General features: G+C 46.1%; 1 protein-coding gene across 1 annotated transcript; it reads left to right on the forward strand.

Moving 5' to 3' along the window:
• Window positions 1-7,253: 7,253 nt before the first annotated feature.
• On the forward strand, window positions 7,254-30,904 carry EIF1B (eukaryotic translation initiation factor 1B). The gene is made up of 4 exons (XM_063922394.1): window positions 7,254-7,518; window positions 10,202-10,365; window positions 17,857-17,958; window positions 30,779-30,904. Exons 1-4 carry the CDS (start codon window positions 7,488-7,490, stop codon window positions 30,821-30,823), a joined length of 342 nt encoding a protein of 113 aa, XP_063778464.1. The 5' UTR covers window positions 7,254-7,487; the 3' UTR covers window positions 30,824-30,904.
• The last annotated feature ends 41,185 nt before the right edge of the window (window positions 30,905-72,089 follow it).

The raw sequence follows: 72,089 nt of genomic DNA on the forward strand, positions 1-72,089 counted from the left end.
CTCTCACACACATATTTGCTCTATCTCCTCCTTAGGGGAGCCTTTTACCTCAGACATGTCGACACACACGTACCGACACACCACACACACAGGGGATGCTCTATTTGAAGACAGATCCCCCACAAGGCCCTATGGAGAGACAGAGAGAGAGTATGCCAGCACACACCCCAGCGCTATATGACCCAGGAATCACACAGTAACTTAGTGTTAACCCAGTAGCTGCTGTATATATTGTTTTTACGCCAAATTTATGTGCCCCCCCTCTCTTTTTCACCCTCTTCTATCGTGCTTCTGCAGGGGAGAGCCTGGGGAGCTTCCTCTCAGCGGAGCTGTGGAGAGAAAATGGCGCTGGTGAGTGCTGAGGAAGAAGCCCCGCCCCCTCAGCGGCGGGCTTCTGTCCCGCGATTTTGTGTAAAAATAATGGCGGGGGCTCATGCATATTACAGTGCCCAGCTGTATATATGCTGCTTTTTGCCAGGAGGTACTCAATTGCTGCCCAGGGCGCCCCCCCCATGCGCCCTGCACCCTACAGTGACCGGAGTGTGTGGGTTAGTGTGGGAGCAATGGCGCACAGCTGCAGTGCTGTGCGCTACCTCATATGAAGACAGGAGTCTTCTGCCGCCGATTTTGCCGTCTTCTTGCTTCAACCCGCCGGCTTCTGTCTTCTGGCTCTGCGAGGGGGACGGCGGCGCGGCTCCAGGAACGGACGACCAAGGTTAAGTTCCTGTGTTCGATCCCTCTGGAGCTAATGGTGTCCAGTAGCCTAAGAAGCGCAACCTAGCCGCAGTTAGTAGGTTTGCTTCTCTCCCCTCAGTCCCACGTAGCAGAGAGTCTGTTGCCAGCAGATCTCTCTGAAAATAAAAAACCTAACTAAAATACTTTCTTAATAGCAAGCTCAGGAGAGCTCACTAAAATGCACCCAGCTCCTTCCGGGCACAGATTCTAACTGAGGTCTGGAGGAGGGGCATAGAGGGAGGAGCCAGTGCACACCAGTAGTACTAAATCTTTCTTAGAGTGCCCAGTCTCCTGCGGAGCCCGTCTATTCCCCATGGTCCTTACGGAGTCCCCAGCATCCACTACGATGTTAGAGAAATACAGTTTGTATTATTGCTAGGCACTATAAAATGTCTTCAAAGAGAAGTTCTTCTTCAGAAGAGAAAGGAGAGGAGGTGGCTAAAAAGAAAACATATAAAAGTGGCTCTGTAAAAAGATCGCAGGCTTTACAAAAGAGTCTGAGAGAAGCAGGGAATGCGCCAGGCCAACAAAAGCTATGGCAGCCAAAGGATATCACTGTGGAGTCAGTGGATTTAACAGTTCAATATGTTCCTGAAGGAACACTACAACAGAAAGCTGCAGCATCAGTATCTAGTGCAGATGAAGGCCTGTCTACTGTAATAAGTGAACCAGAATACTCAGGAGAAAATATTGGTGGTGTCAGCGTCACTGAAACCCATGGTGAAGATACAGGCAATTCTACAGAAAGTGAAATATCCTTTTCACCTCTTCCATCTTTAGCTGCAAAATTTAATGTTTTTCATGCACCTGAAGCATTATGCAGTGTTTCTGTTAAGTTACATTTTATGAAAGCTCATCCTGTGCAGCCATCCTCAGATGCTACCCATACGCTGCCATTCCATGCACATAAGGTCTACTATCGACATGTACCTGGTGGAAGTGCCATTCATAGGAAATGGCTGTCTTATTGTGTTGACATCCAAAAAATATTTTGTTCCACATGTATGGCATTTTGTAGTATTCGAAAAAGTAATTTTATTTTTGGTTGGAAGGTTAATAAAGACCATGTGAATAGTAGAGTTAGGGAACATGAGGAATCGAACCAGCATCAAGCAGCTGTGAATGCACATTTATCTGCAGAAAGAAAAAGTGACATAGAAACTTTGTCAAGTCTCTGGTTTTGTCTGTCCCTGGCGGGGGCGCTAGTGGGTCAGTGTTGGTGCGATGTACAAAGCGGGGAGGCAATATGAAAGTCCTGCGCATAAGCGCTAATGTTTATTAATGCAAAGCAGATGGTATAATACTGAATACACTGAAAACCAGTAATGTGGAAAACAATGACAGGTAACTGAATCCAAACAACTTAAAAGTCTTTTGCAGCAGAACGTAAAATAACTTGATGCTGAATGCAGGTGAAATAACAGAACTTCAATATATATTAGAAACTCACAGTCTCTGTAAAGCATAAGTCCATATAGCCACACTTAGGCTAAAGCAGGAGACAGCCTCTAAGCAAGTAGATGTTATTACTGCTGAGCTGCACAGATGGTATGCTGACAATTAGTGCACAGGTAAGGTAATGAGAAAGTACACCTGAGGAGAGTCTCTTACTGCTGATGGGTTTGAAGCTGGATGTAGCTGAAGTCCGGAGAGCTGTAGAGATGGTAACTGGAACTATGAAGATAACCACAAGGAACGCTGGAAACAGGAACACAGGAACTGGGAGAACTAGACACAGGGTATGTGACTCGTTGTCCGAGGCGATGTGAGTGAGCCCCGGACAGGAACTTATACCCCTTGCTCTGCAGTGATTGGTCACAGGGGCCTGGCTGGAAACAGCGCTGGATTGGATGCCGGGATCAGCTGAGTGCAGGTGTCATGGCAGCGTCCATACAGGCCAGATGCCGGCACACAGCGGAACACATATGCAGGACCAGACTCAGGGGCACTCAGCGACACGGGAGATGACGCTCGCGGTCAGCGCATCCATGCAGCCGCGACTGGGGCCATGACCTCCGGAGGCCTGCACACCAGCGCGCTGGTAAGTGAGACGCAGCTGACCGCCGATTCCTGACAAACTTTAATTAATGTAAATTTGGCAAACAAAAAAAGAGAAATAGTACAGCACAATCGCATGGTAATCAGTCGATTGATTGCTATCATACTATACTGTACATTGCTAAGCAATGCCTTGCTTACAGAGGGAAGGATGATAACAACAATGGTAAGCAACTGTGCTTACTCTTGGTGTATAATCAGAAAAAGGTCTATGTATAATAGCACAGAAATTTATATGTCACATTATTACACTGATTCCATATACTAGGAATTAAAGTGTTACAGTCCCAGTCTAGTTCGGTCTCAAAAATTGGCTCCAAATGTCCGTTCTTTTATCACAATTGTTCAAATTCTCTCCTTTCTCTCGATGGTAGACCAACTCCATATAAACCCAAAAAATTGGAAGAGAAAAGAAGATATATAGTGTAATACAGTTTTATGTATGTAAGAGGGTGCGCACAGTTGCTTACCATTGTTGTTATTGTCTTGAGTATTTGTGGTGGTTGGGATCACCCTAGCTTCTGTTGCTGCACTTTTGAGTTGGGGCGCTGTTTTTTGAATTTCTGTTGTATTGAAGAGGGAAGGATAAGGCTGCTCATACATTACTGAATAGTCAAGTCACACACGGTAACTTTCTCGAGTTAGTTCTGCTTTTGGGCAAATTTGATGCTGTTCTTGAAAAACAGATAGAGCAAGCAATTGCAAAAAGCAAGGCCAGGAAAAGACGCCAACAAGAAAGTAAAGGAAGGGGTGGACTAGTAACCTTTTTAAGTAAAACAGTTAACAAGTTGATAATAATAATGGGAAATATGATAAAGCAGAAAATTAACCAGTATGTAAAAGATGCTGTGAAATTTAGTGTGGAAATGGACAGTATACAGGATATTGGTGTTGTGGAACAATGCAGCATTATATTAAGGTACACCAAAGATGGCATGGTTTCTGAAAGACTCTTTGTCTTGTTGATGTAAAAAGCACAACTGGGGAAGCGTTATTTTCAGTTCTGAAGGAGCGACTAGAAATGTTCTCTCTGCCCATAAGTAACATTATTGGTTGCTCTTTTGGTGCTGCTAACCTGAGTGGGTGCTACAATGGATTACAGGCACACATAAAAAGTGAATCCTGTAAGGCTGTCTACACTATTATGTATATTATGTTATGCTCATATTCTCAATTTAGTAATTGTAGATATTACTCAATGTGTAACTCCAGTGAAGTCGTTATTTGGGCTCTTAGAGAAAACAGCATGTTTTTTTTCCGAGTCTTACAAAAGATTGTCTGTGTGGAAAGTACAGGTCTCAAAACAAAGACATGGGCAGGAAAAACTTTCCAGACTACAGAATTGGTGACACACCCTGGTGGAGCAAGCCTAGGGCATTAAATACAATTTCTGGGTCAGCTTCTGACCAATCTAATGAATTGTACAGCACTCTACTTTATTGCCTGGAGTACATTTCACTGTCTCCAGAGTTTGAAAGTAAAATCATTAGTGAAGCAGAGTACTTGCTCCATGGTTGGACTAGACACGAAACATTGTCTCATTTCTGTTCATGCAGATCTTTGAAATTGTGACTCCTGTTTCAGATTATCTGCAGACTGCTGGCCTGGATATATTACAGGCTTGGCGACTGGTTGGCACTGCCAAGAGTCTGCTTCAAAAGCTTAGAAATTAATTTTCCAAACTGATTGTATTAGTGAATGCATTTACTGAAAAAGTGGATAGTTCTGTTGACGGGCTTTCTGTTAGTGCAGAAGTACAAAAAAGTCTGCCAGGAAAAAGGATAACTAGGAAAAAAATGATGCATGGTGAGTTATCTCAAGATGAGCCTGTAGAAGACCCCCTTAAAGGTTTTGAAATTCAGACATTCTATGTTGTACTTGATCAAGCAGTACAGAGTACTGATAGAAGGTTTTCAAAAAATGAAAGCCTCATTCGGGATTTAACCTACTTTGACCCAAGGCAGTTTGCCCAAATGAAGCAGGGTCAGAGTGAGATCCCAATAGATGCTCTGAGAACAGTTGCCGATTTGGCCGAGGTAGACATTGTTCAACTTAAAGTAGAACTAGTTAATTTTGTGCAGAATTATTCTGTGCTTAAAAATCCAGATTCTCCTCAGATAACAAGTGTTACTGAAGAAGAACTTGATGATGAGGACACAATGTCCTTGGATATGAAAAATAAGGCATGTGAAAACTGCCTGACCTGCTGCTACTGGCTCTTATATCATCACAATTTACACTCTGCAGCATATACGAATCTGTTTGTAGTTTACAAAACTCTCCTCACATTAGCTTGTACACAGGTCTCTTGCGAAATAGTTTTTTTCCAAACTTAAAACAGTAAAAAGTCGACTGAGATCAATGATAGGCCAGGAACTGCTAGAATCATTTCTGCTTCTCAATTCTGAAAGGGACATTGCAGGCAGCTTCATATTTGATGAGATCATTGACACATTTGCACACTCATCTTCCCTCCTAGAAAGGCTGCTTCTTTAATTTTTAATTGATTACCTATAATACTTCAACAACACCACTTAAGTGTGTGAAGGAGGCAGTATATGCAAGTATTTAGCTAGTCTGTATAGTGAAGTACATGTTTGTTTACCATTATTTTAAACTCGGAACTAAAGTTTGAATATCAGGGAAGTTGATTCACATTTTCTTTTGTTTGCATTAAACATTCTTGGTCTTAAGGCCCATATAGACGGGCCGATGCAGGAGAGATGTGTGCTAAGCGAACCGCTCAGCACACATCTCTCCCGCCGCTCAGCACAGCGCGATCTGTGCTGAGCGTGCGGGGGGAGATGGGGGGGCCGCTCACTTCACCCAGCGGGTGAAGTGAGCGACCCGCTAGATTGGCCTGCATGCAGGCCAATCTAGCAGCAGCGATAGCGATGTGCGGGGCCGCGCATCGCTATCGCTGAGGGGGCTACACACGGAGCGATCATGCCGATATTCTAAGCAATCTAGTCAGATTGCTTAGAATATCGCTCCGTGAGTACCCCCCTTTAAACTACTTAAAAATGCCTTTAAACTGTGAGTTACAACAGTTATGATGGCTAATGTATGTGCTGACATTTAAACAGTGATATTTAATTTTCAATTATTTATAATTATATTTTGCATTTATTCATGTTTGTCAGGATAAAGGTTGTTTACTGATTTGTTGTGTAGTGTGAAGTTCGAATATCCAAGAACTTGAGTTTTATTTTGTGCTTGCATCAAACGTTCTGTCTTAAACCTAAAAAAAAAATGTTCATACTTGTAACTGTGAATTGTGGTATCACTCAAACACTGAGGTTTAATTTTCTGTTATTTATAATTATTTTTTTTATTTATTCATGCACATGCTTGTCAGTATAAAGGTTTACATATTTATAAGGTTATTGCTATGTAGAGTTATGTTTCAATATCAAGGAACTGGATTTATATGTTTTGTGTTGTTTGTATCAAATGTTCTGTTTTGAAGTAAAGATACTGTATGTCCATAACTGTGAAATACAACACCTATGATGGTTAATGTGTGCCGAAATTCAAATGCTGCTGTTTAATTTTCTGTTATTTATAATATTTTTGTAGTCATTCATGCATATGTTTATCAGTATAAATAAAGTTTTGATATTGATTAATACACATTTCATCTCTAATTATTTTAACACCATTGTATCGGTGAAACGGGCCATATTTGAATGGTACATTTTTTTTTCATTATATACTATGCTAGGTGGCGCCTATAATGGCTGGCCACTCCTCTCTGGCCAGGTGGCCACACCCCTTCCAGCATATGGCAGCGTCCCTTAGTGGGCCCCTGTGATTGCATTTCCCTGGCGGGCCCTTTATGCCCCAGTCCGACACTGCATCCAACTAGTGATGGACATCGACTATCAATGGTTTTCAAACATGGGTGAGTGAAAACTTACGATGACATCACTGATGTGTCAGTAATGATTATCAAATTGCGCGTAAAAGTAGTGGGAACAAATCTATTGTTCTTGTATTGTATTTATCTGTACGTGGAAAGTTGGAGATAGTGGTCTATAAGCCTCAGAAAACAGAAACTTCAAATTTTATGGAATGTTGAAAGTCAATCAGCAAATCCCAAAGCAAAAGCTCCTTTCCATTCCTGATTATAAACAGCCTGAAACAAAATGTCTACCGAGTAGCACAGCTGTCAGCTACCCACTCACACACAAACACTCCAACAAAACTTAAGTAACCAGGTACAACAACAACCCTCTATTACACACAACACGGCCGCAGCCCGCTGCTCCCCTCCCAGCACCGCCCTGCCAGAGCCTCTGCTCGCCGCTGGGCATTATGGGAACTGTAGTGCACTACGCGACGGCCCGCTCCTAATTACTGCTGCGTGTGCGCCAGAGGGGGGCCTGGAGACTACATCTCCCACACGCCACCACACCGGGGAGGGCGCGTCACACGGCCGGTTCCTGTGCTGGCAGCTAAAAAGCCGCAGCTCGGCCATCTTGTTCTAGACTGTAAGCAAGCAGGCTCGGGTTCCGTCAGACCGCTCTCCTAGCTGGTGTTCGGCTCCTCGCGCCTGTGTGCTTCCCGCATCGAGAGAGAAAGATTAGTTCTCGCTGCTCCGCCCGCCCAGACCCATCAGCGTACGCTCTGCCTTCTCCGCTCCGGCCGCAGCCAGCCTTTTCCTCTGCACTCCGTGCTCGTAATAATATCGCATGTCCTCTATCCAGAACCTCAACTCTTTCGGTGAGAACTCGCTCCTGTCCCCTGGCGTTATCCCCCTGCTGTCTGCTGTTACACGGGTAGTGGCTGCTCGGCGTTGTAGCTGTGGGGCCTCTGTGCTCCCCGCTCTCGCAGGGATGCGGCTCAGGGGTATGTGACCTGTGCCGGTCCCGAGCCGCCGCCTTGCTGTGAGTACTCGGCCTTCTCCCCTCAGGCCCAACGTTTTGTTGTTGTTGTTTTTTTTTCCCCTCGCAAGATGGCGCCACGTTGAGTACGGATCGGGGCTGCCGCTATATCACAAGTTACCGGATGTCCGTGCTCTGCCTATCTAGGAGGGGGCTGCTGTCTAAGGCCGTGGGCCCGATGGTATAGCATACCTCCCAACATGACCCTCTCCAGGAGGGACACAATGCCCTGTTTCTGGACTTCCCTCTTAATTTATGATTGCCATCAGCAGCTTTGTACATCTGTCCCATAAACATGAGTCTAAAACCTGCTTGTTTTCAGGTTGCTGGTGCCAATATGGGTGCTGGACAGAGCAGGGAAGCATTGAGCTTCCCTGCCATCTCTGCACTGATGTTCAGATTACATATTCTGAGGGGTGTGGTTCGTTTTATCGACTATCTAGGTCGACAATGTTTAGGTCGACCACTATAGGTCGACAGTCACTAGGTCGACATGGATGGAAGGTTGACAGGGTTTCTAGGTCGACAGGTCTAAAGGTCGACGTGAGGATTTTTTTATTTATTTTTGGTGTCGTTTTCTTCGTAAAGTGACCGGGATCCCAAATTAGTGCACCGCGTCCCCTCGCATGGTTCGCTTCGCTTGCCATGCTTCGGGCATGGTGCCTTCGCTCCGCTACCGCTTCACTCGGCACACTTTACCGTTCCAATCGTAGTCCACGTGGATCGTTAAGTATGAAAAAAAAATATTTGTAAAACTCATGTCGACCTAGTGACTGTCGACCTAAACATTGTCGACCTAGACACTGTCGATCTTCAGACCGGATCCCATTCTGAGATGACGAACCTGAACTCCATGGAGAAACGGAAAGCAGTACTTTACGTTCTTTCATGAATCACAGGATGTGACTCAGCCACGGCTCGGTTGGGGGTGCACTGGAGAAGTCGGGGACTTCTTGGTAACTTGCTCTGAAAAGCATGAAGTAGAGAAAAAGCCCTGTTTTCCACAAAATAGGACTTTTCTCTGCTTTATGAGTAGACCCCTAGATCACTTATAAATTATATACTCCTCTCCCCATGAAAGTTGCAGTACTGTGCTTTAATGTTTTTATATGCTGGTTTGTAACATGCAAACTTTTTAACAATGTTATACAGTCGTTTATTTTCACTAAACTTTGTGCCGGCTATAAGTGGGTACTGAATTAGGAATTAGAGTTCCTTAGTTTTATAGCTGGCTGACCTACTTTTAATATATGCTCTTGGTCGCTTTGGAGGGGGGGGGGGGGGGGATTAAATCATTTAATGGGTGCCTGCCACTAGTTGGCAACTAATTTGTGCTGCTGTATGGGTAGGTATACTGCAGATGCTGACATTTCTTCTTGCAGTCTCCTGTGCTGAGGAGCAGAAATGTGTAGTGCCGCGGTTTTATGCTGCAAATCCCGGTACTTCAAGGCGCAATAAAACAATTGCACTTCCCAATCTCCCATCACTTTAGATGGAGATCGGGTGCACCTAATCAATGGAATCCCCCCTACGATGCACATGTATTTTAAGACTATTAGGGACATGTTAAATTAGCTGTAAGGTTTTTGCAGGAGCTTCACGCAGTATGTTAAGACGAGGCAATTGAGGTAAGGAAAATATTTAGTAAAACGGAGTAAAGAACTACTAACGTACTGTGGTAATAAAGGGAGATGAGTCAGTACTGCGTGTGGTCCTGTTGATCCCTTGCTTGATGTGTGGCTGCATGCATATCAGGGTTTTATAAGCAAGTCATTGCTGTTTGTTTCTCACACTTTCTGATGTGAGCAAATCTGAATAGTGTTTCTTGCATCTAAATCTGGTTCCCAAATTTTTTGAATCTCTGCGCCCTAGAATATCACTTCTTTTCATGGCACCCTACGCCAAAAGTTTCTTATCGAGAAACTTAAATATTAAATTAAGTAGATTGTTTGTCATCCTGAGGTTTAATTGTGTTGTGAGGTGTAAGATTTGCTTGTTTGTCCACATTTTGATTGGCAGCCACCAGCAGTGGTTTTGCCTATTACATTAACCATAAATTATTTTAAATGGTCCTGGACCGCCAACCCAGGGCACCCATATAAGTGTCCTTAGGCACACCAGGATCCCACAGCACAAAGACTATAATTTTTTTTTTTTTTGTGTTCCTTTGCGCCTTATTTTAGCTAGTTCTTATTTCTTTGACCCATTTAGTCTGAGGCTGGTTAGGGCTTTATGTAGATCTACTTAAAAATCTTTAAGGGTAGGAACAAGCTAGCCTAGTTAACACTGTAAGCTGCACAACTGTGGGGTCGCTACTTGCTTTCTGACCAGCTACAACTATCCTATTGTGTATGAAAAAAGCACCTCTAATGTGACTACTCTACATTGATCTTCATTGTGTTGGGTATGCCAAGCAAATGGTTTCCTGGTCTATTTTCTTAGTTTGCAGCACATTGCTTTTTATGGGCACTGTTGTTTAAGGGGGACCTGTCACCAGGTCTTATGTTGCTTTTTCATTTCAGACCCCTTTGCTGATGCAACTAAGGGTGACGACTTACTCCCGGCAGGGACCGAGGATTACATCCATATAAGAATTCAACAACGAAACGGCAGAAAGACTCTGACTACAGTACAGGGCATTGCAGATGATTACGACAAAAAAAAACTTGTAAAAGCCTTTAAGAAGGTAAGTTGGTCAATGTTTTTAGACTTAAACCTTGTTATCTGTGCTCTTTGTACTATGTAAATAAAACACTATTTCTGTCAGCTTAACCCTTTATGACCACATGTCCATTTAAAAGGACTATTGCAAAACATTTATTGCATAGGTTGTATTGTGATTACTATTGCCATTTCAAATCCCAATGTTCACTTAAATGTACAAAAATAATGAACATTCTACGGCAGATGGCAGCACCGGCTTGTAACAGTCGATGTGAGTGTGAGATGGCTTTGCCCAGAAAGATCATCATGAGGAGAGTATCCCACTGCACAAGTACTTTATCAATCTAATTTCGGCACAATTGTTAAGCGAGCAGTAATTGGAGTTGCTAGAGTTGAGGCCCATACACACTGGGCGAATTTGAGCTCAAAGTAGCTCACTTTTGCCATTTTGAGTTACTTTGAACTCAAACTTGGCAGGTGGACGGTGAGCGCTGATGCGTGCTTCCGCATCATCGCTGGCCACCGTCGTCCGTTGTGCTTTTTGAAAAGCTGAGTGAAGCACTTTCCACAGTTTCCTACTGTTGAAAGTGCTTCACATCCCTGTGAACATTGCTGGGCACAGGGAAAATAGCTCAGTGCGTGCACTGAGCTATTTTCCTGCCAGTGATGTTCATGATCATCGTTGTGTATACACGCTGGGCAAAAACACCCAGTGTGTATGCACCTTTAGAGAGTATCAATATATAGAATTGGAACAAATCGCAATGTTTTGGTGTGCGAGCTAAAACACTAGCAAATCGTCCATTAGAAAGGACATTGGTTTCGTCATTTAAAACCATACATATTTTGTTATATGCTTTTTTTTTTTTTTTTTTTTTGTCATCTTGGGCCTCATTCATCTACTTTACGAGTGTCCTCTTTAGGCTACACAAGGAACATGCAATGTGTCATTAAGGGTTAAATGTTTCATAGGGTGTAATAATCATAAGCTACACCGCTTAATACAAACTAAGGGAAAGGACTGAAAGTAGGCTAGTTCAATGAACAAACTTGCTAATTGAGTTATAGTTGTGTGACGTCACAAGCAGCCGCTGTGACCCAGACAGTGAAAAGGTTCTCTCTGCCATCAGCAGGAGCTGAACTGGCCAGGAGGTATTCCTGAAATGCAAAAGCTGTGCGATGCTTTTGCACTTCTGCGGGGCGTTATGCTCAACTCGGAATGACCCCCCCCCCCCCCCCAAAAGTTCTTAAAGATTGTATAAGCTTGCCATACAAGTGTGGTGGTTGTTTGGTTTTTTTTCTGACCCACCCATAACACAAGTTTGAAAATCAATAATGCTATACCTAACTATGTAATGAATGTCGCCTCTCTTTTATATATTAAATGTGTTTAAAGTTTGGCAAATCTATAGGGCTGTAAATTTGACACGTTAAAGTAAGGTTTTTTTTTTTTCGGACCATTTTTATAGTTTATTAAATTCTACACACTGGAGGTGCAATCCAAATTTTGAGCAGACTGTCCGCTTGAGTGTTATCGTTCATGCAATGCAAACCCCTTCTCATCCCCTTAGGGAATGCCTATGTTAAATTTCATCTTGCCAACATATCAGAAAGTAAGAAAATTAGTGATTTAAAAAAAATAAAGTAAAAATAAATAAATATTTTTCTCTAACGTCCTAAGTGGATGCTGGGGACTCTGTAAGGACCATGGGGATTAGCGGCTCCGCAGGAGACTGGGCACAACTAAAGAGAGCTTTAGGACTACCTGGTGTGCACTGGCTCCTCCCACTAAGACCCTCCTCCAGACCTCGGTTAGATTCTTGTGCCCGGCTGAGCTGGATGCACACTAGGGGCTCTCCTGAGCTCCTAGAAAGAAAGTATATTTTAGGTTTTTTATTTTACAGTGAGATCTGCTGGCAACAGACTCACTGCAGCGAAGGACTAAGGGGAGAAGAAGTGAACCTACCTAACTGGTGGTAGCTTGGGCTTCTTAGGCTACTGGACACCATTGGCTCCAGAGGGATCGACCGCATGGAACCGGCCATTGATGTTCGGTCCCGGAGCCGCGCCGCCGGCCCCCTTACAGAGCCAGAAGCAAGAAGTGTTCCGGAAAATCGGCGGCAGAAGACTTCAGTCTTCACCAAGGTAGCGCACAGCACTGCAGCTGTGCGCCATTGCTCCTCATGCACACCTCACACTCCGGTCACTGATGGGTGCAGGGCGCTGGGGGGGGGGGGGGCGCCCTGAGCAGCAATATAAACACCTTGCCTGGCAAAATCATCACAATATATAGCCCCAGAGGCTATATATGTGATAAATTACCCCTGCCAGAAACCATAAAAAAGCGGGAGAAAAGTCTGCCGAAAAAGGGGCGGGGTTATCTCCCTCAGCACACTGGCGCCATTTTCTCTTCACAGTGCAGCTGGAAGACAGCTCCCCAGGCTCTCCCCTGTAGTTTTCAGGCTCAAAGGGTTAAAAAGAGAGGGGGGGCACTAAATTTAGGCGCAATTATGTTTATACAAGCAGCTATTGGGGGAAAAAAAAATCACTCAGTTATAGTGTTAATCCCTGCATTATATAGCGCTCGCGTGTGTGCTGGCATACTCTGTCTCCCCAAAGGACTTTGTGGGGTCCTGTCCTCAGTCAGAGCATTCCCTGTGTGTGTGCTGTGTGTCGGTACGGCTGTGTCGACATGTGGGATGAGGAAGGTTACGTGGAGGTGGAGCAGAGGCCGATAAATGGGATGTCGCCCCCTGTGGGGCCGACACCAGAGTGGATGGATAGGTGGAAGGTTTTAACCGACAATGTCAACTCCTTACATAGAAGGCTGGATGACTTAAAACAGCGGTGGGACAGCCGGCTTCTCAGCCCGCGCCTGCCCAGGCGTCTCAAAGGCCATCAGGGGCTCAAAAAAGCGCCCGTTACCTCAGATGGCAGACACAGATGGTTGAGACATATACACAATCCACTAGGAACATCTGTTACATGATCTCGGCAATGAAAAATGTGTTACGCATTTCTGACATGAACCCAAGTACCACATAAAAGGGGTTTTATTTTTGGGGAGAAAAAGCAGCCAGTGTTTTGTTCCCCCATCAGATGAATGAACGAAGTGTGTAAAGAAGCGTGGGTTCCCCCGATAAGAAACTGGTAATTTCTAAAAAGTTACTGATGGCGTACCCTTTCCCGCCAGAGGATAGGTCACGTGGGGAGATATCCCTTAGGGTGGATAAGGCGCTCACACGTTTGTCAAAAAAGGTGGCACTGCCGTCTTAGGATACGGCCACCTTGAAGGAGCCTGCTGATAAAAAGCAGGAGGCTATCCTGAAGTATGTATATACACACTCAGGTTATATACTGAGACCTGCAATTGCCTCAGCATAAATAGTGCTGCTGCAGCGTGGTCTGATACCCAGTCAGATAATATTAATACTCTAAGACGGGGATAATAGTTTGCTAACATAGAGCATATTAAAGACGTCGTCTTAGATATAAAGGATGCACAGAGGGATATTTGCCGGCTGGCATCCAGAATTAATGCAATGTCCATTCTGCCAGGAGGGTATTAGAAACCCGGCAGTGGACAGGTGATGCTGCCTATAAAAGGCACATGGAGATTCTGCCTTATAAGGGTGAGGAATTGTTTGGGGATGGTCTCTGGGACCTCGTATCCACAGCAACAGCTGGGAAGAAATTTTTTTTACCTCCGGTTTCCTCACAGCCTAAGAAAGCACTGTATTTTCAGGTACAGTCCTTTCGGCTTCAGAAAAGCAAGCGGGTCAAAGGCGCTTCCTTTCTGCACAGAGACTAGGGAAGAAGGAAAAAGCTGCACCAGCAGCCAGTTCCCAGGATCAAAAATCTTCCCCCCTTCCTCCGAGTCCACCGCATGACGTTGGGGCTCCACAGGTGGAGACAGGTGCGGTAGGGGCGCGTCTCGGGAACTTCAGGGACCAGTGGGCTTGCCCACAGGTGGATCCCTAGGTTCTGCAAATAGTATCACAAGGATACAGGCTGGAGTTCGAGGCGACTCCCCCTCGCCGTTACCTCACATCAGCCTTGCCTGCTGCCCTCGGAGAAAGGTAGTACTGGCGGCAATTCACAAGCTATACTTCCAGCAGGTGAAATCAAGGTACCCCTCCTTCAACAAGGCCGGGGGTTACTATTCCAAAATGTTGTGGTACCGAAACCAGACTGTTCGGTGAGACCCATTCTAAAATTGAATGCCTTGAACACTTTTATATACAAAGGTTCAAGTTCAAAATGGAATCGCTCAGGGCGATTATTGCAAGCCTGGAGAATTTCATGGTATCACTGGACATCAAGGATGCTTACCTGCATGTCCCTATTTACCCTCTTTACCAGGAGTACCTCAAAATTGTGGTACAGGATTGTCATTACCAATTCCAGATGTTGCCGTTGGTCTGTCCCCGGCACAGAGGTATTTACCAAGGTAATGGCCGAAATAATTATCCCGTACTTGGACGATCTCCTTATAAAGGCGAGGTCCAGGGAGCAGTTGTTCGGCGGAGTAGCACTATCTCGGGAAGTGCTACAACAGCACGGCTGGATTCTGAATATTCCAAAGTCGCAGCTGGTTCCTACGACGTGTCTACTGTTCCTGGGTATGGTTCTGGACACAGAACAGGATAAAAAGGGTTTCTCCTGGAGGAGAAGTCCAAGGAGTTGTCGTCTCTAGACAGAGACCTCCTAATACGTATACAGGTGTCGGTGCATCAATGCACGCGAGCCCTGGGAAGGATGGTAGCTTCTTACGAAGAAATTCCATTTGCCAGGTCCCATGCAAGGATTTTCCAGTGGGATCTGTTGGACAAGTGGTCCGGGTCGCATCTTCAGATGCATCGGCGGATAACCCTGTCTCCAAGGGCCAGGGTGTCGCTGTTGTGATGGCTGCAGAGTGCTCATCTTCTAGGGGGCCGCAGATTTGGCATACAGGACTGGGTCCTGGTGACCACGGATGCCAGCCTTCAAGGCTGGGGGGCAGTCACACAGGGAAGAAACTTCCAAGGCTATGGAAAAGTCAGGAGACTTCCCTACACATAAATATTCTGGAACTAAGGGCCATTTTCAATACCCTAAGTCAGGCTAGTCCCCTGCTTAAACACCGGCCGGTGCTGATCCAGTCAGACAACATCACGGCGGTCGCTCATGTAAACCGACAGGGCGGCACAAGAAGCAGGATGGCGATGGCAGACGCCACAAGGATTCTCAGATGGGAGGAAAATCATGTGTTAGCACTGTCAGCAGTGTTCATTCCCGGAGTGGACAACTGAGAAGCAGACTCTCAGACACGACCTCCACCCGGGAGAGTGGGGACTTCATCCAGAAGTTTTCCAAATGATTGTACACTGTTGGGAAAGGCCACAGGTGGACATGATGGCGTCCCGCCTCAACAAAAAGCTACAAAGATATTGCGCCAGGTCAAGGGACCCTCGGGCGATAGCTGTGGACGCTCTGGTAACACCGTGGGTGTACCAGTCGGTGTATGTGTTCCCTTCTCTGCCTCTTACCCAGGGTAATGAGAATAATAAGAAGGAGAGGAGTAAGAACTATACTCATTGTTCCGGGTTGGCCAAGAAGAGCTTGGTAACCAGAACTCCAAGAAATGATCTCAGAGGACCCATGGCCTCTGCCGCTCAGACAGGACCTGCTGCAGCAGGGGGCCTGTCTGTTCCAAGACGTACCGCGGCTGCGTTTGACGGCATGGCGGTTGAACGCCGGATCCTGAAGGAAAAGGGCATTCCGGAGGAAGTTATCCCTACGCTATTTAAAGCTAGGAAAGAAGTGAACGCAAACCATTATCACCGCATATGGTGGAAATATGTTGCGTGCTGTGAGGCCAGGAAGGCCCCAAAGAAGAAATTTTCAGCTAGGTCGATTTCTGCACTTCCTACAGTCAGAGGTGACTATGGGCCTAAAATTGGGTTCCATGAAGGTCCAGATTTCGGCTCTATCGATTTTCTTACAAAATAGAACTGGCTTCACTGCCTGAAGTTCGGACTTTTGTTAAGGGAGTGCTGCATAGTCAGCCCCCGTTTGTGGCACCGTGGGATCTCAACGTAGTGTTGGATTTCCTGAAGTCGCATTGAGTTGAGCCACTTAAATCCATGGAGCTACAATACCTCACGTGGAAAGTGGTCATGCTGTGGGCCTTGGCCAGGCGTGTATCATAATTGGCGGCTTTGTCATGCAAAAGCCCTTATCTGTATTTTATATGGATAAGGCGGAATTGAGGACTCGTTCCCAATTCCTTCCTAAGGTGGTATCCGTTTTTTCATGTGAACAAACCTATTGTGGTGCCTGTGGCTACTTGGGACTTGGAGGATTCCAAGTTTTCTGGACATAGTCAGGGCCCTGAAAAATGTTTCCAGGACGGCTGGAGTCAGAAAGACTGACTCGCTATTTATCCTGTATGCACCCAACAAGCTGGGTGCTCCTGCTTCTAAGCAGACTATTGCTCGCTGGATCTGTAGCACGATTCAACTTGCACATTCTGTGGCTGGACTGCCGCACCCTAAATCTGTAAGCCCATTCCACGAGGAAAGTGGGCTCTTCTTGGGCGGCTGCCCAAGGGGTCTCTGCTTACAAATTTGCCGAGCTGTTACTTGGTCGGGGTCAAACACTCTTGCAAGAGTCTACAAGTTTGATACCCTGGCTGAGGAGGACCTAGAGTTTGCTCATTCGGTGCTGCAGAGTCATCCGCACTCTCCCGCTCAGTTGGGAGCTTTGGTATAATCCCCATGGTCCTTACAGGAGTCCCCAGCATCCACTTAGGACGTTAGAGAAAATAAGATTTTACTCACCGGTAAATCTATTTCTCGTAGTGGATGCTGGGCGCCCATCCCAAGTGCGGATTGTCTGCAATACTTGTATATAGTTATTGCCTAACTAAAGGGTTATTGTTGAGCCATCTGAGAGGCTCAGTTGTTATCATACTGTTAACTGGGTGTAGTATCACGAGTTATACGGTGTGGCTGGTATGAGTCTTACCCGGGATTCAAAATCCTTCCTTATTGTGTCAGCTCTTCCGGGCACAGTATCCTAACTGAGGTCTGGAGGAGGGTCTTAGTGGGAGGAGCCAGTGCACACCAGGTAGTCCTAAAGCTTTCTTTAGTTGTGCCCAGTCTCCTGCGGAGCCGCTAATCCCCATGGTCCTTACGGAGTCCCCAGCATCCACTACGGACTACGAGAAATAGATTTACCGGTGAGTAAAATCTTATTTTTTACAACTGTGAAAATCAAACTCCCGTGTGAACAGGTTTTGAACAGCTAGTTCATAATGAAAGCCTCCTTTTAATAGGAACCTCAGTTCAAGTGTCCCACATGTGACAACGGAATGCCCCTTACACATGGGTTCTACATCTTGCAGCTAATGCTGTCAAATGCCAAGTATTGAATGTAAATGGTGATGTATTGGGAAGAAGCACATGTAGACAAATATTTTATGTAGTGTGATGTTTTTTGTCGCCCCCCCCCCCCCCCCCCCCCTCCACAGAAATTTGCCTGTAATGGTACTGTGATTGAACATCCAGAATACGGTGAAGTCATTCAACTGCAGGGTGACCAGAGGAAAAACATCTGTCAATTTCTTATGGAGGTAAGCAATGAATGTTCTTTTAGCTATAACGCAGTAGATTTTATTTTATTTGTTTTGTATACTTTCTTTAATGTATGTACATGTAATCCTCATTCTGTGTAGTCTGGGGAAGATTAACATTACTTGCAATCAAGAGTTGTTAACTCTGGGACTTCCTCTCTTGGTGGGGGTCTCTCCTAAACCGTCTTGGTCTAATGCAGCTTTTGTATTGACAAGAGAAACAAAAGTGTTTTTCCCACGCACTTTGCGGGCTGTAGTAACAAGAACTATATACTATATAATAGAAAATTTAGAGCTCTTAGTTACATATATTTCTCTAACGTCCTAGTGGATGCTGGGGACTCTGTAAGGACCATGGGGAATAGACTGGCTCCGCAGGAGACATGGGCACTTCAAGGAAGAATTTGTATTCTGGTGTGCTCTGGCTCCTCCCTCTATGCCCCTCCTCCAGACCTCAGTTTGAATCTGTGCCCGGACGAGCTGGGTGCTGTTTAGTGAGCTCTCCTGAGCTTGCTATAAGAAAGTATTTTGTTAGGTTTTTTATTTTCAGGGAGCTCTGCTGGCAACAGACTCCCTGCATCGTGGGACTGAGGGGAAAGAAGCAGCCCTACTCTCTGAAGATAGGTCCTGCTTCTTAGGCTACTGGACACCATTAGCTCCAGAGGGATCGTATGCAGGATCTCACCGTTTGTCGTCCGATCCCGGAGCCGCGCCGCCGCCCCCCTCGCAGAGCCGGAAGACAGAAGCTGGTGAAAGAAGCAAGAAGACTTCGAAATCGGCAGCAGAAGACTCCTGTCTTCACTGAGGTAGCGCACTGCAGCTGTGCGCCATTGCTCCCACATACTCCGGTCACTGTAGGGTGCAGGGGGGGGTGCCCTGGGAAGCAATTAGGACCTCTTGGCAAAAAGTAGACACAATAAACGCGGGACAGAAGCCCGCCGCTGAGGGGGCGGGGCTTCTTCCTCAGCACTCACCAGCGCCATTTTTTTCTCCACAGCTCCGCTGAGAGGAAGCTCCCCAGGCTCTCCCCTGCAGATACACGGTAGAAGAGGGTGAATTAGAGGGGGGGGGGGGGCACATAATTAGGCGCAAAAATCATTATTACAGCGGCTACTGGGTTAACACTAAGTAATACCACTTTTACACTCTCACTCCCGGGATGCTTCCCGGGATGCCTTCCCGGGACTGACCCCTTTCACACTGCACTAAGACCTGGGATCGACCCGGGACAGCCCCATTTACACTGATCCCGGGATATCCCTGCAAATGCACATGTGTGTCATTAGAAATGGCCTTTTCTGGCTCACATTGATGAGGTCACACTAGTCAACAAAGGGAGGGGTGGTGCCTGCTCACACCATTGCTGCAGTCATGGCCGACGGAGTACCAGTGTGTATGCCTGAGCTCATGATTCTTTCTGCATTGCAGATGTTTCATACAGCCACTGACAGCATGATGCAGCTTATCACACTGTGCAGTATACTGCACATATATTTTATGAGGAGGAGGAGGGCGCAATTTATACTGGATAGGGCTGCTAGTCGCCGCCAATATTTGCGCAGGAGGAGAGCCTTCATATCATCCAGGATGAGTATCATACTGAGCGTGAGTATGGGCCCTAACCGCTCATTTTGGTCCAGAGATCGCCGGCACGGAGAAGCCTTTATGAGGACCGTGGAAGCTTACCAGGATGAGGAGTGGATGGCTAACTTCCGTGTGTCTCGTGCAACCTTTAACTACATCCTGGAATTACTTACCCCAGCACTTGACATGCAGACCACCAGGCTTAGGAGACCCATCGAGGCACGCAGGAGATTAGCTATTGCATTGTGGTGGTATGCTACCCCAGGAGAGTACCGCTCAGTCTCATGCTTGTTCGGTGTTGCAATCTCCACCTGCTGTGTCATAGTCCACCAGGTGACTAAAGCAATTGTATCTACCTTATACAAGCGCTTCATATCTCTACCACAAGGACAGCGCTTACAGGATACCATCATTGGATTTGTGAAGCGAGGCTATCCGCAGTGTGGAGGAGCGATTGATGGGACACACATCCCCATTATTGCCCCACGTGACAACCATGCTGACTATTTTAATAGGAAGGGCTGGCACTCCATCATATTACAGGCTGTTGTGGACCACAAATATTGGTAAGTGTTTATTTTTGGGGTGGTGGGATGAGTTGCATGTGAGTTTTACATTCTAATTGTTTTCAATTTTACTGTTCTTTAGTTTCCTAGATGTGTTTATTGGCTGGCCAGGCCGATCTCATGACTCCCGAGTTCTTGCCAATTCTGACCTGTACAACATCGTAGAGGAGAAGCAGGGAGGCTGGCTGTACCCCAAAGAGTGTGCAAAGATTGTGAATGGGGTGGAGATCCCTGTCCACATCGGGGATGCTGCATACCCTTTACGCCCCTGGATTATGAAAGGCTACACCCAACAGGTCCAGTTAACCCCAGAGCCACAAACCTATACTCACACCCTGAGTTCAGCAAGGATGGTGGTTGAGAACGCCTTTGGCAGGTTAAAAGGAAGATGGCGTTGTTTGATGAAGCGCAATGATGTGGACCTTATGAATATGCCTAATGTAGTAGCTGCGTGCTGTATACTGCACAACATCTGTGAACTGCAAAATGAGCTATTCCTTCCTGAGTGGACTGTGCAGGACCCTGAGGTTATAAACCCACATGTGGAAGGTGCTTTGTTTGGGACTGCCTCAAACTCCGCTGCAGAACAAATACGCCACACTATTACGTCCAACCTTGCAGCACTGGTACAATAGTGTTTAAGAATCAGCACAACATGTTTGGTGAATGAAAATGTTTTTATTTTGTATTCCACCTTTGATCTTTGGGTTCATTATTTATGTTTTTCCAAAAAAAACACATTGCCAGCAACTGTGTATATATGCCTAAACAATGTAGAAAACACTGTAAACATGGTCTACTTTACGCACAAATGGGAATGTTATGCCTAGATTTGCAAACAAGTTTTTATTGGCATAAAAAAAAAAAAAACACTGGTAGGTTTGTAGATACAACACCATAAACCACAGTGTCCCTGCAGTATATTATCACTGTGTAAAAAATAAATAAAAAGTGCTTTAATGTAGACACTATACAAAACAGAACATAGAAAAAAATGAAGGAAGGCACAAACAGTTGTGCATAAACAATGACCACACTGTGGTTATTTAACAACAAATAACAACCAAAAAAAGCAATTCACTGTGTTTCACGGCAAATTGCGCAATACAGTAAACTCTGGGCTTGGCGCACTAGATGGTGCAGTATTTGGGGCATAGTATGGACCAGGATTAAATGATGAAAAACCCTGCTCAGGGGGGTATTGTGAGTTGTGGTGTTGGTTTGGTGCTCTTGAGGTATTGGTCATACGCTCATAGAACGCCATGTTCATTTGGTGCAATTCCCTGTGGCGGTCATACTGCTCTCTACTCATGCATTCCTGCATTGTCATGACTTGGGAAAGGAATGCATCATGCATTTGGCGTTCTGCCTCTAGAAACCTGTCGAGCCTTGCATCCTCCTGTGCGGACATTGTAGCGTCCATCTCTCGGAGTTGGTCGACAAGGACATTTGACATGGCTTTAGCCACTTGCTCCGCTCTGTTCAATTTCTTCCTTCTAGGCGGTACGGTGTAAACTGTGAAGAGAAGAAATGCAAAATGAGCGTATATAAAAATAGCAGCGTTAGCAAACATGTGTTTGTGGCATTAATCCACCTATACACTAGCTACTCTGCAACATTGAACTTTTTTTAAAAATGCAAAGCCCCCCTGCGTGGGGGCAGAAAATGCAAAGTGTGCCACCGTGCCAGCAGCGTGTTGAGCGCAGTGATCCTGCAAGGGGCTCATTAGCGCTCGCCACACTGGCCACTCATACTACGCACATAACCGGATGATTAACAATTGTGGATTTGTGCTATGAGTGTTAATTTCTAAACATGTACTTACTGTTTTTCTGTAAAGTTGGGGTGACGGCACTTTGTACAGTCCCACTGTCACTGGTCTGAGCATCCACGACGTCTTCAATGGTTGCAGTTATGCTGTCGTCGTTTCTGGATGTGTTTATGGACGGCTGGGATGATGTGTCGCTGTCCTCAGGTGTGTCGTCAATTAACAACGGTGATGATGGACAGACGTCACTGCTTGTCTGTGTCTCTTCTGGAGTGCCTTCTGTAGCAGTGTACTGTGAACTGGAAGACACTCACCGGACTGCATATAGCTGTGTTTCCAAAGATATTGGCGCACATGTCATAGTACTGCCAGTCGATACGGCCAACACCGCTCTTTTTCCTGTTGTTGTCATGCACCTTAAGGAAATGCTTTTTAAGAGTTTTCATTTTGTTTAACACTTGCTGCTGTGTGCGGATGATTCCCCTGGCTTGCAGCATCTTGGAGATGTTTTTATAAATGACTGCATCTTTGACTGTGCCTGTGATCTGCCTCATAATTTCCTCCTCTCCCCTAATGCTCAGCAACTCTCTCACCTCCTGGTCTGTCCAGGTCGCCATGCTGCCTTCCTCACACGCATCAAGGACGCTCCCCAGGGCTCTGAATGATGACATCATCTTTTCTGAGCCCATGAAAGCTCCAATCGGAGGCCTTTTAACAGTCCCGGGTAGTGAATCCCGGGACGGGCCCTTTCACACTACCCAGCTTCCCGGGACGGTCCCGGGTTCAACCCTGCTTTTGACCTGGGATGAAATCCCGGGATGCTCGTCCCGGGAAATTGTCCCTGTACCCATTTACACTGAAGAATCCCGGGATGATGCGCGTTCACGTGCAATATCCCGGGATTTTTCTGCGAGTGTAAAAGGGGTATTACTGTGTGATTCCTGAGTTTTATAGCGCTGGGGTGTGTGCTGGCATACTCTCTGTCTCTCCAAAGGGCCTTTTGGGGGAACTGTCTCTTCAAAAAAGAGCATCCCCTGTGTGTGTGGTGTCTGTACGCTTGTGTCGATATGTTTGACAAGGAAGGCTATGTGGAAACAGAGTGAGAGCAAATTAATGAGGTATCTCCGCTGACGGCGCTGACACCTGATTGGATGGATATGTGGAAGGTTTTAAATGATTGTTAATTCCTTACATAAAAGGTTAGACAAAGCAGAAGCCTCAGGACAGTCAGGGTCTCAACCCGTGCCTGATCCTATGTCGCAGAGGCCGTCAGGGTCTCGGAAGCGCCCACTATCCCAAATTGTTGACACAGATACCGACATGGATTCGGACTCCAGTGTCTATTACGATGATGCAAAGTTACAGCCTAAATTGGCTAAAGCCATCCGTTATATGATTATAGCAATTAAGGATGTGTTGCACATCACAGAGGAAACCCCAGTCCCTGACAAGAGGGTTCATATGTACGGGGGAAAAAAGGCAAGTGGTGACCTTTCCCCCTTCACATGAGCTAAATGAGTTATGTGAAAAGGCTTGGGAATCTCCAGATAAACTGCAGATTTCCAAACGGATGCTTATGGCGTATACTTTCCCGCCAACAGACAGATTACGCTGGGAATCCGTCCCTAGGGTGGACAAAGCTTTTAACACGCTTATCCAAGAGGGTAGCCCTACCGTCACAGGATACGGCCACCCTCAAAGATGCTGCGGATAGAAAGCAGGAGGGTACCCTGTAGTCCATTTATACACATTCAGGTACCTTACTCAGGCCAGCGATAGCATCGGCCTGGGTATTTAGTGCTGTAGCAGTATGGACTGACACCTTGTCTGAGGAACTGGATACCTTAGACAAGGATACTATATTAATGACCCTGGGGCATATAAAAGACTGTCCTATATATGAGAGATGCTCAAAGAGACATTAGCCTACTGGGCTCTAGAATAAATGCAGTGTCGATTTCTCTAATGTCCTAGTGGATGCTGGGGACTCCGTAAGGACCATGGGGAATAGACAGGCTCCGCAGGAGACTGGGCACTCTAAAGAAAGATTCAGTACTATCTGGTGTGCACTGGCTCCTCCCTCTATGCCCCTCCTCCAGACCTCAGTTAGAATCTGTGCCCAGCCAGAGCTGGGTGCTCCTAGTGGGCTCTCCTGAGCTTGCTAATAAAGTATTTTGTCAGGTTTTTTATTTTCAGAGAGCTTCTGCTGGCAACAGACTCTCTGCTACGTGGGACTGAGGGGAGAGAAGCAAACCTACTCACTACAGCTAAGTTGCGCTTCTTAGGCTACTGGACACCATTAGCTCCAGAGGGATCGAACACAGGTACCTAACCTTGATCGTCCGGAGCCGTGCCGCCGTCCCCCTCGCAGAGCCAGAAGTACAGAAGCAGCAGAAGCAAGAAGACATCGAAATCGGCGGCAGAAGACTCCTGTCTTAACTTAAGGTAGCGAACAGCACTGCAGCTGTGCGCCATTGCTCCCGCAGCACACCCACACACTCCGGTCACTGTAGGGCGCAGGGGGGGGGCGCCCTGGGCAGCAATTAAGATACCTGATGGCAAAAGTATACATATATACAGTCAGGCACTGTATATATGTGCGAGCCCCCGCCATTTTTACACATGAGAAGCGGGACAGAAGCCTGCCGCTGAGGGGGCGGGGCCTTCTTCCTCAGCACACAGCGCCATTTTCTCTTCACAGCTCCGCTGGAAGGACTCTCCCCAAGCTCTCCCCGGCAGTTTACAGGTGCAATAGAGGGTAAAAAAGAGAGGGTGGGCACACAAATTTAGGCGCAGAGATGTATATCTCAGCAGCTACTGGGTAAACACTAAGGTACAGTGTAATCCCTGGGTTATGTAGCGCTGGGGTGTGTGCTGGCATACTCTGTCTCCCCAAAAGCCTTTGTGGGGTCCTGTCCTCAGTCAGAGCTTTCCCTGTATGTGTGCGGTGTCGGTACGCCTGTGTCGACATGTTTGATGAGGAAGGATACGTGGAGGCTGATCAAGTGTAAATAGATGTGGTGTCGCCCCCGACGGGGCCGACACTTGATTGGATGGATATGTGGCAGGTGTTAAATGATAATGTAAGCTTCTTACATAACAGATTGGATAAAGCTGTAGCCTTGGGACAGTCGGGGTCTCAACCCATGCCTGCTCCCACAGCGCAGAGGCCGTCAGGGTCTCAAAAGCGCCCAATATCCCAGTTAGTTGACACAGACGTCGACGCGGAATCTGATTCCAGTGTCTATGACGATGTTGCAGCCTAAAATGACTAAAGCCATCTGCTACATGATTGTGGCAATGAAGGATGTGTTACACATTTCTTAGGAAAATCCTGTCCCTGACGAGAGGATTTATATGTATGGGGAGAAAAAGCAAGAAGTGGCTTTTCCCCCGTCACATGAATTGAATGAATTATGTGAAAAAGCATGGGATTCCCCTGATAGGAAGGTAGTAATTTCCAAGAGATTGCTGATGGCGTATCCTTTCCCGCCAACGGACAGGTTACGCTGTGAATCCTCCCCCAGGGTAGATAAGGCGTTGACACGCTTATCTAAGAAGGTGGCCCTGCCGTCTCAGGATACGGCCACCCTAAAGGATCCTGCGGATAGAAAGCAGGAAGCTATCCTGAAGTCTGTTTACACACATTCTGGTACGCTGCTGAGGCCAGCAATTGCTTCGGCCTGGATGTGTAGTGCGGTAGCAGCATGGACGGATACTCTGTCTGAGGAGTTAGATACCCTGGACAGGGACTCTGTTCTAATGACCCTGGCACATATCAAGGACGCGGTCCTATATATGCGGGATGCCCAGAGGGACATTTGCCTGCTGGGCTCTAGAGTAAACGCAATGTCCATTTCTGCCAGAAGGGTCTTATGGACTCTGCAATGGACAGGGGATACCGACTCTAAAAAAAACACATGGAGGTTTTACCTTTATAAGGGTGAGGAATTGTTTGGGGACGGTCTCTCAGACCTAGTTTCCACAGCTACGGCTGGGAAGTCAAATTTCTTGCCTTATGTCCCGCCACAGCCTAAGAAAGCACCGTATTACCAAATGCAGTCCTTTCGTTCGCAAAAGAGCAAGAAAGTCAGAGGTGCATCCTTTCTTGCCAGAGGCAGGGGTAGAGGAAAGAGGCTGCACCACGCAGCTAGTTCCCAGGAACAAAAGTCCTCCCCGGCTTCCACTAAATCCACCGCATGACGCTGGGGCTCCACAGGCGGAGCCAGGAGCCGTGGGGGCACGTCTCCGACATTTCAGCCACCAGTGGGTTCGCTCACGGGTGGATCCTTGGGCTATACAAGTTGTGTCTCAGGGATACAAACTGGAATTCGAGGTGACGCCCCCTCACTGTTACCTAAAATCGGCCTTGCCAGCTTCCCCCATGGAAAGGGAGGTAGTGCTGGCAGCAATTCACAAGTTATACCTCCAGCAGGTGGTTGTAAAGGTTCCTCTCCTTCAACAGGGAAGGGGTTACTATTCCACTATGTTTGTAGTACCGAAACCGGACGGTTCGGTCAGACCCATCTTGAATTTAAAATCCCTGAACATTTATCTGAAGAAATTCAAGTTCAAAATGGAATCGCTCAGAGCGGTCATTGCAAGCCTGGAAGAGGGGGATTTTATGGTGTCTCTGGACATCAAGGATGCTTACTTGCATGTCCCCATTTATCCGCCTCATCAGGCGTACCTCAGACTTGTGGTACAGGACTGTCATTACCAATTCCAGACGTTGCTGTTTGGGCTCTCCACGGCACCGAGAATATTTACCAAGGTAATGGCGGAAATGATGGTGCTCCTGAGAAAGCAAGGAGTCGCAATTATCCCATACTTGGACGATCTCCTCATAAAGGCGAGGTCCAGAGCAGTTGCTGATCAGCGTAGCACACTCTCAGGAAGTGTTGCAACAGCACGGCTGGATTCTGAATATCCCAAAATCGCAGCTGATTCCTACGACGCGTCTGCCCTTTCTGGGCATGATTCTGGACACAGACCAGAAGAAGGAGTTTCTCCTGGCGGAGAAGGCTCAGGAGCTCATGACTCTAGTCAGAGACCTCTTAAAACCAAAACAGGTGTTGGTGCATCACTGCACGTGAGTCCTGGGAAAGATGGTGGCATCATACGAAGCCATTCCCTTCGGCAGGTTCCATGCGAGGATCTTTCAGTGGGATCTGTTGGACAAGTGGTCCGGATCGCATCTTCAGATGCATCGGCTGATCACCCTGTCCCCCAGGGCCAGGGTGTCTCTTCTGTGGTGGCTACAGAGTGCTCACCTTCTCGAGGGCCGCAGGTTCGGCATACAGGACTGGGTCCTGGTGACCACGGATGCGAGGCTCCGAGGATGGGGGGCAGTCACTCAGGGAAGAAACTTCCAAGGGTTGTGGTCAAGTCAGGAGGCTTGCCTGCACATAAATATCCTGGAACTAGGGGCCATATACAACGCCCTGAGTCAAGCGGAGCCTATGCTTTGCAACCAACCGGTGCTGATTCAGTCAGACAACATCACCGCAGTGGCTCATGTAAACCGCCAGGGCGGCACAAGAAGCAGAGTGGCGATGGCGGAAGCCACCAGGATTCTTCGTTGGGCGGAGAATCACGTGCAAGCACTGTCAGCAGTGTTCATTCCGGGAGTGGACAACTGGGAAGCAGACTTCCTCAGCAGGCACGACCTCCACCCGGGAGAGTGGGGACTTCATCAAGAAGTCTTCACGCAGATTGCAAGTCTGTGGGAACTGCCACAGGTGGACATGATGGCGTCCCGCCTCAACAAAAAGCTAAAAAGATATTGCGCCAGGTCAAGGGACCCTCAGGCGATAGCTGTAGACGCCTTGGTGACACTGTGGGTGTTCCAGTCGGTCTATGTATTTCCTCCTCTTCATCTCATACCCAAAGTACTGAGGATAATAAGAAAAAGAGTAAGAACAATTCTCATTGTTCCAGATTGGCCACGAAGGACTTGGTATCCAGATCTGCAAGAATTGCTCACAGAAGATCCGTGGCCTCTTCCTCTAAGACAGGACCTGTTGCAACAGGGACCCTGTCTCTTCCAAGACTTACCGCCGCTGCGTTTGACGGCATGGCGGTTGAACGCCAGATCCTAGCAGAAAAGGGTATTCCGGAGGAGGTCATTCCTACGCTGATAAAGGCTAGGAAGGACGTTACAGCGAAACATTATCACCGGATATGGCGAAAATATGTTTCTTGGTGCGAGTCCAGCAATGCTCCTACGGAGGAGTTTCAGCTGGGACGGTTCCTTCACTTCCTTCAGTCGGGAGTGGATTTGGGCCTGAAGTTAGGCTCAATTAAGGTCCAGATTTCGGCCCTTTTCCATTTTCTTTCAAAAGGAGTTGGCTTCTCTGCCAGAAGTTCAGACGTTTGTGAAGGGAGTGCTGCATATTCAGCCTCCTTTTGTGCCTCCAGTGGCACCTTGGGATCTTAACGTGGTGTTAAGTTTCCTGAAATCGCACTGGTTTGAACCACTTAAAACAGTGGAGTTGAAATATCTCACGTGGAAGGTGGTCATGCTATTAGCCTTGCCTTTGGTGGTCATGCTATTAGCCTTGCCTTTGGCTAAGCGCGTGTCAGAATTAGTGGCTTTGTCTCATAAAAGCCCATATCTGGTTTTCCATATGGATAGAGCGGAATTGAGGACACGTCCACAATTTCTGCCAAAAGTGGTCTCATCCTTTTCATATGAACCAACCTATTGTGGTGCCTGTGGCTACTCGTGATTTGGAGGATTCCGAGTTACTAGATGTAGTCAGGGCTTTGAAAATTTATGTAGCCAGAACGGCTAGAGTCAGGAAAACGGAGTCACTGTTTATCCTGTATGCATCTAACAAGCTTGGTGCTCCTGCTTCAAAGCAGCCTATTGCTCGCTGGATCTGTAACACGATCCAGCAGGCTCATTCTGTGGCTGGATTGCCGCAGCCAAAATCCGTAAAAGCCCATTCCACTAGGAAGGTGGGCTCTTCTTGGGCGGCTGCCCAAGGGGTCTCTGCATTACAACTATGCCGAGCTGCTACTTGGTCAGGTTCAAACACGTTTGCAAGGTTCTACAAGTTTGATACCCTGGCTGAGGAGGACCTATCGTTTGCTTAATCGGTGCTGCAGAGTCATCCGCGCACTCCTGCCCGTTTGGGAGCTTTGGTATAATCCCTATGGTCCTTACGGAGTCCCCAGCATCCTCTAGGACGTTAAATAAGATTTTAAACCTACCGGTAAATCTTTTTATCGTAGTCCGTAGAGGATGCTGGGCTCCCGTCCCAAGTGCAGACTATTTCTGCAAGACTTGTATATAGTTATTGCTTACATAAGGGTTATGTTATAGTTTCATCGATTTTGGACCGATGCTATGTTTTTTCATACTGTTAACTATATAGTATATCACAAGTTATACGGTGTGATTGGTATGAATCTTGCCCTTGGATTAACTAAAATCCTTTCCTCGTACGGTCTCTCCTCTGGGCACAGTTTCTCTAACTGATCTCTGGAGGAGGGGCATAGAGGGAGGAGCCAGTGCACACCCAGATCCAAAGTCTTTCTTAAAGTGCCCATGTCTCCTGTGGATCCCGTCTATCCCCATGGTCCTTACGGAGTCCCCAGCATCCTCAACGGACTACGAGAAAGATTTACCGGTAGGTTTAAAATCTTTTTTTTTTTTTTTCTTTTTTTTTTTTTCTCGTAGTCTGTAGGATACTGCGCGCTTGCCCAGTGCTTCGTTCTTCCTGCTGTTTCTTGGTTAAGTAAGGTTTGGTTCAGCTGTTGCTGTCCTTGTTTGCAAGTTTGAGCATGGCTTTCCTCTTGTGGTTGTGCTGGTTCGATTTCTTGCCACTTTTTCTTTTTTCTATATCCTCTCAAAGTATGTCTGTCTCCTCGGGCATAGTTTCCTAGAGGAGTCTGGTAGGAGGGTCATAGAGGGAGGAGCCAGCACACAGTCAAACTTCTATAGTGCCCATGGCTTCTAGTGGACCCATCTATACCCCATTGTACTAAATGGATTCCCAATATCCCTTACAGACTACGAGAAAAGGATTTACCGGTAGTTAATTAAGGGACAGATGTATTGCCTTGGAGAAGGCATAAGGAAGTGATAAATCAGTGATATGTGCAAGGTGATAAATGCACCAGCCAATCTGCTCCGAACTGTTTATTTTCATATTGGAGCTGATTGGCTGGTTCATTTATCACCTTGCAAATATCACTGGTTTATCACTTCCTTATGCCTTCTCCAGGTTAATACATCTGCCCCAGAATTCCTATTTTTACCATATAGATGGTACTTGCTGGCTGCATGCATAGCCAGTTCTTCCAGATTGTCAAAATGCTTGCCTTAATTAATTTTCAAACAGTCTGTCAAAACCAGCACATTTAGTGACATTGGTCACTCGTGGGTTACATGGGCCGACCCCCTGTCCTTTTCCAAACTCAGAACTGTTAAACTGCATTTAAAGCAATACTGTTCCATTGTTTGGTTAACCATTATAAAATTGTTACTTTGAAATAGGATAATCTTAAATACAAAAACTGTAAATATGCTGGTCACACCTTTTCTGAATACCTTTTTTTGCAAGGGTAAACATTGGGGCAAATGTGTTAAGCCTTCCACTTCAGCTACTAACTCCCATTGTTTTTTTTTTTTTAAACCCAGCCTGTAACGAGTTAGGAGCTGATTGGCTGGTGCGTTATCACCTTCCACTTTATCGCACGCCAGGCTTAATACAGCTGCCCCTCAGTCCCTTATCCCTGTTAACCACTCCCAAACTAGAATTCTTCTGCCTAAAAGATATTATCCCTACTACTGTACTGGTTTTCTATAAGAAATTGGACAGTTTTGTTGTATTTTTATATACTAGTTGGTATTTTATAATGTTTGTAAATGTGCTGTTGTGTTTTCTTACAGATTGGCATTGTTAAGGAGGAACAGCTGAAGGTTCATGGATTCTGAGATGTGAATTGTTTAATTGTGTCCTGCCAAGACTGGCTTTTGTTAAAAATAGATATTTGCAGTAAAAGGACTTTCAACATGTCTGAGCATTTGATCTTAGTTTTTTTTGCATGATTACACTGGTAAACAAAGATTTAGCTACAGGCCACTTCAGGTGGTATTATATACATGGTCGTGGCACACTATTGTGACCACCTCCTACATTTGACAGCTGTAGCGTGTAGCACATAAACTAAATTACGGGTCGTGTGCTGGCCTGGTGTGTGATAGGCTACCGGCACACATCACTCATCCCTGTCATGGGTAAAAGGGCGACTTTATCTGAGTTGCAAAAAGGGGTGGTTATCTGCTTTTGGGCCACGGGTGGTAGTATTTCTGAAACTGTGCAGTTTGTATCCTGCTGTGGTGAATGTGAATCGTGACTGGACAAATGGCGCCATTACAAATAACCAATGTGGCAACTGCGGAGTACTATGGGCCATTGATGTGAGAGGTGAACATCTGCTGTGATGGTTGGTCAAGATGCTACAGAGGAACAGCTCATCGTCAAATGAACCTGGGGGCTACCAGGCGTGTCTAAAATGACAGTTCAGCAAACCTGTTGTGTATGGGGCTCCGAAGCGGTTACTTTGGCTATTAGGTGATGCTCATAATAATGTGACTCGACCATGTATATTTTCTATGCTGATTTTAAAAATGGTTTCAGTATCCATCTATTTCACTTTTAAAGTTATGCTCTCTTTAATATACTTAACGATTTATATAGACACGTTCTTGAATGTATAAAATGAGTAGAGGGGCACTGATGAGATCATTTGGTAATGGAATGGCTTTCTGGAAAGAGCTGTTTGAAGAGGGATCATTGTAGGCTGCTTGATTGAAGGAATGAGTCTGAGAAACATTGTGGATTTTTTTTTTTTTTTTTTTTTTTATTGATGCGAGGAAAAATACATTGCAGGAATGGTCCTCGGCCTGGAAGACACCTAAAACTACGACCCAGGGACCAGAGAGTTCTAACCAGGGAGCTGCAAAAGAACAGGGGTTGTGCCGTGCATATCATTGCACACAACTTTACAAATGGCCAAAACCATGTGCTGGTTTCGGCATGAACACTTCGGAGGGAGGCTGATGTACTTGGATATTATGGGCAAGCAGCTTGTCCTAAACATCTAATCCCTAAGAAGAATGCACCCCAGCACTTAGAATGGTGTAAAGAGCGCAAAAACTGGACACTGGAATAATGGCAACAAGTGTTTTTTGGAGTGACAAATTGCAATTTACACTTTCTAGATCAGGTGTATGTGGTTAATGAGTGCCAGGAGAATGTCTGCTGCCAGAGTGTACAGTACCTTCAGTAAAGCATAGAGGTGGTGGCATTATCCTGTGGGGCTGTTTCAGTTGGTTTGGTATGGGTTCACTAGTTGTAATGCATGGTCACATTAACTCTAAGAAGCATAGAGATGTTCTTTATAACTCTACATTGGGGCAGTTCTATTGAAATGACAAATGTTTATCAAGATGTTAATGCCACCTGCTGTGTAGACAGGAAAACTCTGTAACAAAGATGGACTGTCCGGTTCTTAACCCCACTGAGAACCTCTGCGATGAATTGGAGTGATGTGTGCATTCTAGGCCAACTCGACCTTCTTTGGTGTCACTTGATCACACTCTTTAAGGAGCAATGCCAAAACATACCGCCTGCTGTTGTCCAGAAATTTGTGGACAGTTTGCCAAGAAGATAGTCTGCAGTAATCACTGCATGTGCTGGCCTTACAGAGTACTGACGTCAATAAAATCTCATTGCTTAATTTGCTGTCGGTGTCCAATCACTTGTCCTATATAGTGAAAAGTTTGATTTTATTTATATATCTATAAATATTAGTATGGGGGGGGGGGGGGGGGGGGTTACTGCTGAACTTGCCAGACTTGTACAATGTTTTAAAGTCCTTTTTAATCATACGTTGGTTGTCAAATATAAACGGTTATCAGGGACAGTGTAACTGTAAATAAACACCATATATACCTTTTTTATGGGCTAATGGGTGCCTTGGTTAAGGTGTGTATATGTATATATTTTGGTGTTTATATGCTGTCCCTAACAATGGGGTCTATACACCCTGAAATGTAGTATTAAAGGACTTTTTTTTTTTAAATCATTGTATGAGTCCCTGGTCAGTGCAGCCATAACCCCGCTACATCATCTATACACTAACTTCTGACCCAAGGCTAAAGTGACAGACTAGTACTTAACATTCAGGTTCCAAAAAGGCTTTAGTCCCAAAGCATGGCAAACTGACTGGCATGATGTTAGGTGCCCAACAGCTGTTTCAACTGAGCCTTGTCTAATGAACACAATTAGCAACTTACTAATTCCCTGTATACCCAAAAAGGTATGACGTATAGCAAACCTTTAGTGCATCACACTGGTGTTAACATTGTTAAATCTATTTTGGATGAAAACGTTTGTTACAACTGTTGGAGATATGCCTCCTCCTATCAAGTCCCTTCAATTGTCTGTTCGATACCATTTGTTTACCAGTCGATTGGGAATCCCAGGAAGCAGACAACACATGCAGTTATGTCCACAAAATGAGACAAGCTCGTTTAATCAGCAGTGCATTATATAGCAAAAAGGTACTTGCATGAATACTTGATACACGTCACATTTTAAAACAATAATGCATCTCTTCTCAACGCCTTTCTAGCTTACACCCTCCTTCATGTCCTTCACAAGAAGTCTAAACACACAGAACCTGTCTAATAACATGTTATCAAGACTTATAGCTATGACCTTGCTTCGTACAGAACGTACTAACAAATGTCAACATTATGATTTATTAGCAAAGCATACTTATTCACTACATCATGGCTGCTACTTAACAAAATGGCTGATAGCTGTTTAAGCTCAATTAATCTTTCTCAGTCCCTCCTTTCATAATATGACATTACAGTTGAGCTACAAGGCATTTACACAAACTCTACAAGAGTAGGCCAGGGGTGGGCAATTATTTCAGCTGAAGGGCCACTTAACACTTTCCAATGAGTATTCGAGGGCCACCATAGGCATGTGCCAAAAATATAGGGGTGTGGCTTCATGGGGAAGGGGCGTGGCCACAAAACAATACAAATTCATATTAGGCTGCACAACAGCCTCTATTATTCAAATTACTCTGCACAGTAGGTAGAGGTCCCTTTTACACATTACGGCAGACAGAGCCCCCTTTTACACATTACGGCAGACAGCCCCCTTTTACACATTACGGCAGGCAGAGTCCCTCCTTTTACATATTATGGCAGACAGAGCCCCCTTTTACACACAACTTTGAGAAGAGGGGGGTAATCGGGCGTTACAGACATGGCTCTCTGTCAGCTTTGGTGGGGGTGGACTCTAAGTTGTGGCAGGGAGGAGTGGGGGTGGGTGTGGGGCATTACAGCCCACAGGTCACTATAAGCTTTTGGGGTGGGTTGGATTTTAAGATGCTGCGCTGGCAGTGAGAGGGGGAGTGGGCTTGGGCATAACGGCTCAACCTCACAGTAAACTCCTGCGGCTGCGAGGGGATCGGGCGTTACAGCCTGTGGGTCACATGCTCAAGATTAGGAGGACGGATTTAAATTGCAGCAGCGACATGGAGATGGGAAGGGGGGTCGGGCATTACAGCCCGCGGCTCACCATTAACTCCGGCGGCAACAGGGAGATCGGGCAGTATTGCCCACGGCTCACACTCCATCAGGGGTAGGGGGTGGTCACTGGTCAGGCTGCACTGTAAACTACGCGCCTGTTGTTGGGACGCTCAGTGTTACCTGAGGGGGTGGTGTCTGGGCTCTGATGGCAGAGTGGGTGGTATTGGGCATTCTCTATCCCCCCCCTCCCCTGAACTCATATGACAGTCTGTATGCCACCCACCCCCCTCCCCTGGACCCATATAGCAGCTTTTAAACAACAGACTCCCTCCCTCCCTGGACACAGGTTGCTGTTTCCTCCCCCTACTCGGGACCCCAGCCCCCCTCAACAGGCAGCGCCAGCTATGAATTAACCAACCTTTGAGTTTGTTTTTTTTAGGGACAGATCAGCTCCTGCTGCCCACATGATCCGCTGCCCGCTGGAGAGCTCAGCTCCCGCTGCACGCATGAGAGAGATCCGCTGGCCACTGTACAGATCCACACTCTTCTTGATGTGGATCCGCCCCCCCGCACCGCCCAGCGCCTGAGACGTCGGAAAGGAAATCCCGGTCAGCAGCCCCTGTGACGTGACCGGGATTTCCTCAGCGGCGCCGCGTCTCTCGGAGCTGCTGTAGCGCAATGAGAAGCGGCTCAGCCAGTCGGGCCGCTTGTCATTGCGCACTGGTGGGGGACAGCGGGCCAGGCAGGATCGGTTCGCGGGCCGCATGTTGCCCACCCCTAGTCTAGGCAAACAGTCTAGCTATAATGGTGCTAAAGGTTCTATTCCCGTAGCATCGTGCTTGTCACTCTATCCCACGGAAGGTAAAGAACCGTTCACATCATATCCATTAAGGTAGACTGCTCACGGCTCCTCCTTGTCAAGCTCTTTCGTAGTTTCTTAAACTTGGAGGTTTTACATCTTGGAGTTTACAGACTTCTTACAAGCTAAAAGGAAACAAAATAGCATCTTAAAACACAGATATATACAAATTGCTAAGCCAACAATTTTGATTAAAAAACATCACTATTTCAACAATCTACTCTTTGATCCCGCTAAACCAACTAGCTGGGTTTAAGCAGAACATTTCCTTGAACCACTTCTTGCGCACTATTTGTTTCATTAGTAATAAATATACAACACATTCTTGGAGTTTTCTTCATACACATTTTCTTTTAAAAATGTCACACTATTTTGTAGTATGTATTTGCTCCAAAGAAATTTAAAAACCCTTATACGCTTTTATGTAGTGGGGACAGATGTCCATTCTCCTCCTTTTCCAGATGTGGGCCCATGTAAGCCCAGCATTTCTTAACTACCTGGTATCTTTGAAATCCTAGAGATTTCATGATCTTTAATTTGCATAACACAACTTCTAATTTGATACCACACTTCTTACATGCTAAACACTGGTTTGTAACTTTGGATTGGTGGACATGCCAGTCCCTGCCCTCACCTATGAGAGATATAGAGTATATTATGACAACAATGAGTACTGAAGTTACCAATATAATGACCCATAGTGGCCTGTCTAGTTTAGGCCCAATTAGCCTTTGCATGTTTGTGTATTTCATTGTTCAAACTTGAGCAAATTTGCAGTAGAACCCAAGTCTCTTTCCTTGATTGACACAGAAATAGGCGTGGTCAGCAACACTCGATATGAACCATCAAATCTGGGTTCAAGTGAGTTTTTCACGTGTCTTTCCAGATACACTTGATCTCCTGGTTAAAGTTTGTGGGGATTCAGATCTGCTCCTGAATCTGGGAGAGAGGCAAAACTAGAAAATACAGGGGTGTCAGTTTCTTCAGTAAGACTTTTTAACATATGCAGTCAAATTACCATATTTATGCTGTAACTCTTATGTATAATAACATACTCTCTTAGGTATGCTATCAAACAATATTTCATAAGGTGAATAACCTATGGTTTTACTGAATATGGTTCTACTATTAACCAGTACTAAAAATAAACACTTTAGCATACATTTGTGGTTTCTGTGACACACCCACTAACCTGTGGGGGATACATACCTTATGTACTACATTATTTCTTTAATTAAATAAATACCGCTATCTGCTACTGTAACTTCTGGTACTCCATATCTGCAAATAACTTCTGAAACTAATTTTCTAGCTATTGATTTTGCTGTGGCTTTTGCCATTGGCAAATAACTGAAAATGTCTGTGGCTACCAATTGGCAGTTTAGATATAGTCAATTTGCAGTCTTTGAAATGGAAAATAACTTTTGGGAGATTGCTCTCTTGACCTGTCCTGGATTGGACATTTCCAGTAGGCCTACATATCATACATATCCAGTAGGCTTGTACAAACTTGGCTGCGGCAGGATAACATCCTGGAACTATCCATCTTTTATTAACTGTCCCATTTGATCCTTTCCCAGGAGTCCATAGCTGACTTGACACATAAGTGGATTTAAGCTTCTGAGTAAGCATAACTTCTTTTCTAATTTCCATAAGCCAATGTCTTCTTGTCTGGCTCCTGTTCTGTCATGCTGCTTTTTCTTCAGGACCTGCTTGTTCCTGAAATTTCTTCAAATCCTGTAGATCAGACATTTGAGGCTTTGCTTCTTTATGTCACTTGTATGTGTGGTGTAGACCGCTACCTTTACTGGTTATTTGGTTGCTTTCTTTAGCCACAGGCTACTTTCTCACTCTCTCCTGCTTGGTTCTGAAGTTCAATCAGCGTAGCATAATCGGGCATCTGGTCTAGCACTGGAATGGTTACTGTATAGACTTGCCTTTTCTGCTGGGGGCATCTTGCGGCCCTCTTGGTTTCAGCATCTTCCAGATTGTTGCCTCTTGTTTCAGGATTGTAATTTTTTGCGTGTGCCCGGATCTTCATTACTGCAACCTTTTCTGTGGCCCTTGCAGAGCTCTGAACTGGTGTCTGATCAGTGAAGCATGTTGTATGCCTTCGCCACTTGCCTTAAAGCCTTCACTTTCTGCTGCGGGGTACACTGGGCTCCACAAGGATTAACATCAGGGTGTAGAGTAGGATCTTGATCTGAGGCACCAACAGGCTCAAAGCTTTGACTGTTCCCAAGATGCACAGCGCCGCCTCCTCTATAACCCCGCCTCCGTGCACAGGAGCTTAGTTTGTAAGTTGGTGCCATGCAGAAAGCAGGCAATCAACAGGGGGGCTGCTCCTGCAGCCCATAGTACAAGCTAATTTCAGAAGAAAAGAAGAAATCTGAAGACTTCAAAGGCTGCAGCTGTACTGGATGTTAGACATCCACTGCTGCAGCTCCATCACTACGCCAGTGGCCCTGGTTGCCAGGTAACTACAGCGGAGGCTCCGGTTTCTTTCTTGGTCAGTCACACACTCGTCGCTGCCCTCTGGGATCGTGTGGCCGCAGGTACAAGGGGAGGTAAGGGGTCTCTTTGGCCCGCTGTTATCGCAATCCGGCGCAGCCGTGGGAGGCGGGCTGCGCACGCTGGTGTGGACACTGTAAAGGGCAGCGGCTCTACTAGCCATCCGAATGCAGGGCACATGTGGGGGGTTTCTCTATAAATCACGTTTTTTAATAGCCCACAGTGCCCGGTGGGGAAGCCAGCAGGGGGATAAGGCCTAACCTGTAGCCCCTCCCCCATCCCCATGGTGCCATTTGGGTAAACGTTCCCGCCCTGGAGCTGCATATCTCTCCCTCACTCCCTGTCAGCCGCCATTACAAGGAGCTGCGCTTTTCCTGGGACTGCTTGGGTAAATCCTCTGTAAAGCCACCTGCTCGCCAGCGCTGTGCATTTACAGGACACTTAAGTATTCTACCTGTCAAGGGACAGAGTTAGTTAAGAAAGAGTGCATACATTCAGGGTTGTGGGGTACAAACACCCTGTGATATACATCCAGTACCTACTGTGTTTTGTTATATCTACTGTTTACATATAGCTATACTGAGTATTACTTTGTATTGCTAGTCCAGTGCAGTTTTATTGTCTGGTATAATTTTTGCATTGTACAATTGTGACTATATGTGTGTGTGCATGTAGCTGCTGCGTGGCTGCCATCTCGTGTATTTCACTCGGCTCGCTACTCCTATATTCTTTAACCTGAGGGGGCTAAGTGCGTCAGGTTTGTGAACTGATATAGGTATTTCACAAGATATACTTACTGTGTATTTTTCTTTGTGATTTATAGTCACCATATATCTCTTGGATTCCTCGGTTTGTGCTGACAGGAAAGTAACGCTACACCGGGAGTTCTTGTTAGGTATATCGCTGCTAAAATTGTACTAGGTTACCTGATATTGAGCTTCTCTTTATGTGAGCTACACGGGGCAATGGAACTGGGGCTCCTCCCACATTGCATGGTGGTGATGCTCCAGTCACTTTTGAGGAAAACATGGCAGCAGAGAGTTCAGGTTCAGGGGGTTCCTTACCCCCCAGTGGGTCGGTGGCACCGGAGGTTACTAATGACCCACCTTGTGCTACCTTCTCCATGTTGTTAAATACGCTGGTAACAAAACTTACACCCGCTGTGGGACCTCCTATGCCAGTGCAGCAATTTATGGCCCCTACAGTCAATCCGCCGTGGGCAGATCAAATCTCAACACAGTTACATCACTTGAACCGATCACTGACCAAAAATAGGTCTCACTCTCGCCCACCTAAGACCAAGGCGTCTTCTAAACGGACCGCTACTTCCTCACAATCCACCGCTGTTCCGGACACATCCTCTAAGGAGGATGGTGCATATACTGACCCCATAGACACTGACTCTGATGCTTCTGATGGGGAAGGGAAGACACTGGTGGATGTCCCTGATTTGATTGAGGCTATCGGGCTCATTCTTCAGGTCTCTGATGAACCTGAGACTGCGGCTGTTTTTAAAAACCCGGACATATTTAAACGCAAGATGGTCGTTAAACAGGTTTTACCTATTTCTCAACACCTGGCTGACATATGTCAGGAATCCTGGGAAAATCCGGGGACAAAATTCACACAGCATAAGAAATTGTTGGCTCGCTATCCTCTCTGCGGAGCTATGTAAAAATTGGGAAACTCCTCCGCCTGTAGATTCTCATGTGGCACATATGGTAGTTTCCTCAGCTCTGCCGGTAACTACCTTCACCCCTCTGAAGGAGCCGACGGATAGACGTGTGGAGGGTTGTTTGAAAGCGATTTACACCCTAATGGGGGCTGTGCATAGACCAACCATTGCAGCAACATGGGCTGTTGAAGCATGGGCTCAGGAGCTGGAGGCGGAGTTGCCTTCTAACGCTTCTGATCATGCTAGACAATGTCTCTCATATATTGCAACGGCTTCTCTGCACCTTAAGGAGGCGGCTTCCGATGCCGGGGTGCTGGCGGCCAAGGCTGCCACTACGTCCATCTTGGCTCGTCGTATCCTTTGGTTGAGATCCTGGTCGGTGGATATGGATTCTAAGAAAACCCTGGAGGTTTTTGGCGAAGACCTCAATAAGATTGTGGCTGATCTGGCTACTGCTAAAGCAGCTTGCCTACCTAGTACGGCTCCTTCCGCGCAGAAGGCTAAAAGTACTTTCCTCCAGGTAAAGCAAAAGGTCAGGCATACCCAAAGCAAGCTCGTGTTTCCAAACCTGCCAAGACCAAAGCGGGCCTGGGCTGCCCATCAGCCTGTTTCCAAAACTGACAAGCCTGCCGCATGACGGGGCGGGCCTCCCTCTGGGGGATCGACTTCTAGATTTTGCCCAGGAATGATTGATGACCACTTCAGTGTCACGTCTGAGGATTCTTGTGGATCTGGATTTGGGGAAGATGATTCTGGTGCACTTGGATCTCTGAATAACAAACGAGCGGGACGGATGAAGGTCTTGCGCATTTATTACTTGGAGTAGTTTAACAGAGTTTGCCAAAGACAGTTGAATAGAGATACTACTGTAGGTTAGCGAGTGGCTGAGGATACCGGAACCATGACCCAGTACTTTAAGGAGGAATTCTGAAGGCTGGTTACTGCGGCGTCCAGAACAGGTAGCTGGGTAGGACACGGAAACAGAGTCGGCAGTCTGCGTAAGGCTATATCAGGAGACTTGGGTAATTTGCTGTAACAAGATCCTGACACTGGAGACGCTGCGGGAGCACAGAGAACTAGCTTCACAGATACTGTGAAAGACGTTGCACTCACAAATTCCCTCCTCCAGGCCTTCCTGACTTATAGCAGCTGCTCAGAGCTAATTGGCCACAGGGAAGTGATAAATTGGTGAAGTGTGGGCAAGACAGGCCTTTTGCCCACATCCAAGATGGCCACCGGGAACACAGCCCAGTCTGTTCACAGAAGCCCTGGCTCCACAGCAGCACTGCTAACCCCTGCCGGAGGAACATGCTGCCAGACTGCTGAGCTGTCAACCAGTGCCCCTGCCTGTCCTCCCAGCACACCCTGCCCGGCGCCAGCAGCACGCACCTCTGCCAGCTGGACCTCTCCAAAGGGGCCGGACAGGTAAGAGCCGGCTCCCCTGCACAGTCTCCCACTGGACCGTGACATTCAGATGCCTGGGTAAGGGTTTTCGTCACTCGAGGTTATGCCGTACCCTTCAAGAACCGTCCCCCACATTGATTTTGCTTGACAGACAACCCTTTGGACCCGATGAAGGCACACACTCTACATTCGGTGGTACAATCCCTCCTTACCACAGGAGTGGTAGTACGGGTGCCTCTGGCTCAGAGAGGCAAGGGGTTCTATTCACCACTGTTCCTAGTCCCGAAACCGAACGGGTCCTCGCGGCCCATTCTCAATTTCAAGTCCTTGAACAAATATGTGAGGGTCTCCCAAGTTTTGTATGGAAACTCTACGCTCTATTGTTCTGGCCTTGGAGACTATATGGTCTCCCCGGACTTACAGGATGCCTACCTACATATTCCTATTGCAGTGTTTCATCAGCAGTACCTGAGGTTTGCGGTGGGCAACCTTCATTACTAATTTTGGGCATCACCCTTTGGTTTGACAGCGGCTCCGCGAGTTTTCACCAAAGTAATGGCGGTCATGACGGCTACACTCCGCCGTCAACGGGTCAGGATCCTACTGTACCTGGACGATTTGTTGATCCTGGCAAATTCCCCAGAAATTCTCCTGTGTCATCTAGATCTGACTATCCGGTTCATGACGGCCCACGGGTGGCTTGTCAACTGGAAGAAATCATCCCTGGTTCCTGCTCGGAGCATGGTGCACCTGGGAGTGTTATTGGACACTCACAACCAGCGGTTTGTCTTGTCTCAGGAGAAAGTCCTGAAACTTCAGGACAGGATTCGATGCTTCCTATCTCATCCGCAAGTGTCGATTCATTCGGCAATGCAAGTGCTAGGTCTCATGGTGTCGGCTTTCGACATGGTGGAGTATGCTTAATTCCATTCTTGCCCTCTGCAGAAGTTAATTCTTGCCAAGTGGGACTGCCTGCCTCACTGGATCAGATCTCATATGATCTCCTTGTCTCCGGAGGTCTGCATGTCACTCAGCTGGTGGCTTCAGGACCATTGATTGAGCAGGGGTCGTCCCTTCTGGATATCTAACTGGGTCCTGCTGACGATGGATGCCAGTCTGAGAGGTTGGGGCATGGTGTTGGAACACTTCCTTCAGGGTTGCTGGACCGAGGAGGAGTCTCTACTCCCGATAAACATTCTTGAACTGCGGGTGGTATTCTATGCTCTGAACCTGGCCCAGCATTTGATACAGAACAGACCTGTTCAAGTACAGTCGGACAACGCCACCATGGTGGCGTACATCAATCATCAAGGCAGCACTCGGAGCCGCATGGCAATGAAGGAAGTATCACGGATTCTTCAGTGGGCAGAATGCCATCTGCCGGCCATATCCGCAGTGTTCATTCCGGGGGTCCTAAACTGGGAAGCGGACTTTCTCAGTCATCAGGACGTACACGCCGGAGAATGGAGCCATCATCCAGAGGTGTTTCATCTTCTCGTGGACAAGTGGGGCCTTCCAGATGTGGACCTGATGGCGTCTGAACACAATCACAAGGTTCCGGTCGCGGAGCAAGGACAAGGGAGCCTTGAGCAGCGTTCGTGGACGCTCTGCCGATTCCATGGAACTTTCGGCTGCCGTACGTGTTCCCTCCGGTGTCACTCCTGCCCAGAGTAATACGGAAGTTCAAGCAAGAAGGAGGAAACCTACTTCTGATCGCTCCAGCGTGGCCCAGGCGGCACTGGTTCTCTGATCTACAGGGCCTCTCGCTGGATCGTCCCCTTCTACTTCCACAACGACCAGACCTCCTTGTTCAGGGCCCTTGTGTTTACCAGGACTTGGCCCGTCTGGCTTTGATGGCGTGGCTCTTGAAGCTTCCGTCTTGAGGGCTAAGGGTTTTTCTGAGGCGGTCCTTCAAACTATGTTGAAGGCCCGTAAGCCGTCTTCTGCTCGGATTTACCATAGGGTCTGGAATGCTTACTTTACTTGGTGCGCGTCTCATAATCATGATGTTTTCAAGTTTAGTACGGCCAAACTATTGGCCTTCCTACAACAGGGCCTGGACTTAGGTCTTCGTCTGGCCTCCCTCAAGATTCACTTTTCTGCCTTGTCGGTTTGGTTTCAGAGAAAGATTGCTGCCCTACCTGATGTTCATACCTTCACTCAGTGCGTGTTGCAGATTCAGCCTCCTTATGTGCCACCTGTGGCCCCTTGGGATCTGTTGGTGGTTCTGGAGGCCTTGCAAGAGTCTCCGTTTGAACCTCTTGCGTCTGCGGACCTTAAGTGGCTTTCCCTTAAGGTTTTGTTTTTGCTGGCTATTGCTTCAGCTAGTAGGGTCTCGGACTTGGGTGCCTTATCCTGTAAGTCCCCCGATCTGATTTTTCACCATGATCGGGCGTTTCTTAGAACGCCTCTGTGTTATTTACCCAAGGTGGTGTCTTCCACCTTAATCAGAAGATTGTGGTTCAGGCCTTTAATTCTCCTAAGGCGTCATCTAAAGAGCGGTCTTTGGATGTGGTACGGGCACTCCGTATCTATGTGAAGAGAACCTCCTCCATTCGGAAATCTTATTCTCTTTTTGTACTGTATGGTTTTCACAAACGTGGCTGGCATGCTAACAAGCAGACCTTGGCCAGATGGATTAGAATGGCGATTGCACATGCTTATGTACACACTGGTCTGCCAGCTCCTGCTACCATCAAAGCCCATTCTACTTGGTCTGTTGGACCTTCTTGGGCGGCCCGCCGTGGAGCGACCCTTGAACAATTGTGCAAGGCGGCTACGTGGTCCTCGGTGAACACGTTCATTAGGTTATATGCCTTCGATACCGACTCCTCCCAGGATGCTACCTTTGGACGCTGGGTTCTTGTGCCCGCTACAGTGCGTCCCCTCCCATAAGGAACTGCTTTAGGACATCCTCGATGTTAATCCTTGTGGAGCCCAGTGTACCCCGCAGCAGAAAATTAGATTTATGGTAAGAACTTACCATTGTTAAATCTCTTTCTGCGAGGTACACTGGGCTCCACAAGGCGCCCACTCTGACGCACTTGGCTTCTTGGGTTGGTATGGCATTAGCCGCTAACCCCCACTCCTGTGGTGAGTGTGTGGTGTATGTGGCTACTCATGATTGTCGTCTCTGGTACCTGCTACTGCATTGGACTGGTTAACGAAACTGAGCTCCTGTGCACAGAGGCGGAGTTATAGAGGAGGCGGCGCTGTGCATCTTGGGAACAGTCAAAGCTTTGAGCCTGTTGGTGCCTCGGATCAAGATCCTACTCTGCACCCCATTGTTAATCCTTGTGGAGCCCAGTGTACCTCGCAAAAAGAGATTTAACAATGGTAAGTTCTTACCATAAATCTCATTTTTCAATATGTGGCCCACACTCTTGTACTGGGATGGTAAGGATCCTGAATCCACAACTTCATGTTCAGTGGTCACTGCATATCCTGTATAGGGAATTCCATCCCCATAGTATATTGATCCATCCACATATAGCTCATGCTGAGCATTGTGTAGGGCTGTGTCTGTGACATGTGGTAGAGGTTGAGTTTCTTGTTCCATTAATGCCACACAATCATGGGAAAAAATCTGATCCGTAGAATTATCATCTTCATTCTTCTGGTCCTGTGTCCATGATGTTCTGTCTCCATCTTCCTCTTTTGGCTCACCCTCCTGGTCCTCATCATCTTCCTCTTGCTGGTCCATCAATAAGGACGATAATCTTTTTCTCCCTCCTTTTGAATCTTGAGATTCAACACCTTCATTTAGTAATGCTGGACAAAAGGGTTGCTGGGTTGAGGGTAGTTCATCGTCTGATGGTTACGTTGTTGGACTTAGCAGTGCTACTTCATACATGGGCAGCCTTGCCGCTGACAGGTGTTTGGTTCTTGCTTGCTGAAGCTTTTCTGTATCTGCATGTGGTACCTGGATGATAACCGCATGCTTATGTCTGTGCTCTTGTCCTCTTCTAGGACTCTTGATTTAGCACTGTGTCTGTGCTCTTGTCCTCTTCTAGGACTGTTGCTGCTGCCACTGCTCTGATGCCGGTATGTGCTCCTTAAGTAATGTTATCAAGCTTGCTTGAGTGGTAGGCCACTGGTCTTCGCCTTTAGTCCATATTTTTGCGTAAGGACTTCTATGTATGGCCTCCTTCTTCTATAGTCAGGTAGTTCTAGGGCTTGAGATGAAGCAACTGCTGTTTTCAATTGTTCAATTGCTTTATTCATCTGTTGCTGTGTGTAGGATGTGGACTGTCCCTCCCTTTCAGTGTTGTCATACAATGCTTGCATGTACACTGATGCTAGAGGTATCCATTTTCTGCAGTATCCTACTAGGCCCAGGAATGATCATCTGACTTGCTTGACACTATTTGGCATCTAAGCTTGCAGTATGAATTTCTTTCTCTCTTCTGTGAGATTTTGGGTACCTTGAGTATCCTATGAAGATTACCTTTTGCTTTGCTAGCTGCAATTTCTCCCTTTGAGGCTATGCAGTCTTGTTCTTCCAGAAACTTCAATAAAGATACTGTCTCTTCTTGGTACTTCTTTCAGTGGTGGTGGCAGTCAGTAGTTTATTTACATACTCTATCTAGCTGTGTGTCTTCTGGATAAATCACTTGGTGATGTAGCCCCTCCCTGGGGTACTCTGGTCTAGCAGTATTGCTTACTTGGAGATGTATTTCAAAGTTATTTTTTGCCTTGGTGTATAAATCTTTGTTTTCAGGTGAGGGTGATGTTTTGAATTGTTGGAATGATGATGTTAGTTCTGACTGCAATTGTAAGTAGGTTGAGGCCAGTTGCTTTTTAGATTTAGAGGTGTATGAGATGATCATGCCTCTTAAAACTGATTTGGCTGTTTGCCAGAATATTGGGGGGTTGGAGGTGAGGTAAGATATATTATTAGAGGCAAATTCATCCCATTTCGCTATTAGAGCTTCACAAAACAATTGTGAGCGTGATAAATGAGTTGGGAATCTCCAAATTTTCGTGACAGAAGGGTCATGTGAGAGTTTGAGATCAAACCAGATGAGGGCATGGTCCGAGAGAGAGATGGCTTCTATAGTGGTAGAAATAATATCGGGGATTAGAATATGGGAAATTAAAAAATAATCTATTCGGGATAGGGTGCCATGTGCAGCAGAGAGGCATGTGTATTCTCTGTCGATGGGATTGAAGGTTCTCCAGACATCAGTGGTTTGGAGAGAGGAGGCGAGGTGAGGGATACCAAATTTTGGTAAAGAGGTAGGTTTAGAGGAAGTGTTGGAGCGATCAAGAAGTGGGGAGGAGATTAGATTGAGGTCACCTCCAATGATTAGTCTTTCTTGGAGAAAGGGGGTTAATTTAGCTATCAGTGTGGAGAAAAAAGATTTATTGTAGTTATTGGGTGCGTATATATTACACAATACATATGAAATGTCTTGTAAGGTAACATGTGCTATGATAAATCTGCCATTAGGGTCGGGTGTAGTCCTAGACACTTTAAATGGTAGAGAGGATCTAGCCAATATGATTACTCCACGGGCCTTGGAGGAAAAAGGAGCCGCTGCTACAACTGCCCAGCCTAGGGTTCCTAATTTTTTTGAATCTAGATCCGTTAAGTGAGTTTCTTGTAGATATGCTAAGTCTAAGTGTTGTTTATTTAGGTATTGCAGGATTTTACGACGTTTGGCTGGGGAATTTATGCCGCCCACGTTCAGAGAGCCAACCTTAAGGTGAGAGAGTGTCATATGTGGTATTTACCATGTGAGGAGGGGACAGAGATAAGGCATTGTGTAGGCCATATTTTGAGTATGTTGAAATGGAAAGGTAGAAGGAGGAAAGGAAGAATTGACAGAGGAAAGATAGCATGGAGAAGATAAACAAAACATAATGAAAAAAAGTCCTAGTTAGGACAACACTAGGAAACAACCTAGTTGATCTGCGGCATGGCCAGCATACCAACTTTCGATTCATCGGAGTAAAGGAAGGTATAACCTCAAGGGAACTTTAGCTGCCCGGAACTAACACACCAGGCTGAAACATAGCGGAGGGGGCGAACCCATGGGGGGTGGGGGAGGGGGGGTGGGAGGTTGGGATGAGCAAGTGGGTGTATGTCATAGCTGCAGGCTGCGTGTCATTAATGACCACAAGGGGCATCACATCAACCCATATACTATCTAGTTCCATATATAATAATGTCATAAAATCAAAGGGAGGATTTATCCTTAATAGTATTTAGTGTAGTATCGGAGATAGGCCTATTAGCCCTGCTTATAAGTGAAAAACAATCATGACAATAAACAGTGGTACGTGTCAACATAGCTGTCCTTCAGTGGTTGCGCTGGAGAGGTGAATAGCCCATCACGAAGGCTATCTAGGATGTTATGCAGTGTCAGAAATGTCCTCATGATGTCCTTGCGCTTCTTCTTTGAGGAATGCATCTGCGTCTCCAGGGGTGTTAAAGTCGTAAAATGTGTCTCCTGTGAATATGCGTAGTTTAGCTGGATATTGGAGGGCAAATTTCCTTTTCATCTGTATCAACTGAGCACAGATAGGTGAGAAAGCCTTTCTGGCCCGTGTGAGTTCAGGAGAGAAGTCTTGGAAGATAATTAATTTATTTTTTTCCCATATCAGTGGGCGTACTTGTCTGGAAGCAATCCAAAGGGCTTGCTTGTGAAGGTAATTTAAGCAGCAGAAAATGACCACTCTGGGACGGGTATCTGCAGGACGTAGGTTGGGGCCAATTCTATGTACCCTTTCTATGACAATGTCTTTACAAGCGTCAGTGATATGCAGCAGCTGTGGTAGTGTGTGACTCACAAAGCGTTCCAGGGCTGCATCTTTCACTGATTCAGGGATGCCAATTATTCTTAAATTGTTTCTCCTGGATCTATTTTCAATATTATCCAGCTTATTTAAAAGATGATAGTTTTCCTTTTGAAGGCGGATGATGTCGTGCTGTGCATCTGCCATGTCATGAGCTATCTTCCCTATTTGTGTCTCGGTTGTGGTCACCCTATGAGTGAGATTTTTGAGCTGTGTGGAAATGTCAGTGACAGCCTGTGTCAATAGGGGCCCCATCGTGGCCGTTATAGCTTGGGCCAAATCAGCGTGTGTGATGGGAGAATCAGGGTGTCTCTGTGAGACAAACTTATCTGTTTCCGAAGCGGCTTTCTTGTATGCCGGAGACGCTGGCGGCGAGTCTGTGTCGGGCGCCATCTTTGGATCTGCTCGTCGCTTCTCCTGCCGAAACAGCTGCGTGCGGGCGGAGGTATTTGGAGCCAGAAATTTCTCCATACACTGGGGGGAAGGAGGGGAGGTTCGTCCCTTCTTGTTGGAGGCTCCGGGGAGCCGTAAAAAGCTTGTTCGCGGTGAGTGAGTCCCGGGAGCTGCACGGACACGCTGCTCACAGCATGAACCCGGAACCGGAAGTTCGGAGCTGCTGGTGCTTTAAATCTTCTCATGGATTACCGCTGTAATCTTGCCATATAATACTGACCACTGTCAGATGTCTTTCTTTGTCTTTCTTAAAACAGACTTCCTTTAGTCTTCAAACTTTCATGCGACCTTCAAATTGCTTCTCAACTTTTCTTTTTCCAATCACCTCTCTTTATGATTCATCCATTATCCTACATCCTTTGTCCTTTCTTCATTTGCATTTTTTTTTTCTTCTGCTGCTGGCATGTCATCTTCTTAGTCCAAGTCCACCCATACTGGTGTTCAACATAATGATGTCTATGCTGGGAGTTGTTGTTCCTCTTCATTTTATTTATCCTGTGAGAGGTATATTTGTATAGCAACTTTTATTTCAGGTTACATCCTTGCTGAAATGTTGTAAGTGCATCTTACTTTCTTGCAGGGTAGGGCTTTACCTCCCAATCCAGTTGTTGCGATGGCCTGATGTGTAAGTAAACGTGGAGAAATCTGGTTGTGCATAAAAAAACAGTTCTTGAAACCCTTGTGTCTCCTGTGGATAAAGACACTTTTGTCGAAATGCCAGTGGCGGTTGGGTACAATGTTGCTGACACAGAGGTTGCACACCCTCATATTATGTCATCGCATGTGTGCTGCCTAACATATGGCTGATAACAAACCTGTTGCCGTGCTTTTAAAACCTGTTCTAAATTTACTTAACAGGGTCTATACATCATACACGTGTTGTATTTACTTAAAGAATGCAGCAGGATTCTATTCCCTCATACCTGGTAGCTTGTTTACAATTCCCAACACATTTGACTGAAACAATGGTACTTAATGTTCTCAATCAATATGCTTGGGGCTGCAATGTCTAACTCATTTTCCTCTGAATCAAAACTACATTACCAAATTTTTAGTATTTTAAATAATAATAAAGCACTGTAATAATGAGCACTATGCTACTATTTTCAGCTACCTGACAGCTGAGAGTTTTTTCCCTAAACCAAAACTAAAATACACATTTCATATATGTAAAATGACTCTATGGAAGTATATAAATCTGCATAATTATGTGTAATCACCCATTGATATAATTTGCAGTAGCATGTTCTATAAAACTTACTGTTTTCTAATTATCTTTAAAACTAGAGATGAGCGGGTTCGGTTCGCTGAGAACCAAACTCTACCGAACTCCACGTGTCAAACACGGTTCCGAGGCCGGCTCAGTTATTCCCGCCTGACTCGGAAAATCCGAACGAGGCAAAACGTCACCATCCCGCTGTCGGATTCTCGCGGGATTCTGATTCCATATAAAGAGCCGCGCGTCACTGCCATTTTCACTTGGGCATTGTAGAGAGTACGTGGCTACATTCTCTCAGTGTCAGTTCTCAGTATCAGTGCTCATTGTCTTGTGCTGCTCAGTAATACTACTAGTACAGTGTCTTTTGCTGCATCTTGCTGCTGTAGGGTGCTGTGGTAGTGTCCTGTGACTGTGCATCGGTCATCATCATTCCAGTCACAGTGATATCTTGGGGGATGACAATTCCAGAGTGCTTTTGTGCTGCTCACTAATACTAATAATAGTACAGTGTCTTGTGCTGCATCGTGCTGCTCAGTGTCAGTTCTCAGTAGTATCATCAGTGCTCAGTATCACTGCTCAGTAGTATCATCAGTGCTCAGTATCACTGGTCAGTGCTCAGTGTCTTGTGCTGCATCGTGCTGCTCAGTGTCAGTTCTCAGTAGTATCATCAGTGCTCCGTATCACTGCTCAGTAGTATCATCAGTGCTCAGTATCACTGGTCAGTGCTCAGTGTCTTGTGCTGCATCGTGCTGCTCAGTGTCAGTTCTCAGTAGTATCATCAGTGCTCAGTATCACTGCTCAGTAGTATCAGTGCTCAGAATCACTGGTCAGTGCTCAGTGTCTTGTGCTGCATCGTGCTGCTCAGTGTCAGTTCTCAGTAGTATCATCAGTGCTCAGTATCACGGCTCAGTAGTATCATCAGTGCTCAGTATCACTGCTCAGTAATATCATCAGTGCTCAGTATAACTGGTCAGTGCTCAGTGTCTTGTGCTGCTCAGTGTCAGTTCTCCGTATCACTGCTCAGTAGTATCATCAGTGCTCAGTATCATTGCTCAGTAGTATCATCAGTGCTCAGAATCACTGGTCAGTGCTCAGTGTCTTGTGCTGCATCGTGCTGCTCAGTGTCAGTTCTCAGTATCACTGCTCAGTAGTATCATCAGTGCTCAGTGTCTTGTGCTGCATCGTGCTTCTCAGTGTCAGTTCTCAGTAGTGTCAGTTCTCAGTATCACTGCTCAGTAGTATCATCAGTGCTCAGTATCACTGGTCAGTGTCATGTCAGAACAAAATGTTTTGGAGGTTGTGGAGGTGTTCCTCAGAGGAGTCTGTACCAGGTACTCAGGATTGCCATTAGGATGGAGACAGAATGGACTTTCCTTCTGCAGCACCACCTGTGAGAAGACGTAACTCTGCTTCTCTGATGCAGTCCCCTTGGGCTGCCAGATCGAGAAAATTCAGGAGGGCCTACTTCTGCACGAGGCTAGGCCATAGAGCAGAAAGTCTACACCCACTACAGGTGCACGAGTTCAGAGGTTGGATTCTACTCCCTTAGCATCCTCAGCGTGACACGGAAGGACTCCCATGTGGGGGTCCACTGGGGGGGGGGGGGGATCTCATCTCTACATCACTACAGGGGAACCTTAGTGATTATTATTATATCCCGGGTAATAAAAATGATTACCCAGGGTTACTAACTGGATTCAGGAGTTTCCCCCTGGCTGTTTGTTTAATCAGCCATGCCAATTGTTAGGACAGTGGGTTTGTCCCTGTCATATAAAAATATTTTTTTTTCCAGTTGTGGGAATACTGAAGCTGGATGGCTTGGAGGGACCAAATTTAAGCAAAATATCTTATAATCTTTTTGTAAAGAGATTCAAGTCCACATGGAGTCTCTGTGATAGCAGTCCCCAAGGGAGAGGCTAGGGAACTCAGGATGTCTGTTGACATCAAAACTGCATACTGGCCTCCATTTCCGGCATACAGACAGTTTTGCTGTATGGAACTGTTTCCACCAGTCCCAGATATTAATTGCTTCTTTTTTGGTGAGGTGATTAATTTCTTCTTTTTTTGTGGGGGCCCAAACAAACCAATCATTTCAGCCACAGTCGTGTGGCAGACCCTGTCGCTGAAATGATTGGTTTGTTAAAGTGTGCATGTCCTGTTTATACAACATAAGGGTGGGTGGGAGGGTCCAAGGACAATTCCATCTTGCACCTCTTTTTATTATTTGCATCATGTGCTGTATGGGGCCCAGTTTTTTAAAAGTGCCATCCTATCAGACACTGCAGTGCCACTCCTAGATGGGCCAGGTGTTTGTGCCGCACACTTGTGTCGCTTAGCTTAGTCATAGAGCTACCTCATTGCCCTCTTACTTCTTGGTACATATGGGACAGCTACTTCTTGGCATGATGTGCTGTTTGGGGACTATTTTTTTAAAAGTGCCATCCTGTCTGACACTTCTGTATATGTCCAGTGCTACTGCCATTTGATATAATTCCCGTGATACTGGCTTGTAATTCTAGTGATTTTGTCATTTTCTTCCAGTGATTTGGACCAATAAATAAACCATTGATTAGAACAAATAATTCCTGTGATATGGAGGTGTTTGTGTCGCTTAGCTTAGCCATCCAGTGACCACAGTGCATCTCTTTTTCTCTTTTCTTTGCATCATGTGCTGTTTGGGGACTATTTTTTAAAAAGTGCCATCCTGTCTGACCATTGTCGGACTGGAGCATGAAGGGCCCACCGGGGGTATGCAGTGTTAGGGGGCCATGATTAGAGGTGTTGCCAGCCTCCAAAGGGGGTGTGGCCAGCCGCCACAGAGGTTTGGCTAACCATTATAGAACACCTGGTCTGGACTCCTTGATAATTTATATAGAAATGAATTCTAGTGCATGCATGATAATGTGCCAGATTAATGACATCAATGTACTGTAGAGAATACATCATAATCCTGTGCAGTATAAGGTAACATATGTATAATATATAATTCAAGTGCACAGTCTAGAACCTGATCCCTAGAGGAGGAGGGCCACCCCAGGCAGTGGGGTCTACTGGTGGTTTCCCCTGTACCCCTGTGGGCCAGTCTGAGCCTGTGTCTGACACTTCCGTATATGTCCAGCGGTACTGCCATTTGATGTAATTCTTGACATTACTGCCATTTAATTCCAGTGATTTTGTCATTTTCTTCCAGTGATTTGGACCAATAATTCCATTGATTATAACAAATAATTCCAGTGATATTGTCTTATAATTCACATGATACTGGAGTTTAATTCTAGATGGGCCAGGTGTTTGTATCGCTTAGCTTAGCCATCCAGCGACCGCCATCCAGCGACCTTGGTGCACCTCTTTTTTTCTATGCATCATGTGCTGTTTGGGGACTATTTTTTTCAAGTGCCATCCTGTCTGACACTGCAGTGCCACTCCTAGATGGGCCAGGTGTTTGTGCCGGCCACTTGGGTCGCTTAGCTTAGTCATCCAGCGACCTCAGTGCACATTTTAAGGCCAAAAATAATATTGTTAGGTGTTCAGAATAGACTGGAAATGACTGGAAATTATTGTTATTGAGGTTAATAATACTATAGGATCAAAATTACCCCCAAATTCTATGATTTTAGCTGTTTTTGAGTTTTTTAAAAAAAAATCACCCGAATCCAAAACACTTCCGAATCCGAAACCCGAAAGGGTGGTTTTGCCAAAATGCGTCCAAATCCAAAACACGACCGCGGACCCGAATCCAAAACCAAAACACAAAACACGAAAAATGCCCGCTGCACATCTCTATTTAAAACCTTCTAAGGCATTCAGAAATAAAATAACAATTATTTTTCTAATGCAATTTTTGCTTACTGTTATGTTATCCATATTCTGTAGTCATAAACATTTGTATATCCACATGTCATTAGTCACATAGAACTAACAGGTGAATTGTTACCTTATTTCCCACCCCCAGCCTGTATATTTATAGAGCACAGAGAATAACAGATTATGATTGATAATGTTACTATTACGATAAACTTTGATATATCAATTATCTATTGTTCAGATTTTGTAATATTTTGGATTTACACACTGGTACTTTGGCCATATGGAACACTTATCAGTTCTGCATTTATCAGAACTAGGAACATTACAATTTTGACAATCTCTATTTGTACATTTCCATCCTGATACTTTTGTATAAACCAGGGAACAATTTGGATCCACTGTTTTTGTGGATGACATATTTAAAACCAATCTGGAGGTTGGGTACAACTAAACCATTAAGTATTTTTAACACTCAAGTATATTAAACTTAGGTAGCATTAACACTTAGGTACTTTTCCAATTATCAATATCCAGGATCTAAAGGATCGCGGGATATGCAGCTATGTGCTCGATTTCCTGAACTAGCAAGGACACTCAACCACGCTTTGCCAATATCACTTGGTTTTGGAATAAAGTGACACCCCATCAATATATAAACACTTTCTACTGAGTCCGTAGTGTTTCTCCACACTCCTGGTTCAGCACAAAATGAATTAGCTCTCAATATAAAAGGGCCCTGTCCATTCTTTACTATAAATGCCACACACAAACACTCTGAGCATACGTCTTCTGTCGACATGTGTATACGCTTTTAACTACTTATTCATACAGGTGATGTATTAAACATTATGCCCCTGAAACAGTTTGTCAAATTCTTAGCAGTGTCAGTAAAACCTCGTTAATCGATCCAGTGTTTGTTGTTTGCTTCAAATCTCCCTCATTAGTCAACACTTCCCTTCCTCTGGGAAGTTTGCCCCTTACACAAATTGCACGAATAAGTGCCTATTTTTCCTTCCATAGCACTGACGGGTTCACTGTGCTGACCCTTCGCGTGATTATTCAATTCACTTTGCGAAATCCTTCGGGGTTGCACCTTTACTTGTACTGCGCAGTATCACAAACAAAAGTCAGTATATACCTCAGCTTGAAAGACTAACTCTTTAAAGCATCACACTTATAGTAATAAGTGTTTACCTGGGAACTCTCAGTTTACTAACCTAGTCTTGCAAACAAATACCTCAGTTTAAAAGATATATCTTCTTTTAAATGTCACACTTATATTAAGTGTTTTCTGTATTCATCAACAAAAAGGACCAAATGAAGCAAACCACTTGGATCTTAATCCTCTGGCACAACAAACCAAAATTCTGTTATTACTGACTTGACTTTTTACATAATTTACAAAGACTTCTTAAATCAATGAGTCATAGGTTTTTTATATATGAATAAGTTACCTTTGTCAATGGCTTTAACGTCTTTTAACAATGTTAATCTCTTTGAATTAGCCAGAAATACATTTAAAGTTACAAAACAACTTAGTATGCTTTACTATGAGAAAACTGATACCGCTATTACCAAACCTTGTATGTTAAATCTCGGTTGCAGATTCTGGATTTAAAAAGGCTGAGTATGTGAGTGTTCAGTGGCCCTCATTCCGAGTTGTTCGCTCGCAAGGCGAATGTAGCAGAGTTACACACGCTAAGCCGCCGCCTACTGGGAGTGAATCTTAGCTTCTTAAAATTGCGACCGACGTACGCGCAATATTGCGATTACAAACGAGTTAGCAGTTTCAGAGTAGCTCCAGACTTACTCTGCCTGTGCGATCATTTCAGTGCTTGTCGTTCCTGGTTGACGTCACAAACACACCCAGCGTTCGCCCAGGCACTCCCACCGTTTCTCCGGCCACTCCTGCGTTTTTTCCGGAAACGGTAGCGTTTTCAGCCACACGCCCCTGAAACGCCGTGTTTCCGCCCAGTAACACCCATTTCCTGTCAATCACATTACGATCGCCGGAGCGAAGAAAAAGCCGTGAGTAAAAATACTTTCATCATAGTAAAGTTACTTGGCGCAGTCGCAGTGCGAACATTGCGCATGCGTACTAAGCGGATTTTCACTGCGATGCGATGAAAAATACCGAGCCAACAACTCGGAATGAGGGCCAGTGTCTTAACCTAATTCTATGCCATCTAGTTAAACGTTTATAATCAGTAGAATTTCCTTCACTAACTATAACTGTGGAACCAAGGGGTATATAATTAACAGGTAATTTATCAAGACAATACAGAAATTTATCACCAATAAATTTGTCTATCACTACCTTATCAACATGACACCTCAAAACTGTTGCAAAACCTGTCTTAAGGTTCCCTAAAAACTAAAATCACTATTTTGCAATATACCTTTAAATTCACAATATTCAGACTCAATAGCAGGATTATACCACAAAAAAATGTGACACGTCATTTAAAAAATAAAAGCACACATTTGTTTTCTTCCCTTGCAACAATGAAACTAAAACTTATAACATTATCAGGGCACACAGAAAAATAATGAATGCTTTTCAAAAAATTGGGTCCAAATGGTCGCGTATTGCTTACCTAAACAGATGAACAGACCAAAGGACTGTATACAAGTACTGACAGAGTGACCAAGTTGATATATAATGATCAATCTTTAGATTACTCACCCGGGTATGTCAGTTATTGCATATGTCCAGCAGTCGTGTTGTCGTCTGATGTCGGCAGCTGTCATCGATCCCGGAACAATAGCCCCCATGTAACTGTTGGAGATAAGCCTCCTCCTATCAAGTCCCTTCAATTGTCTGTTCAATACCGTTTGTATACCAATCAATTGGGAATCCCAGGAAGCAGACAACACACGTAGTTATGTCCACAAAATTATACTAAAGCTTGTTTAATCAGCAGGGTGTTATATAGCAAAGAGGTACTTGCATGAACACTTGCTACACGTCACATTTTAAAACAATAATGCATCTCTTCTCATAACTCCTTTCTAGCTGACACCCTCCTTCATGTCCTTCACAAGAAGTCTAAACACACAGAAATTGTCTAATAACATGTTTTCAAGACTTATAGCTATGACCTTGCTTCGCACAGTACGTACTAACTGAAATGTCAGCATTATTATGATTTATTAGCAAAGCATACTTCTTATTCACTACATCATGGCTGCTACTTAACAAAATGGCTGATAGCTGCTTAAGCTCAATTCATCTTACTCACAACTGATTTTGATTTTTCTCATATATACTATTGGATATTGGGGTCTTGTACTTTAGTACCATGGGGTATAGATCGGGTCCACTGGAGCCTGGCACTTTAAATCTTTTAGACTGTGTGCTGGCTCCTCCCCTCTATGCCCCTCCTACCAGACTCCGTTTAGAAAATGTGCCTGAGGAGCCAGGTGCACTTCTCTGGAACTCCAGAGATTTTTCTTTTAAGTTTCTTATTTTCAGGTAGCTGCTATGTGGGACTTAGAGTAGGGGGACCGAACCAACCTCCTGAGGGTTAATGGTTCGTAATCCCAGCAGACAGGACACTGAGCTCCTGAGGTGATCATTCATCGTCACTATGTGTGCCCACACCAGCAGCTATCTGCCACCCTCTAACAGATGCCGAAGACCAGGTGTGGTGAGTTTTATACCGGGGTCCCAGTTAGCAGGTTCCCGGTGCAGTGTTGGCGGCAAGTCACGCGGCGGTCATGGGCCCAGAGCTGCGGTGCCCGCCATGGACATAGCTGCCTTAGGGTTATTGCCCTACAGCATAAGTCTTCAAACTCGGTCATCATTACCCCACACAGTGCATGTTTTGCAGGTCTCTCCTCACAGAATCACAAGTGAAATAATTAACTCCACTTGCAGACCTTTTAAAATGTGTCTGTGAGTAATTAATACACCTGTGCACCTGCTGAGTTACCTGCAAAACATGTACTTTGTGGGGTAATGAGGACCGAGTTTGCAGACCTATGTCTTACAGTGCTCACTGTCGTTAAGGCTTTGTGTGGACTGTTCATGACTAAAATGCAATGTTTTACACTTGTGGCCAGTTTAATATTGTGAGGGACTGCGTGCCATTGCAATGGGCGGGGCTTCCCAGAGCTGGACCAGCGGCGGGAAGGCATCATTTCCTGCTGCTGCGGACATCAATGCTGCATGCACACTGCTCCTCCGAGACCCACGCTGTTACAGGTTGTATACACTGGTACCAGGGGTCATAGACGGGGGAGCTCGCCAGTGGTAGCACCGCTGCACTATTAGTACATACACATTGTTTTTCACACTTTGTACTTTGTTTCTATGTGCTGGGTCCGCTCCTCTGTGTCACTCCACAGGGCTGTGTGGGGTGTTGGGCAAAGGGCTGCACTGTACTTTCCTGTGTGATGGCTCAAGAATTAGTTATATGTGTGCTTGTAATTCTACCCCATCTTCCTCTGGGTCTCATGTGTGAGCAATGTTCCCTGTCTGCTCAAGGACCCAGCTCACAGACACCTGACTGGTTGGATAGCTTTAAGAGCATGATTCACAATGTAAATTCTGAACTAGCTGCTGCTAAAAGAGAGAGACAGGTGTTAAAACACTCAATTGATTGTGTGGCTAAGGCAGCAGATTCTAAAAAGGTTTTGCAGCACCCTCTAGAGTTCTCCAAAAAAAGCTCATTGCCACAGGTTCTCCAGTCTGATTCTGATCAGTCAGATGTGGATGATATGGAGGAGGACAGCTCTCTGTCCCTTGGGGTGGAGGCCCTTATTTTTGCTATAAGGGAGGTCCTTCACATAACGGAACCAGATGAGGAGTTATACTTTAATGTTGGACCCAAGGGTTCTGCTACCTATCCGGTGTCAAAAGAGTTAAACTCCCTGGCCTGGAAGGCTTGGTTAAAACCTGATAAAAACCTCTGAGGAATTAATTTTTTTTTTATCTACCTTCCCCCTTCCAGCTGAGGATAGGAAGGTCTGGGAAAACCCCCCGGTGGTCGATACATCTGTATCCAGACTGTCTAAGAAATTGGTACTGCCTGTCCCCGGGGCTGTATCCCTAAAAGAGCCAGCTGACTATACAATCTAGACAACGCTCAAGCACATTTACACAGCAGCAGTCACAGCACAGCGCCCCACAATAGTTTGCAGGTAGATCTCCAGGGCTGTGGTGAAGTGGTCTGATAATGTTATTGATGCTTTAGACTCCCTACCCCGGGATGAGGTAGTTACCCTGCTGCAACATATTTAGGATGATGCAACATATACAGGATGCTGCAAATTTTATGAGCAAAGCTATAAAGGAGTTGTGTAAGATCAATTGCCGCACTTCTGCTATGGCGGTCTCAGCGCGCAGAGCTCTATGGTTACGTTAATGGGCGGCGCACGATGATTCCAAAAAGGGTGTGGAAAATCTTCCCTTTACAGGTGATGCCTCGTTTGGAGACGAATTGAATAAGTGGATCTCCCAAGCAACGGTGGGTAAGTTTACCTACCGTCGGCTGTGCCACCTGCTAGACGTTCTTACACCGGACCCTCCTTGCAGTCCTTTTTTATGTGCAAAGGTTCAGAGGCAGGGGCCATGGGGTCTCCACCACCTCCTGAGGATCTCGTGGTAAGTCCCGTAAACCTGCTCCTGCCATCTCCCTGGACCGCTAAACCCTCCGCGTGACGGCCCCAGCAACAAGGCGACTTCCAGGTAGGTGCTCGCCTTCAACACTTCGCCCACGTGTGGGTGTGGAGTTCTTCCGCGATCCTTAGATGAGGGACCTCATTTCCCATGGATTTTGGCTGGAATTCCAAACCCTCCCTCACAAGTTTTTTAAGTCTGGCTTACCAGCTTTACCCGCAGCAAGTTACCTTGCAAGAGGCTATTCACAAACTTTTGCAGACAGGGGTGGTAGTTCCTGTACCTCCTCCGTTATGCAACAAGGGGTTTTACGCCAGTCTTTTTGTCGTTCCCAAACCAGATGGTTCAGTGCGCCCCATCTTGAATTGAAAGTCTCTCAACCCATATCTATAGGTGTTCAAATTCAAGATGGAGTCTATGAGGGCGGTGGTGTCCGCTCTGGAGGAGGGGGGAGTTCCTGGTGTCTCCGGATGTCAAGGATGCTTACCTTCACATTCCTATGTGGCCCCCTCATCCATCTTACCTCAGGTTCATCATATTGGAAAACCATTTCCAGTTTCAGGCCTTACCCTTCGGATTATCCACAGCTCCGAGGGTCTTCACAAAGGTCATGGTGGAGATGATGCTACAATTTCGCATAATGGGAGTGAGCATAGTGCCCTACTTGGATGATCTCCTGATAAAGGCAGTGTCCAGGGAACGTCTGCTACACAGCATCGCTCTGACTACCTGCCTACTCACGGATCATGGGTGGATCCTCAATTTCAAGAAATCTCACCTGGAACCGACCCAATGTCTTCAATTCCTAGGAATGATACTGGACATGGTATCCCAAAGAGTGTTTCTCCCGATGGACAAGGCCTTGACCATCCAGGCTATGGTCCGCTCGGTACTCAGTACTCACGTGGTGTCTATACATCTTTGCATCAAATTACTGGGCAAGATGGTGACTGCTTACGAGGCAATCCAATATGGCCGGTTCCATGCCCAGCCGTTTCAACTGGATCTGCTGGACAAATGTTCGGGTTCTCACCTGCACATGCTTCAGCAAGTGACCCTATCTCCAAAAGCCCGGCTTTCTCTATTGTGGTGGCTTCAGATTCCTCACCTGGTAGAGGGCAGATGTTTCAACATCCATTCGTGGATTCTACGGACAACGGATGGGGAGCGGTGACCCAAGAGACCCAGTTTCAAGAGTTATGGTCAGTTCCGGAATCGGCTTTACCGATAAACATCCTGGAACTCAGGGCAGTTTACAATGCTCTTCTACAAGCCTCCCATCTCCTGACAGGTCAGGCAATACAGATTCAATCGGACAATGCCACGGTGGTGGCGTACATAAACTACCAAGGGGGAACAAGAAGCAGAGCGGCGATGCAAGAGGTGTCAAAAATCCTCCTCTGGGCAGAGGCCAGGGCCATCTCGGCCACATTCATTCCAGGGGTGGACAACTGGGAAGCAGACTTCCTCAGCAGGCACGACCTCCATCCAAGGGAATGGGGCCTACATCCCCAGGTGTTTTAACAGTTAATCCACCGGTAGGGCTGTCTGCAGATGAGATGAGAAGCCATTAGACCTAACAAGAAGCTATGCCGTTACTGTTCCAGAACAAGGGATCCGCAAGCTGTTGCAGTGGATGTGCTGATGGCTCCGTGGACGTAACGGTTTGTGTATCTGTTCCCTCCTCTACCGCTAATCTAAAGGTACTAAGAAGGGAAAGCGTTCTGGCAATTCTGAATGCCCCGGATTGGCCTCGACGGACGTGGTACTCAGACCTCCTAGCCATGGCTCTGGAGGATCCCTGGCCTCTGCCACTCCAGAAAGGATCTTCAGCAAGATCCGTTTGTCTACCCAGACTTTACAGCGGCTACATTTGATGGCTTAGAAGTTGAGAGGGAGATTCTAGCAAAGAAAGGTCTTCCCTCCAGGGTTATTTCCACCATGGTCCAGGCCAAGAAGGTGATTATGTCAAAGCATTATCATCGTATCTGGAAAAAGTATGTTTTGTATGGTGTGAAAGTAGAAAGGTGTCTCCTTTGGAATTCAGAATTGGTCGTTTTCTTCTTTTCCTACAAGCCGGAGTGGATATGGGCCTACGTTTGGGCTCCATCAAAGTCCAGATCTCGGCACTCTCTATTTTCTTCCAGAGATTCAGCTTGCCATGTTACCCGAAGTACAGACTTTCCTGAGGGGTGTTCTTCATATACGACCGCCCTTTGTTCCTCCCACGGCTCCGTGGGACCTCAATGTGGTTCTGTCCTTCCTCCAATTGGATTAGTTTGAACCCTTACATACTGTAGGGTGGAGTTGAAAATTCTCACCTGGAAGACGGTGATGTTATTGGCACTGGTGTCTGCCAGGCATGTCTCTGAATTGGGGGCCTTATCCTGGAAGAGACCTTATCTCCTTTTTTCATGAAGACAGGGCAAAACTTTGACACGTCCTCAGTTTCTGCCTAAAGTAGTATCAGCCTTTCATGTGAATCGGGCTATTTTGGAACCAGTGTTGTCTGACGCTTCAGTTGGTCCTGAGTCCTTGGATGTGGTCAGGGCTCTGAAGATGTAGAAAGGACGGCCCATCATCAGAACTCTGACTCATTCTGTCTTTTATGATTCCACCAAGATTGGTCGGCCTACTTCTAAGCAATCTAATGCTCGTTAGCTTCGGTTGACCATTCAACAGGCATATGCTTCGGCGGCTCTGCCTTTGCCAACATCTATTCAGGCCCACTCAACGAGGTCGGTGGGCTCTTCCTGGGCAGCTTCCCGGGGTGTCTCAGCCTTGCAGTTGTGCCGAGCTGCAACTTGGTCTGGTTCGAACATGTTTGTTAAATCCTATCGGTTTGATAACTCGGCCAAGGATGACCTTCAGTTTGGTCAGGCATTTTTGCAGGGGTCTCGGCACCCTCCCACTTATTTGGGAGCTTTGGGACTTCCCCATGGAACTAAAGTACAAGACCCCAGTATCCACTAGGACGTAAGGAATTTAATACCTACCGGTAATTCCTTTTCTCCTAGTCCGTAGTGGATACTGGGTGCCCGCCTCAGTACTTCTTTCCTGCTTACATGTGAAAGTACTGGTTTGGACTGGTGTTGCGGTCCTGTTTTCTGGTTGGGATAGCTGTGCTATCTGAGTTGGTTTGGGTTGCTATCCTCTGTTCTGGCTGGTGCTCTCCTTTTTGTTCTGGTTGTGTGTTGGCTTGTAGCCACACCGCTGTTGTTGTTTTGTTCTTTTCTCAGATTATGTCCGCCTCCTCGGGCACAGTTTCCTAGACTGAGTCTGGTAGGCGGGGCATAGAGGGGAGGAGCCAGCACACACACATAAACACACAAAGTTTTAAAGTGCCAGGCTCCAGTGGACCCGATCTGACCCCATGGTACTAAAGTACAAGACACCAGTATCCACTATGGACTAGGAGAAAAGGAATTACTGGTAGGTATTAAATTCCTATTTTTGCTCTTATATGGCACTGATTTCCATGTGTCTAATTGAGTGTATTTGAAATATACTGTTGTTACTCTTCTGACTAAAGCTGATGAGACTTCTTCACCGATAATAAAAACACCTTTTGAGGAGCAGTGTCCATTGGAGTAAGTGGTATATATAAATCTAAAATAAAATCTTTTAAATAGTGTCAATTACACCACACATTCTTTAGAAATTCTTGAGTTCATGTTAATGTGATAGGGTTTTTCCAAGTACGCCCAATAGTGTGAATGTAACACACATACTTAGGTGGGGGCGCATCATGAATTTCTAGTCCACATATACTGGGGGATTGAGAGGCGGGTTACATATGCAAAAGTTGTTTTGGTCTGAAATAGTTACGCGTACCCTGAAGTTTTCGCAATGAGCATTTCTAGTTGGAATTATGAATCTGAGCCACTGTCTACGCTGACTGGACACTGAGCTCCAGAGGGGTCGGATCATTCTCCGCCACAGGGGACCGCTCGCCCCAGCAGCATGCCGCCAACCCCTTACAGAGCTGAAGATGTGGTGAGTGAGACACCGACCCCCCTAGCAAGCGGGGGGCCGGTGTGAAGATGGCGGCAACAGGGATGGAGCGCAGTATTAACTGCGCTCCGGGGCAGGCTCAGAGGCACATGGTGCAGCGCTGGGAGGGGCGCCCTGGGCCAGCGCTTACCCCCACACTGGTCCAGAAGTCTATCAGGGTCCATGGATCTCAGCCAGCACATTTTCCTCAGGCCAGTATAATCCTTGAAGAGCGGGAAGACAGCGCCATTAAGGGGGCGGAGCTTCTCTTCAGTGCAGACTCAGCAGCGTTTTAGCGCCATTTTCCTGCCTGCACAGCGCTGAGAAGAAGAACAGGTTCCACCACAGCAACTCCAGCTATCTGTACACAGTACCAGGGGGTTGTAGAAGGGAGGGGAGGCTGTAATACGACTTTTTGTCCTACTAAGGTGCACAGTCAGCGCTGACAAGGGGTCTCCCTTTGCTAAAAGTGCTGTGTGTGGGTTGGCTCCAATCTCTGTGTCTCTCTTGCCAATCTTGGGGGGGGGGGGGGGGGAAACTCTGTCTGCCCTCACCTGTGTGTGTGTGGAGTGTTTGGTGGTCTCCTTTAGCTATGTCCAGGGACACTGTGTCATATGCTGCAGAGGATTTATCTTCCCAGGATGATCCCAATCCATGTAATCAGGATAGAACTGGTTTAGCACAGATACCAGCAAGGGAACCTGAGTGGTTTTCCTCTATTAACTCTTGGATTTCTCAAATTTCTGACAGGGTTGCAAGTAATGAATCTACAACCCAGGTATTACAGAGCTCTATGGCAGTATGGCCGGTTTCTGGTACCTCAGGATGCCCCGCTATATACCCCCACAAACTTGCGCTTGTACATGTCACACAAGACGACATGGATTCTGACACCACAGACGGTGATGGGGATGTGTTGCGGGGGTCCACATCTCTTGCAAAGGGGGTGCAATTGTTGATAGAGGCTATCAGGGATGTGTTGAATGTTAATGATACCACACCTGAGCAGGTTGAGGAGGCCTTTTTCACTGAAAATAAAAAGGCCTCTATCCTTCCCTGCGTCAAAGGAATTGAATGCTATATTTGAAAAAGCATGGGAAAACCCTGCGAAAAAATTCCAGGTCCCTAAAAGGGTCCAGGTGGCGTTTCCTTCCCCTGAGGAGGATAGAAAAAAATGGGAAAAGCCGCCGATTGTTGACGCATCTGTGTCCAGTCTCTCAAAGAAGGTGTTTTTGGATGTTCCAGGATCTACCGCCCTAAAGGAGCCGGCTGATAGAAAAATTGATAACACGCTTAAATCAATGTACACTGCTTCAGGGGCCATATTACGTCCCACTATTGCTACTGCATGGATTGCTAAGGCAATAGTAAAGTGGTCGGCTGCCTTACTTGAGGATTTGGATACGATGGATAGGAATGACGTTGCGTTATATTTACACAACATACATGATTCAACAGGTTTTCTGGTAGAATCCATGAAAGATCTGGGTTCCATGGCTACGGGAATATCTTCCATGTCTGTTTCAGCTCATTGGGGGCTGTGGCTGCGCCAGTGGTCAGCCGACGCGGAATCCAGAAAAAGTTCTAGACACATGGATATCCACGTCTACAGCGGGTAAGTCTCCGTTCCTTCCCTCAGCAGCACCTGCGCCGAAGAAATCCTTCGCTTCATCTGCAACGCAGTCATTTCGGCCTAACAAGCCTAGAAAGGCCAGAACGTCCAATACCTTCTTTAGGGGAGGTCGGGTTAAGTCCAAGAAACCTGCCGCTGCAGGTTCCCAGGAAAAATAGCCTGCTTCAGGTACGCCAAAGTCCTCCGCATGATGGTGGACCGCGCGGCCTGGAGGTGGTGCCAGTGGGAGTGAGACTCAGACACTTCAGTCACGTCTGGGTATCCTCCGGTCTGGATCCCTGGGTGATAGATATTGCGTACCAGGGATACAGGCTGGAATTTCAAAGTCTCCCTCATCGCTTTTTCAAATCAGGCTTACTAACTCTGTTGGCGGACAGCACTGTATTACAAGACACTGTCCAAAAAACTGGTGGAGGCACAGGTCATTGTGCCAGTACCACCTCACATGCAGAATAAAGGTTACTATTCAAACCTTTTCGTGGTACCGAAACCAGATGGTTCTGTCAGACCCATTCTGAACCTAAAATCATTGAACCCCTTTCTAAAGGAGTTCAAGTTTAAGATGGAGTCTCTCAGGGCGGTGATATCAGGTCTGGAAGAGGGGGAATTCCTGGTATCACTGGATATCAAGGATGCGTACCTCCACATTCCGATCAGGCTGCCCCATCAGGCTTATCTCTGTTTCGCATTGCTGGACTGTCATTTCCAGTTCCAGGCCCTGCCATTCAACCTCTCCACAGCACCAAGGGTGTTTACCAAGGTGATGGCAGAAATGATGGTTCTCCTCCACAAGCAGGGTGTGAACATCATGCTATATCTGGACGAACCGCTGATAAAGGCATCGTCCAATGAGAAGCTGCTGCAGTCCATTGTTCTCACAACACGCCTCCTCAAGAGTCATGGTTGGATTCTGAACCTTTCAAAGTCAAATTTGGAACCAACCCAGAGGTTGTCCTTTCTGGGAATGATTCTGGATACGGAAGTGCAAAAGTTGTTTCTTCCGCAGGAAAAGGCATTGGTGATACAAGCTATGGTCCGGGATGTCCAGAAACCAGCCCGGGTGTCGGTTCATCAATGCATTCGCCTATTGGGAAAGATGGTGGCATCTTACGAGGCTCTCCAGCATGGGAGGTTCCACACTCGGACCTTCCAACTGGATCTCCTGGACAAGTGGTCAGGATCCCATCTCTACATGCACCAGAAAATTCGTCTGTCGCCAAAGGCAAGGATTTCTCTCCTCCGGTGGCTCCAATTGCCTCACCTCCTGGAGGACCGCAGGTTTGGGATTCAGGACCGTGTCCTTCTAACCAGGGATGCGAGCCTTCTGGGCTGGGGAGCAGTCACTCAAGGAGTAACCTTCCAAGGACGGTGGTCAAGCCTGGAAGCTGGCCTGCCCATCAACATCCTGGAACTAAGAGCCATCTACAACGGTCTTCTTCAGGCGGCCTCTCTTCTAAGAAATCGGGCCATTCAAGTGCAGTCGGACAACGTCACAATAGTGGCTTACATAAACCGACAAGCTGGAAAGAAGAGCAGAGCGGCAATGTCAGAGGTGACAAGAATACTCCTCTGGACAGAAAAGCATGCATTGGCGCTGTCAGCCATCTTCATTCCGGGAGTAGGCAACTGGGAAGCAGACTTCCTCAGCAGACACGATCTGCATCCAGGGAAGTGGGGTCTCCATCCGGAGGTGTTCAAGGAAATAACAGATCTTTGGGGATTACCCCAAATAGTCATGATGGCCTCTCGTCTCAACAAGAAGCTTCGGCATTATTGTTCCAGGTCGAGGGACCCACAGGCAGTGGCAGTGGATGCCCTGGTGTCTCCGTGGGTGTTCCAGTCAGTGTACATGTTTCCACCACTCCCACTCATCCCAAGAATCCTAAAGCTCATAAGGAGAACAAGGGTTCAAGCAATCCTCCTTGCCCCAGACTGGCCAAGAAGGGCTTGGTACGCGGACCTTCTGAATCTACTGCACGAAGAGCCGAGGCCTCTTCCTCTTCGGGAGGACCTGCTGCAGCAGGGGCCGTTCACCTATCAAGACTTACCGCGGCTACGTTTGACGGCATGGAAGTTGAGCGCCTGATACTTGCTCGGAAGGGCATTCCGAAGAAGGTCATTCCTACCCTCATACAGGCTAGGAAAGGTGTAATGTTAAACACTACCATCGTATTTGGAAGAAATATGTCTCTTGGTGTGAGTCCAAGAAGTTTCCTACGGTGGGGTTTCAACTGGGACGTTTCCTCCTCTTCCTGCAAGCAGGAGTGGATATGGGCCTGAGGTTGGGATCTGTGAAGGTCCAGATTATCGGCCTTATCCATTTTCTTTCAGAAACAATTGGCTGCCCTACCTGAGGTTCAGACCTTTTTCAAGGGATTTATGCATATCCATCCTTCCTTTGTAACGCCTACAGCGCCTTGGGACCATAACGTGGTGTTGCAGTTCCCCCAGTCGGATTGGTTTGAACCTCTACAGGAGGTAGAGGTCAAATTTCTTACATGGAAGGCGGTCACGTTGTTGACCTTAGCTTCTGCTAGACATGTGTCCGAGCTGTGGGCTTTATACTGTAAAAGCCCTTACTTGATCTTCCACGAACATAGAGCTGAGCTCCGGTCACGTCAGCAGTTTTTTCCGAAGGTTATGTGGCATTTTATATCTCCTAACCTAGTGCCAGTGGCTACTGACTCCTCACTTACATCAAAGTCTTTGGATGTCGTAAGGGCTCTGAAGATATGTGGGAAGAGAACTTCTCATTACAAAAAGTCGGACTCTCTGTTTGTCCTATATGATCTCAAGAAAATTGGGTGTCCTGCTTCTAAGCAGACGATCTCTCACTGGATCAGGTTCACTATCCAGCACGCTTATTCTACGGCAGGATTGCTGTGTCCAAAATCTGTTAAGGCCCACTCTACTCATAAGGTGGGGTCTTCCTGGGCGGCTGCCCAGGGTGTCTCAGCAGTGCAACTTTGCCGAGCTGCAACTTGGTCGAACACGTTTGCAAAGTTTTACAAGTTCGATACTTTCACCTCTGATGATCTAAAGTTCAATCAGTTCTGCAGGAGACTCCGCGCTCTCCCTCCCGTTCTGGGAGCTTTCGTACATCTCCATTGTACTAATGTGGGCCCCAGCATCCTCTAGGACGTAAGAGAAAATAGGATTTTGGTACCTACCGGTAAATCCTTTTCTCGTAGTCCGTAGAGGATGTTGGGCGCCTGCCCAGCATTTCGTTTTCCTGCAAATGTTAGTTGGTTCAGCACAACTTCGTTTTAGTTGAGTACTGCATTGTTACTTGGTAAGTAATGTTTCAGCAGTTGCTGAATGTTCAAGCTACGTTGGCTTGGCGTGCCTTGTATGTGTGAGCTGGTATGAATCTCACTCTCTGACCTAACCTAACTTATCGAAGTTAAGCCAAATCTCTCCTCTTTTTGTTTTTTGTGTTTTATGTACTATATGTATTTTTTGTAAGTTTTATATATTTTTTTATACATTTTTTTTATATACATATGGTTTTTATGTATACCACTCTCCTCTAACTTGTTTTTATCAAAAATACTACTCCGTTCTTTAGTGCTGTGTTTTGTAATAAATTTATATTAATTCTTTTATACCTACTATTGCCTAGCTTTTTAAAGTTGTCTGACACCAGTGGTCGCTTGTCACTACCTCACCCTTTGTTCCCAAATTTTAATCCTAGACACTTATACTAGTGCCTAAATATATTTGAGGTAATAAACTGACGCCCTGCTAGATATTACGGCATGGAAGTTGACCGCCTGACTAGGCTAATTTTTATTTATTATATTACATAGTTCCGGTATTTGTGTTGGTATTATAGATACTGCATCTGTGGCGCTGGTAGCTTCCTTGGTACACACACACACACACACACACACACACACACACACACACACACACACACACACACACACACACACATATATATATATATACATATACTGTGTATATACAACCTTCCCTTTGCATTGCATAGGTTTTGATGGTGGATGCTTCTATTTTTGGTAGAATTTAATTGACTAATACCACCGTGCTAGTGATACAGTGCCCATGTTAAACAGGCTGTACATGTTAAATCCTGTCCTCTTTTGCCACCTTCGGTTTCTTTGTACACTTATTCAGTGGACTCTCATCCATTATTCAGAGGGGCAAACCAAAAGGATACATACCTCTGTCTAATGTGGACAGCAGATCCACATTCTTTTTTTTTCTTCTTTCCCCTTTACATCTTCTTCTTTTCTCTTTTTTGTTTTTTTCCACTCACCTTACTGGTTTCTCCCACAATCCCATTTGATATATGGGCTCATTCCAATGTTAATCTGGTGCACTCTCATTAGTGTGTCTGAATCATCGGCTATATTTTTTTTTATTACCATACCTCAACGCACATGCCCAACCTCGTCTGATCTTGGAAGCCAAACAGTGGTGGGCTGGGTCAGTACCTGGAAGGGAAACTCCCAGGCAATACCCAGTATAGTTTGAAGACACGTATAAACCTAGTCTAGTATGGTATTCTCTTAAGTATCCAGATCCTTCTTATGCTTTTCAAAGGAGATTTGAAATGCAGTATCATTTTCCAGATTCCTAGGTTTTTGCCTAGCTCCTTGATACCCTTATTTTAGACCAAGTAGAAAAAGATATCATGTTTGACTAGGATGGATATTCGCTCCTGTGAGCATTTTAACAGGGCCCGCTTCCATTCTGTTTTAAGGTTTTCAGTGGCCAGTATGAAAGGAAAAACATTAGGCCTTAGGGAGACATTTTGTGTTTTGCATAGTTTTCCAATGTGGTAATATCCCATGTTAGTTTCTGTACGTCTCTGTAGTGCCTTGTTGAGTTTATGAAGGTCAGAATTCCAATTACTGACCTTCTCAGTGGTATAGGTATCATAAAAGAAATCTGTGTTTGCATCCGTTACCTTCCGTTTGAATAGCAGTTCATTCTTTAAGGATTGATATAGTGCAATTTACTATTACTCTATTTGGATATAGATGTTTTTCTTATGCTGCTAATTTTTGATTCAGGAGGAGATTGGTTTATTGTGTCTCAAACTAAATCTTGCACAGCTTGATATAATATATTGACCAGACCAAGAGGTATATATACTGTACATGCAGCTAATACAATATATTTTTTAAAGTGACAGCATTTCTGTGCTATGGTTAAGAATAAAAGTATTCTGCATAAAATGATATTGGCCATATTAGATCGAGTATAAGTTATCCAGCTTTTTCATATTTTATTGATATATTATTGTTTGTTTTCTTACTTTTTTTATAAAAAAGCTCTGCGCTCCCATATTAACCCCTGGTCTCCTGGTTCTGTTGTGGCCGTCCGGTGGTCAGTTCTGTTATTGCTGTCCTTTGCTCTCAGTCCACCTGCCCTTGCAGTTTAACCGCTGGGTCCCCTATCTGGTAGAGGGTCTCAGTTTTCTGACTGTGCTCTAAGCAATCCGTGCTCTTCAGCATCCTTTACAAATCAAAAGTCATCACCTCATTCCGTGTTCTTCAGCATTGTTTACAAATCACAAGTCATCACCTCATTCCGTGTTCTTCAGCATTGTTTACAAGTCATCACCTAAGCTTTCTATCTCCGCATGTGGCTCGTAAGCTTCCGTGCACCTCCATTGTTTTCAAGTCATAAACATTTTGTCCTTCAGAATTCACTCGGACTTATCTCCTAGTCGTTGTGTATGATTGAGGTCTCAGTAAAACTGAATTAATCTTCAGCACTTGGGGGGGGGCACAGTGTGGGGACTTGTATCTTACACTGGGGGCATATCTGGCACTGGCGGCATATCTGGCACTGGGGGACATGTGTTTCTGGCACTGGGGGCATATCTGGCACTGGGGGGATGTGTATCTGGCACTGGGGGCATATCTGGCATTGGGAGTGATGTGTTTTTGGCACTAGGGGCATATCTGGCACTGGGGTGGACATGTATCTGGCACTGGGGGAATATCTGGCACTGGGGAGACGTGTAGCTGGCAGTGGGGGCATATCTGGCACTTGGGAGACGTGTAGCTGACAGTGGGGGCATATTTGGCACTGGGGGCATATCTGGCACTGGGGGGACATGTGTATCTGGCACTGGGGGGACGTGTATCTGGCAGTGGGGGCATATCTGGCACTGGGGGACATGTGTATCTGGCACTGTGGGCATATCTGGCACTGGGGGGACATGTGTATCTGGCACTGGGGGCATATCTGGCACTGGGGGACATGTATATCTGGCACTGGGGATGTGTATTTGGCAGTGCGGGACATATCTCTCCAAATGAAGAGAAGCAATAGGACACGAGGACATGCACTGAGACTGGAGGGGGGGAGGTTCAGGGGAAATTTGCGGAAAAATTATTTCACAGAAAGGGTAGTGGACAAGTGGAATAGCCTCCCATCAGAGGTGGTAGAGGCTAAGACAGTAGAGCAATTTAAACATGCATGGGATAGACATAAGGATATCCTTACAAAGAAATAAGGATCAAATAAGGTTAGTGATAAAAAAAAATAATATAAAAAAAAAAAAAAAAAGGGGCAGACTAGATGGGCCAAGTGGTTCTTATCTGCCGACAAATTCTATGTTTCTATGTTTCTATGTGTATCTGGCACTGTGGGCATATCTGGCACTGGGGGGACATGTGTATCTGGCACTGCAGTGCACATGGTTTTGCCCATTAGAGAAAGCTTTTGATGCTGCCATCAGGTCTGAATTAGGTCCTTTATATCATCCATGAACCAATGCTTATGACAGTTTCCCCACTGAGACTAATACCGGTGATGTAAGGAAGACATTTTGGGCCTGATTTTAATTTGCATGCAGCGCATACTTGCCTACTCTCCTGGAATGGCCAGGAGGCTCCTGAAAATCGGGTGACCCTGCCGGCTCCCCGGAAGAGCAGACAAATCTCCCGATTTTGCTGTTCCCCCCCTGCACGGCCGCCCACTTTGAGAATAAAGTGGGCGGTCCGGACAGTCGATGACACGATTCTGTTATGAGCCACGGCTGTGGCTCATTCTTGTTTTGCATTTTGGTTATGTATTTTATGTTATACTTCTGTTTCTGTTCCCCGTGGGTGTCATGGGGTGTTCGGAGCCCACCCTTAAGGAGAGGGTACTGTTATGAACCACAGGTATTTTATATTTATAGTTCTCTTGCAGGCCAGGATTTCCCTTTGCTCTGGTTTAGAAGACTCTTGTTTGCTGCTGGTGGTGAGTCTGTGTAATTGCAGCCTGTTTCCATGTGTTTGGCCTCACCTGTCTGTTAATTGCATCTTGTCAGTTTGGAGTTGTGCAACAGGGTAGCTGCACGACATAATTAATTAGGGCTCTCTGTTATATTCTGGCTCAGTGCAATACACAGACGCCGGTGATAGTTCTGAGCTAGTTCCTGTCCAGTTCCTGAGTTTCTGAGCTTCTGTCTAGCAGCTTCTGTCTAGCTGCTTCCAGTCTTGTTCCAGTGTCTGTTCCAGTGTTTGATCCAGTGTCTTGCCGTGAAGCGTTCCTGTCCAGAAGTCCTGTGGCTTTGTCTGTGCCTGATCGAGTATCTGGCTTCTTGGTGTCCACCGGTCTGTCGTTTGGGATTCTGCCTGTCCTCCGGTTCTGAGAGCCTGTGTGTCAGGTTTCTAGGTTTGTCTGTCCCCGGCGGGGGCGCT

The sequence above is a fragment of the Pseudophryne corroboree genome, chromosome 5 (assembly GCF_028390025.1).
Source record: "Pseudophryne corroboree isolate aPseCor3 chromosome 5, aPseCor3.hap2, whole genome shotgun sequence".
Lineage (NCBI taxonomy): Eukaryota > Metazoa > Chordata > Amphibia > Anura > Myobatrachidae > Pseudophryne > Pseudophryne corroboree.

Excerpts from the sequence above, each read along its gene's own strand:
- EIF1B (XM_063922394.1), top strand. The coding sequence starts at position 7,488 with ATGTCCTCTATCCAGAACCTCAACTCTTTCG. Across the intron at positions 10,366-17,856 it reads TTGTAAAAGCCTTTAAGAAG|AAATTTGCCTGTAATGGTAC; the intron begins GTAAGTTGGTCA and ends CCCCCTCCACAG. Across the intron at positions 17,959-30,778 it reads TCTGTCAATTTCTTATGGAG|ATTGGCATTGTTAAGGAGGA; the intron begins GTAAGCAATGAA and ends GTTTTCTTACAG.